The sequence below is a fragment of the Apium graveolens genome, chromosome 9 (genome assembly GCF_009905375.1).
Source record: "Apium graveolens cultivar Ventura chromosome 9, ASM990537v1, whole genome shotgun sequence".
NCBI classification, from domain to species: domain Eukaryota; kingdom Viridiplantae; phylum Streptophyta; class Magnoliopsida; order Apiales; family Apiaceae; genus Apium; species Apium graveolens.
In genome coordinates this window covers 150,655,727-150,727,815 of record NC_133655.1, presented here as the reverse complement: position 1 = coordinate 150,727,815, position 72,089 = coordinate 150,655,727, and the positions used below count along the sequence as shown (strand labels likewise).

General features: G+C 34.9%; 2 protein-coding genes and 1 non-coding gene across 6 annotated transcripts in view; all 3 read left to right on the top strand.

Annotated features, from left to right (window-relative positions):
* LOC141684790 (inactive protein kinase SELMODRAFT_444075-like) overlaps positions 1-1,235 on the top strand; it is a 4,392-nt gene extending 3,157 nt beyond the window's left edge. Inside the window, exons 7-10 of the mRNA XM_074489919.1 lie at positions 1-77; positions 148-295; positions 403-552; positions 717-1,235. Of these exons, the coding sequence (XP_074346020.1) occupies positions 1-77; positions 148-295; positions 403-552; positions 717-1,091 (750 nt within the window). The 3' untranslated portion in view covers positions 1,092-1,235. The remainder of the gene's footprint in view (positions 78-147; positions 296-402; positions 553-716) is intronic.
* A 13,986-nt stretch (positions 1,236-15,221) lies between these two features.
* LOC141687776 (small nucleolar RNA R71) lies at positions 15,222-15,328 on the top strand. The gene has a single exon (XR_012561259.1). It is a non-coding gene; the product is annotated as a small nucleolar RNA R71 (small nucleolar RNA).
* Positions 15,329-33,779: 18,451 nt separating this feature from the next.
* Positions 33,780-50,399, top strand: LOC141686663 (uncharacterized). Of its 4 annotated transcripts, none has more exons than XM_074491705.1 (6): positions 33,780-34,755; positions 36,169-36,283; positions 40,645-40,752; positions 48,383-48,914; positions 49,091-49,131; positions 50,112-50,399. In XM_074491705.1, exons 1-6 carry the CDS (start codon positions 33,836-33,838, stop codon positions 50,223-50,225), a joined length of 1,830 nt encoding a protein of 609 aa, XP_074347806.1. In that variant the 5' UTR covers positions 33,780-33,835; the 3' UTR covers positions 50,226-50,399. The 4 variants fall into 4 exon arrangements, 2 of the variants coding, with proteins under 2 accessions (XP_074347806.1, XP_074347807.1); XM_074491706.1 differs by having other exon boundaries at positions 49,242-50,399; XR_012560768.1 differs by adding an exon at positions 49,242-49,924 and having other exon boundaries at positions 33,781-34,755; positions 48,383-49,131.
* The last annotated feature ends 21,690 nt before the right edge of the window (positions 50,400-72,089 follow it).

Below are 72,089 nucleotides of genomic sequence, written 5' to 3'. Positions count from 1 at the left end.
GTGGGAGATTTTGGTTTAGCAAGGTGGCAAGCAAATGGTCAATCCGCAGAGGAGACACGAATTGTTGGTGCATTTGGGTATGTATCTGTATCAAGCACAAAACTTGCATTTATATTTTAGATTATTGATACTTGTATTTGGTGGTAGGTACTTGGCTCCTGAATATACTCAAACTGGTCTAGTAACAGAAAAAGCGGACGTATACGCGTTTGGAGTTGTTTTGCTAGAGCTTTTAACTGGGATTAAAGCAACTGAATTCGCAAGAAATGCAAAACAACCCTTCATGCCAAACTGGGTGAGTTTCTTCTCCTCCTCATGTCCTTATCTATTTAATTAAAATAATATTTTCCAGTAGCGCGCGCAGAAAAGATCTCATTATAATTCTTTATGAACATTACACAGAGCCGTCAGTTTCTCGGAAGCAAGGTGTCAAGTGAAATAGTAGACACGAGACTAGATCACAACTTTGAAGAGAAGGAAGTGAACTGCATGATCCAAGCTGCAAAATTGTGCATCTCACCTCATCCTGACCAAAGGCCAAGGATGTCCGAGGTTATTATTTATTTAGTATAACTTAATCCTTCAATTCAGTAAAGAGAACTGGAATTATACATATACTAGTGGTGGCTTCTAATTTTATTACCTTTTCTTTTTCCTGTTGAGTTTTGTTCCATATTGATTTCATAATTCCTTGTTTCCTTGTGCTTGTGTTGTAGGTGTTGAAGATATTGGAAGGATATATGCCTAGAGCTGTGCCTAGTCTGCGTTTACTGCCAGCCTCTACTTTCCCTAGACACGACTTGATCCAAGACGCCACAGATGATAAACGAGAAGATGAAAAGATTCAAAGGAATAAACTTGTGTATGCAGGGATTCATGACAAGAAACAAGATCCGTTACGCCAGAGTTTGAAGAAGGAATTTCAATTGCAAAACATATACAAGCATATGACAGATTCGGATGAAAATACAATTGCTGAAACTGCGAACAAAATGAACAAAAACACATCTAAATTACCTCATAATGAAAATTATCAAGAATATCTACAAGGGTCACTTTCCAGATATATCCAGAACATGAAAGTCAGGTAGAGTATTCATGGTTCACTAGGAAATTTCATTAATTCTTTAAAAAAGTAATTAATATTGTTGCTCATGTGAGCAGTTGAGTAGGGTGAATATGCATTTTTTGACTTTAAGCCTCATGGCTCATGGCTGGCTCTAGTTGATTGTAACTTGTTTTGTTGCAATAAAAATATTATTTTATGATAAAAAAACTGTTCTTTTACATTATTAATTAAAATACAAAAAAAGGGTTCACAGAACTCTTGCAAACTCAAGGAATTCAAATGATGCAAAATTGGTGTAAAGATGGCTGCGCTAATCCCAAAATTAACATGTTATCACACACTGACCCCATCTTAAAGATATGTACTCGTTTGAAGAAAATCTACAAATGCAGACGGTACACTAAAATCTGAGGATGCTGGCATGACACAAAGGAAAACTTCCGATGTAAGCCAAGTCACTACATCTGTATATTTCAAAGTTTCTATGAAACTGATGACAAGGATAATTTACATATTAAGTTGCAGAGGATAAGGAGTTATATTATGAACAAGGAACTCCTATTATACTAGGCTAAATTAATGGCAGATAAAATTCAAAACTTTGATATCTTCTCAACAAGTGCATGTCCTTTCATTCAGGTCATATACTTCAATTTCCTCGTTGAAAGATACTTTTAACTGCTGTAATCTAGGACTACCGCTGGTTGGTTTCTTTAGGCAAGATTTCAAACTGGAAAACTTCACAGTAGTGCTGCCACTTGCTGACTCAGTCACACCTTTGTTTCTTCGCAATGATCCACATGAGTCAAATGGCTTCAGTTGATGATAGTGGTGTTTCTTAGTATCACGGCTTATTGGCCAATGCTCAATTGGGTATTGTTTCTTTTGAGGCTCTATAACACATAATCTTTGTTCTTGCTTCTCAGTTTTCGGTGTTTTATCAATGTGGCTGTAAACTCTATTACTGTTTGATGACCTCCTCACCCTTTGCCTTACTATGCTGTTATCACTATCTTCCTTAATTTCGTGATTTACAATTTTAATCTGTGATGAGGCAACCTGTCGATTATGATGTTCCTGCCTCGTCCTGTTGTGAAAAAGAGCAAGCTCTCTATCATTCAAGGGCATACATGGTCTTAGCTCAATATAGTTACTGTCATGATCATCATCATCTGAATTGATGAGATCAATAAATTCTTCACCGTGGTATGTTTTCCTTCGTGGTGTAATGTCAACAGTCCTTGACAATTTTTGTTCACGACGAGGGTGAGAAGACTGCAGGTTTTGTAGTAGTGGTGGTTGTGCCTTAATAGGCGAAGACGTTCCATGTTGTTGCAGCAACCGATGAATTGTGTGCCGAGGTACAATGTAAAACACTCTGCCAAGAGATAAAACGGACTCAGGGCGAACAACCACCCATGGGTACTTAAATACGTCAGGACGAGCCACACAGCACCTGGGATTTCTTTCCAGAACTTGTGCTGCAGTTATGGGATGCCTATGCAGCTCAATACGGCGTTTTGGATACACTAATTTTAAGAAACCTTCTTCAGCAGCTACTCCAGCACTAGTCATAGTTTGAATAATTTTTCTGCCAAGGGAGGAAGGCAAAGTCATGATTTCACAACTCTTATCTAAACAGTTTCTCACTTTAAGAACTTATGGTGACTGATATTCCTATGCAGGAGATCCTTGGATCTACCAATGTTTTAACTTGCTTCTGTCACTTGGCTTCTTTTAAATTAGATGCTATATTAGTTTCAGATAAGAACAAGCAATACCTCACATCATCAAGTATTAGCTTCATAGAGAACTTGAAATTATTTACATCTATCATTTTTATAACTAGCACATAGTCTAACAAAAACGAGACATCAGCCGGCAAGGGAAATAATTCCATTGCATATTGGCTTTATAAAAAACAATCATCTTTTAAAATATTATATTTAAGTATTTATTTGCCTTCATAATTTGCCAAGGGTCATCTAGTTTCATTTGATACGGACTTGTGGACTGTGGAGGAGGTATATTTTAAGCACACTCTGCTCTTCTCTAACTTGTCTTATTACTGACTTGTAGGTAAAAAGTTAGCAATCAAATTTTATGGTTCCGCACCGCATATTTTGGTTTTTAATATCAAAACTAAATTAAAACCCGTATCATACACGAGTTTCTATTAATATTCTATATTTTTATTTGTATTAAATTAATATATAATTGATTGGTTTTAAATAAAAATTTAATTTTGAATGTAAATGGTGGTATTCGAACCTAAATTTTTTTAATATTTATGTTTTTAGTACTAAAATTAAACAATTATATGATCACTTGATTTAAAAGATCTAATAGTTGTGATTAATAGAGATATTAAAAAGAGAGTATAACTAAAGCAAGAGATTAAACAAAATTATCGGTTATTATAGTTTAGTGTAGATAATATATATAAATAATATAAATATTTGTTATTGACGAAATTTGAACCTAATTACTTTAATTGTACACAAATAATAATATAAATATTTGTTGGTAGTAAGATTCGAACATGAGAACCTGTATTTTTTTAACACTTCGATTGAGCGGTCCTGATCATTTGATCAAAAATACTTAGATTGAACGGTCCTGATCATTTGATTAAAAAGACCTGACGGTCGTTATTGAAAGGATAACCAAATCAACCAAAATAGAGGTATACCAAATTATACATCATTCCAGTTATTATAGTATAGATTTGTAGGTTAAAAACTAAGTTTAACATATTTAATCATAGTAAATTGCTAAAAAAATGTGATCGACATTTGAAAAAAAAATTGAAGTGAACAATTGGTGACGCGAAAAACTCCCGTGAAAGGGTAAAAAACGCGGATGGAGAGATACACAGCCGAAATAATTCCATTATAATGATATTAAGATGATTACAAGTGATTACAATCAATGAAATAATAAAAAAATGACGAAAAGCTTCTTTTTCGAGTATGCAATATGGACATGTCGAGGGTTCAGTTTGTACTCGTCGGCTATGCAGACTTACTTATCGGCTGAAAGAAAATAAAATATATAAGGTGTTGCAAGTGATTATCATCAATAAAATACTAGGAAAAATTAGTGCAAAACTTTTCATGTTAGTGTTCCAATATGACGTGAATAAAGAGAATTTTTCTTGAGTTAGAAAGTGTATAGAGTGGTGTATTATTTTGTGTGTGTGTATATATAGCGAGGTTGAGTAGTACTAGTATTCTAATTTATGTAAGTGATGTAGAATTGTGTGTTGTTATAGATAATGTATGAATTATGCATAATAATATATAAAATATAATGTATGATTCACGATTTTAATATGTAAGTTGGTGTAAGACGTAAGGAGTCATTGTAATTTTGTAATTCGTCAAGAATCTACTACGTATCAATGAATGTCAACTTGTTTAGCTTGTTACATTATATCTTCAGTCATCTTAGCATGGCTTTATGCCCTTGTAGATTATATTTCACTTATGTAAGATGTAGTACATAATTTTGTCATTATGTTTGCATACTCGTCTAAGTTGTTGTTTTCTATTACCCTTTTACCACATACTTTTGTCAAGTATTTTATGATGTCGTGATTATATTATGATTAATAATTTATTGATATTTGAAGATGACCTGTGATCGTACTTTTGTTTACAGATGCAACATAATTTCTAAATGTAACATGATATGTACTGTATCTCTTAAATGTAAGGATTAACTTATAGAATTATAAATGTCACATGCAATGCTTTTTTGTATCTTTGGTTGTTTTAATATGTTTTGATTCATAAATAAGTAATGTGTTGCATGTCACATGTCATTTGTATATACAGTTTTTTTGTAAGTATCGACGTCGTATGAAATTGTTAATAGATTTTTTCCTCTTGAAACAAACTTAGGAGGATGTCATTTTTGTAGTGTAACAACAAGGATTATAAATGTCACTGGGTATTGCCCCTTAACATATATATGTAAGTGAGACATATTGTCGATATTTTTCATATGTAATTTTCGCCAGTTTAGGTAGGTGCATACACTGTAGTAATTCATTAAAAGGCCTTTTTCCCTTGAAACGAACTTATTATTACGAATCTTATATTGACGGACTTGGGATACTGTGTTATGTTTAATTCGTAAGAACAAGGAAGGCCCTTGTCACGTCATACGATGATCAGTCCTCTTAAAGAAATAGTCAGGATATTATGCCCCTTGTCTATTGTAGTGTTCGTTATAATCATTGTGCATGCATTACATTTCAATTATTCACATTCAGGCGCTCAATTTATAAAATAACAATATTGTCATTACAAGTACATGCATGTATGTCATTCATAATTTGCACACATCATTATACAATAACCAATAGCATATGTTCAAATTAAAAAACTATGCATAAAATATTGTTATCACGTAGATAATCAAATAAGTTCATATACATAGAAAAATATCTCAAAAAGAAAGAATTATGATATTCAATAAATAAAAAGCAAATAAGTTGCATAACTGTCGATACACAGTTCAAGAAAAAAACAAATAGTTCTCAAGTTAAGAAATAAATATAATTGTACCTGATCGGTCTTCAAGTGGATTGCAGTTCAACTTTCCCGAAGTTTTTTTCCGTCCATTGTCCTAATACAGTAAGCTTCTCATCCATCTATGTTGTCAATGGCGCATGCTATGAATTTTCTTGCGTGGCTATGGATTTTCCATCACTTGTGTCGAGTGTATTTGGGAATACCATTTTAGGGTGATGCCATCTTGTTGGATTTTTTTTATTCGAACGTTATTGTTATAACTTTTTGACACTTGTTGTAGGTACAAGGTTGCTAGTATTTTTGTCATGTCGCGGCATTCATCGATTGTGTCCAAGTTATGGATGACTTCTTTATTGCTGTCATCTTTTATTAATGGGCCACTGTATTAAGCCTGTTTAGTTTCCAAACATCATTGTAGTAATGTCGTAGTTGATTTTAATCTTAGTACACTTATTTCATCTTTGTCGATAGGTTGGATATCATACGTTATGTAATCTTTGATTTGTTGTATTCTATTTTCATGTTATTGTTCGCAATAAAATACACGCGAAAATATATTCAAGCGTACGCGATCACAAGTAGTATAAGATTTAAGTCAAATTCATTCCCACAGAGACTGGTTTAGGTTAAGTTCAGATTATGCACTTATGCAACAATGTATGATTATCGTTCACGGCCAAGACAAGTAATAAATTTGAGTTGATTAACTACTTAAGAGATTATACTAGCATGCATTAACTAAGAGGTTAAAACTGATTTACTTATATAAGAATAAAATATGGTATTCTAACTTCATTAAATACTTCATTCAAAATTTATGTATTTATCAATAGTATGCGATGGTGATGATAAATAATCAGATAACACGAAATTAGCATACGCTATCTTTCGATATACGTATACCCTACTACTGAGTATCCACAATCAAGATAGAAGCAAAATAGACACCAATTATGCTTAGACCCTATATGTCTATAGAATTTGAAAACATAACGGTTTAAGAACAAGTTATCTATTGTGATTACATAGGGTGTGTAAGATAGTTAAAATTACACTATGAATCATGCATGTCAATTCATACATAAATCTATGCTAGCATGGTAAGTTCTAAACCTCTATATTCATTGTCGCTTCAACAGAGATTAACAAATAATCTTAGATGTTAGCTACGCATCAAAGACGAATAAGCACAACCAAACTAGGAAATCATAAATCACCACACACTAAAGATTTAAGCAATCAACTATTCAAATCCATAAATAAATCCGCTAGAACCCCATGACAACGATTAGTTCAAGATCGAACGCATCGTCACCACGGGATCCAATGAAAACATGGTAATAAATAAGTTTAGAATACTACGAGATAATATAAAAGTACTAGGGTTTAGAATAAATCAAAAGCAAGCATCCAAAAGTATCGCCTAAATCGAAGAATACAAAAGTATGAAACTAATTCTTCTTCTCCTTAGCCGTCTCGTGTGCTCTAAGTCTTCTTAATGTTCTCCATGGATTTCTTCTTATTAAAAACGTCTTTTTTTCATTATATATAAGCCCTTGGATCACCTGGACTCTTCAAATCACCCAATCAGACTCAAATCAGGATTCTGTAGCAAGTGTGAGGCGCGGGCGCGCGGCTTCCTAGCGCGGGTGTGCTCCTTCTCTGGAAATATGGGCGCGGGCGCGCTCCTTCAGGCGCGGGCGTGCCTGCTCTCTGGAATTTTCTGCAGTTTCTTCTTTTGGCCCTCCATTCTTCGTGCGATCTTCCGCAACTCCATTCCTGACCTCTTATTAGCATAAAATCATTGTAAAGCTCCTTTCCTCCTCCCGACTAGTGCCCTGAAACAACTAAACACAAAATACATCAAAAATACCAAATACTTAAGTCCAAAACACCAACTTAAGCCGATAAAAACATTCCAAGTGGATATAAATTCCATTTATCACACCCCCAAACTTAAATCGATGCTTGTCCTCAAGTATAAACAGACTCGACAGTAAAAATATAATGAATGCATGAATGCAACTAATATGAATATGCAACGATCCCCTCAGACAACCATAACCAAACAACAAGAAAATGTCTCTAAGAATGTGATTACTCGAAACAGAGTTCAACTAAATCCCATAAACCAACTTACAAACTAGAATGCTTATCAGATATACTCTCAACACTAGATCAATAATCATATCCTATTGTTCGCCAAAACAATCACAAGTTTATAAATAGAATGAATGTTAAACACATAATGACTCACAACACCTCATTTTTACTAGAGGTATACAAGGATTCATGCTATTATAATGAACACATAAACACAAATGCTTATTTGACCGTGCAATGAATAAGGTCCCAAAAGACTTATACAATAATACACATGTAGCGAGCGTTAGGTTAGCGGATCACAGACTATACAAGCCTTAGGTCACTAGGCTCAAAGTCCTCTAGAACTTAATTGCTCGAGTATTAAAGAGCTCACCCTTGGTCAATTCTGCATATATTAACACATTTTTTTTCCTTTTTTCCTTTTTTTCTTCTTTCTTTTTTCTTTTTTCTCTTTTTTTCAATGATTTCTGAATGAGTGTGTTTCGCTCAATCTCATTCAACCCTAGACTACTCATAAAAATATGTGTCGGCTACTAGCCATTTGATGCCTAGCTTTATTCACAACTAGAAATGATATCCATGTTTTTCCCTAGTTTAAAAATAAGTGTTCCTACGTCATTACGGGAATAGCAAAAATTCTAAATATAACCAAGTGATTCAATTCTAACAAACAAACAAGTATGATCATGATCTAGTTCAAAAGCAACCTATAAGACTTGTGAAAAAAACTTTATTTCTGGGCATGCAAATCAATTCATTAGGACTTAATCATCCCTCTATTCGACATCACTACCCTCAAATTAACATCAACCTACCAATCAGAAATAGCTCAACCTATGGGATCATGTTATATGCATGCAAATGCAACTAAATGGACTTACATACAAACACGAACAAATATGCAAACAACTATATGATCAATCATGCAAAAATATGAATGAACTACACTAAACATGCAATATTAATCTATATGAACCCAATACACACTACTAATCCTTACATTATCACCCCCAAACTTAAAATTTTCAATATCCTCATTGAAGGTAATAATAAGGATACAAGGCATACCTAGTCGTCGGTAGGATCACCCTCCTCGGGTGGAGTATCAAGTGGAGGGTAAATAGTACTCGCTCCAAATACAGGCCAATCAACCTCGACACCAGTGCCCCGAAAAGCAGGTGCCAAAGACTGTGTCAAATCCATAGCAAAATGACTGTGAATTTCGTGCATCGCATCCATGCGCCTAGTCAATCTCATGTACTGAACATCTCCAAGTCCAGAACTATCCCCTGTTTGCTGAGCATGAGAAGATCTAGCGGCTCCACAAGAGGATCTAGTAGCTGCCTGACGCGCATGTGAAGAACCCCCTGCATAAGTCTAATCAGTTGGTTGGCCACCCGGTAGATGATCATATGTATTACCCAAGCCCTTCCATCGGCTTTACCGTCATACCACTCCTTCAGTTGCTGAATCGTCGAGCTATCAATGGGAGCACTCAGCGTCTATAGTTGCTCATGCTCGGGCCACCTAACACGCACCGCAGTGCACAACCTCGTAATAATAGAGGTGTGAAGAATCGCCCCCGTGGTTCTTCCTCACTGAAAATGCAGCGTACTTTGATGAATCACATAGCCGAGATCAACATATTCTTCAGTCAAAATCCCCCACAGCAGAATAGCCCGATCCATAGTAACCTCGTGTGAATGCGAAAATGGCATGATATTAGCACACACAAACAGGTTCCAAGCCCTAGCATACCTGTTGATACATGAAGTAGGAAAAGTAAGCGGATCATTCGTGCCCGCCTTGTACTTCCACTCTGTGCCTGACACACACAACTCAACCACAATATAATCCAAGTCCAAATCCTCCCTGGTCTTCTGCACCCAATCCTCAGCAATCGAAAGTCTCACGGGTTGATTGATAACCCGACGAACAGCAGCAGGAGTATAATCAATAGTCAACCCACGAACTACAAAAAACCCATTCTTATCCTCCTTAGCATTTGCATAAAATTCATGCACAATGCTCAACGGGACTGCAGCGGGTGTCTCACAGAAAGTCTGCCATCCCTTCTCAACAATCATCTCCAAAAGTTTCCCATCCTTAGCCGTGGGTAAGAAACCCATCTCCTTCACAACCGATTTAGACATCAACCAGTTAAAATCTGCATGTGCCTCCGGAGAAGAAAATCTGTTAATCGTGCCACCCATGCTTGAATCCTCAGTAGACGAGGGATGAGTGCTACTATTCCCCGCAGTTCGTGCTCTTTTAGGTGTCATATCAATCAAGTCAGTGAATTGGGTGTGAGTATAGTATGCGAGAGGCTAGGGTTTTGTAAGTATATGAGATGGCTGTGTATATAAGAAGTGATGTATATATATAAGAGGTAAAGGGATGGGTGTGGGTTTTGAAGTGTTTAGGGTGTAGAATTAGGGTAAAAATAGGATATAATTCGGGTTTAGGCTTGAGTAAACTGATTTTCATTTTTTTCACTTTTTTTCTTTTCCAGGGAGTCAGCGCGGGGGCGCCGCAATAGGGCGCGCCGTGCTTTTGGAAAAAAAATCATTTTTTTTATTTTTTTTGCTTTTTTCCGTTTTTCTTAAACTAAAATACAATAAATGCATGAGTTGCCTCCCACAAAGCGCTTGATTTATGTCGCTAGCTTGACGTGAAACTTTAAAATCAAGTTATCACAAAAACGGCGTTCACCACCTCACGGTTCGCCGTATCTCCATAATAATGCTTCAACCTCTGACCATTTACTTTGAACGCTTGGTCTATGTGCTTATCAAAAATCTCCACAGCTCCATGTGGAAACTCATTTTTGACAATGAATGGACCTGACCACCTCGACTTAATCTTTCCTGAAAAAAGATGAAGACGGGAGTTGAATAATAGATTTTGCTGACTAGGCATAAATGACTTGTGCACTAACCTCCTATCATGCCATCTCTTGACCTTCTCCTTTTATACTTTAAAATTCTTATAAGCTTGTAGTCGAAACTCATCGAGTTCATTAAGTTAAAGCATTCTCTTCTCTCCAGCAGCTTCCATATCCAGATTCAGTTTCTTTAAATCCCAATACGCTTTATACTCTAGTTCCGCAGGCAAATAACATGCCTTACCATATACCAACTGGAAGGGAGACATTCCTAGAGGAGTCTTGAATGTTGTTCTATAGGCCCAAACAGCTTCATCTAGCTTCAATCACCAATCCTTCCTTGATGGACTCACAACCTTCTCTAGGATTCGCTTGATCTCTTGATTCGACACTTCAGCTTGCCCATTAGTTTAAGGATGATAGGTTGTGGCCACATGATGATTCACATGATACCTTTCCATCAATGCAGTGAACTTGCAATTGCAAAAATGCGATCCCTCATCACTGATTATGACCCTTGGAGTACCGAAACGTTTGAATATCTGCTTATGAATAAAATTGATCACCACCTTAGCATCGTTGGTTGGCAAAGCTTTAACCTCAACCCATTTAGACATATAATCCACCGCCAAAAGAATATACTGATTGTTGCATTACGAGACAAATGGCCCTATGAAGTCGATTCCCTAAATATTAAAAATCTCAAGTTCAAGAAGAACATTTAGAGACATCTCTTCTCTCTTGGATATATTTTCAACCCTTTGGCAGCGATCACATCTTAACATGAACTGATGAGCATCTTTAAATAACGTAGGCCAGAAAAATCCAGCTTGAAGGATACGGGCAGCTGTTTTCTCTCCACCATAATGGCCACCATACCTACAGTAGAGTGACAATCTCTCAAAATACCATTCGTCCCACTATACGGAATGCACCTCCTTATTATCTGATCTGCTCCATGTCTGAACAAGAACAGCTCATCCCATCGATACCACTTCACCTCATGTAGAAACTTCTTCCTTTGAGCATAAGAGAGTTCTGGGGGAATAACATTACTCACAAGATAGTTCACAATATCTGCAAATCATGGTTCTTCTTCTTGCACCCAAAAAAGTTGCTCATCGGGAAAAGATTCATTGATTAACATCTTATCTTGTGAAGCCTTGCCATGATCTTCCAAATGAGAGAGATAATCTGCTACCTGATTTTCTGTACCTTTTATGTCCTTGATTTCCAGCTTGAACTCCTGAAATAATAGAATTCATCGAATCAATTGAGGTTTTGAATCTTTCTTCAAGACCAGATATCGAATATCACCTGCATGATCAGTGAAAACTATTACTTTTGTCCCAAGCAAATAAGATCTGAATTTCTCGAAACCGTAGGCAATTGCCAAAAGCTCCTTCTCTGTAGTAGTGTAATTCAGCCGAGCCCCATTAAGAATTTTACTAGCATAGTAAACCACATGAAAAATGTTCTTCTTTCTCTGGCCAAGAACAGCTTCAACTGCAAAATCACTAGCATCACACACCATCTCGAAGGGCTCATCCCAATCAGGTGCAATAATAACAGGTGTTTTAGTCAAACTCTTCTTCAAGCTCTCAAATGCAGCCAAACATTCTTCATCAAATTTGAAGGGAACATCCTTCTCCAATAGATTGCACAAGGGTTAAGAGATTTTGGAGAAGTCTTTGATAAATCGCCGATAAAAACCCGCATGACCAAGAAAGCTGCGGATTCCTTTAACTGAGATTGGTGGAGGAAGATTTTCAATAACCCCCACCTTGGCCTTATCCACTTCAAGACCCTTGCTAGGCACCTTGTATCCAAGAATGATACCATGTCGCACTATGAAGTGCATTTTTCCCAGTTGAGCACCAAATTGGTCTCAACACATCTTTTCAGCACCAAACCAAGATCATGCAAGCACTCATCATAACAAGTCCCGAACAGAGAGAAGTCATCCATGAACACCTCCACATTAGTGCCAATTATATAAGAGAATATGGCATCATGCATCTCTAAAAGGTAGTGGGTGCACCACAAAGTCCGAAAGAAACTCGACGGAAAGCGAAAGTGCCAAAAGGACAAGTAAAAGTGGTCTTCTCCTGATCTTCTGGGGCAATGTAAATCTGATTATAGCCCGAATACCCATCCAGAAGACAATAATACTCATGACCAGCCAACCTGTCAAGTATTTGATCAATAAATGGAAGCGGGAAGTGATCCTTTCTGGTGGCTTTATTCAGCTTTCGATAGTCCATGCATACTCTCCACCTTGCGACTGTACGAGTAGGAATGAGCTCGTTCTTTTCATTAGCAACAACTGTAATGCCTCTTAGGCACACACTTCACTGGGCTCACCCATGAATTATCAGAAATCGGATAGATGATCCCTATATTCAGCCATTTAAGAATCTCCTTCTTCATAACATCTTTCATAATAGGATTGAGTCTTCTCTGTTGTTCAACTGTTGGCTTAATTCCATCCTCAAGCAAAATTTTATGCATGCAATAAGAAGGGCTGATTCTCTTGATATCTGCTATAGTCCATCCAATTGCTGATTTGAATTCTCTCAGAATTCTCAAGAGCTTGTCTTCATCACTACCTGAAAGGTAGCTGCAATAATAATAGGAAAAGTAGATGCATCACCTAAAAAACATACCTCAAGTGATCAATTAGTAGTTTTAGCTCAAGTGTGGGAGTTTCCTCAATAGATGGTTTGAGACGCTCCTGAGCATTCTTCAGCTCTGCTAATCCAAGAGACTCGAATGGAAAATCTAATCTCCTTTTCCATGGAGAAGCATTTTAAATACTGCAGCTGCTCTGCCCCCTCTTCATCTTCACTATCAGATTCCCCTGTTAAGGCTCTCTCTAAGCACTAGTCCTTAGCATTCGATCAAGCTCCGAAGTCACTATAGAGTCGACCAACTATACTTTAAAGCACACCTTTTCATCAGCAGGGAACTTCATTGCATTGAAGACATTGAAAGTCACGTCCTGATCCTGAACCCTCATAGTAAGCTCACCTTTCTGTACATCGATCAGAGTTCGATAAGTAGCTAAGAATGGTCTCCCCAAGATAATGGGAATCTTCTTATCTTCCTCGAAGTCCAGAATGACAAAATCAGTAGGGAAGATGAGTTTATCCACCTTAACCAAGACATTCTCCACTACACCTCACGGATAAGTGATGGATCGATCAGTCAGTTATAAAGACATGTTTACCAGTTTTAGATTAGGCATACCAAGTTTCTTGCAGACAGACATGGGCATCAGATTGATGTTAGCTCCCAAGTCACATAAACACTTGTCAAAAGATAAGTTTCCAATAGTGCATAGTATCGTGAAGCTTCCTGGATCTTTAAGCTCAGGAGGAAGTTTCTGTTACAGCACAACACTGCACTCTTCTGTTAGAGCAACGGTTTGCAACTCCTCAAGTTTTATCTTCCGAGATAGAATACCCTTCATGAACTTAGCATAGCTCGGCATTTGTTCTAGAGCTTCCGCAAAAGGTATGTTAATGTGCAACTTCTTAAAAACCTCCAAAAACTTGGCAAACTGCTTGTCGAATTTCTACTTCTGAAATCTTTTAGGATATGGAGGTGGAGGATATACTTGTTTGTCTCCTGTATTCTGCTCAGGAGAAGTGTTTTCAATAACATTTTTCTTCGGTTCGACATCGCCATCCTTCTGTGAAATTGTTTTAGCATAATTCTCACTTTCTGGAAAAGGGCATGGACGGGCCCGCTTGGTATGCGCGCGAGCGCGCCTGCCTTCTGGAAGTAATTTTCAGAATTTGCGTTTTGATGATTTTGGGGGCTCGCAACCTTTTCAGACCTCAGGGTGATTGCCTTAAGATGTTATTTGATTTCTCTCTTGCCTGAATTAGCCTCTGTGTCACTTGGAAGAGTTCCTTGTGGTCGGTTTAATAAGGCGTTAGCAATCTTCCCTATTTGATTCTCCATAGTTTTGATTGAAACCGCTTGGCTCTTTCACATAAGTCTCAACTCCTCCAATTCAGATTTTTCATTAGAAGAATGACTGGCACCTTCATGAGATTGTTGTTGTATTCCCAGTGGCTGAAATTGCTACCTTGGTACATACTGTTATTGAAAACCAGGAGGATTGAATTGCTTGTTTCCAAACTGCTGGTATGGCTGTTTCATACCACCCTGATTATTGCTCCAGCTGAAGTTAGGATGGTTGCGGGTGTTAGGATGATAAGTGGCGGGAACTGGTTGCTGCGACCTCTGAAAGTTGCTCACAAACTGAGCTGATTCACTAGATATAGCACATTGCTCTGTCGCATGCGAACCTGCACAAAGCTCACAAACACTAGTTATTTGATGAGCACCATAGTTGGTCAGAGAATTGACCTTCATAGTCAACGCTTTGAGCTGCGCAGTGATAGCCGAAGCTGTATCCACTTCCAGAATTCATGCTACCTTACCATGTGGTAGCCTCTGAGTTGGATTCGGATATTCATTCGCAGTCATCATCTCAATTAGCTCATAAGCTCTCTTAGCCCATAAGGCTCCACCTGATGTTGCATCGAGCATAGGTCTTGACTGTTCTCCCAACCCATTATAGAAGCAATTGATCACCATCCAGTCAGGCATTCCATGATGAGGACACTTCATAAGCATCTCCTTATAGCACTCCAAAGCTTTACACAGAGATTCATCTGATAACTGTGCAAATTGAGTAAGAGCATTCCTGATTGCAGCTATCTTTGCCATTAGGAAGAATTTAGTAAAGAATTTCTGAGCAAGTTCCTCCCATATCGCAATAGAACCAGGAGGTAGAGAGTGCAGCCAGCTCTTAGCTTTGTCCCTCAGAGAGAATGGGAAAAGTCTCAGTTTCACAGCATCTTCATAAACATTATTGAACTTGAAGGTGTCGCAGATCTCGATGAAATCCCTAATGTGCATATTGGGATATTCCGTTGGAGAACCCCCAAACTGGACTGAATTCTGCACCATCTGAATCGTGTCATGCTTGATTTCAAAGGTATTAGCTGCGATAGCTGGCTGACAATGCTAGATTGAATGTCATTGATCTTTGGTTGAGAATAATCCATCAACGTGTTCGTTGTTGCTACTGGTTCCCCAATTCCAATGATTATTTCTTCTTCAACATTTTCAACTTCTTCAAAAACCTTTTTCCTCTCCTTCAACTTAGTCTAGTGTTTCCTTATGAGACTGAGAACGCGTTCGCATACACGCTCTCTAGAGTACCTGAAACACAACAAAGTAACCATAGTAAGTAAAGTAATCTTAGTCAGTAAACTTTAACGACCACTGATCTCAAGCACATAAACTGAAAATTAACACCGAGTCCCCGGCAGTGAGGCCAAAAACTTGTTCGCAATAAAACACACGCGAAAATACACGCAAGCGTACACGATCACAAGTAGTATAAGATTTAAGTCAAGTTCGTTCCCACAGAGACTGGTTTAGGTTAAGTTCAAATTATGCACTTATGCAACAATGTATGATTATCATTCACAGCTAAGACAAGTAACAAATTTGAGTTGATTAACTACTTAAGAGATTATACTAGCATGCATTAACTAAGAGATTATAACTGATTTACTTATATGAGAATAAAACATGAGATTCTAATTTCATTAAATACTTCATTCAAATTTTATGTCTTTATCAATAGTATGTGATGATGATGATAACTAATCAGATAGCACGAAATTAGCATACGTTATCTTTTGATATACGTATACCCTACTACTGAGCATCCACAATCAAGATAGAAGTAAAATAGACACCAATTATGCTTATACCCTATATGTCTATAGAATTTGAAAACATAACGGTTTAGAAATAAGTTATCTATTGTGATTACATAGGGTGTGTGAGATGGTTAAAATTACACTACGAATCATACATGTCAATTCATACATAAACCTATACTAGCATGGAAAGTTCTAAACCTCTATATTCACTGTCGCTTCAATAGAGATTAACAAACAATCTTAAATGTTAGCTACGCATCAAAAACGAATAAGCACAACCAAACTAGGAAATCATAAATTACCACACACTAAGGATTTAAACAATCAACTATTGAAATTCATAAATAAATCCGCTAGAACCCCATGACAATGATTAGTTCATGATTGAACGCATCATCATCATGGGTTCCAATGAAAACATGGTAATAAATAAGTTCAGAATACTATGAGATAATATAAAAGTACTAGGGTTTAGAACAATTCAAAAATAATAATCCAAAAGTATCGCCTAAATCGAGAATACAAAAGTATGAAACTAATTCTACTTCTCTTTAGTTGTCTCGTGTGCTCTAGGTCTTCTTAATGTTCTCCCTGGCTTTCTTCTTATTAAAGACATCTTATTTTCATTATATATAAGCCCCTGGATCACCTGGACTCTTCAAATCACCCAACCAGACTCAAATCAGGATTCTGCAGCAAGTGTCAGGCGCGGGCACTCAGCTTCCTAGTGTGGGCGCGCTCCTTCTCTGGAAACATGGGCATGGGCGTACCTGCTCTCTGGAATTTCTAGCAGTTTCTTCTTTTAGGCCCTCCATTCTTCGTGCGATCTTCCGCAACTCCATTCTTGACCTCTTATTAGCATAAAATCATTATAAAGCTCCTTTCCTACCTCCTGACTAGTGCCCTGAAACTAACTAAACACAAAACACATCAGAAATACCAAATACTTGATTCCAAAACACCAACTTAAGCCGATAAGAAGCGCTTCTAAGTGGATATAAATTCCATTTATCAGTTACCGTTATGTGTTGTAACTTTTATGATTCCCTCTAAAGTGTAATCTCTTTCAATGGTTGGTTTGGAGATGTTTATGGTTGGAATGTTGAATATTTTGAGATGGATAAATATTTCCCCTATTCCAGCTTAAGCGTCAAATTGTATGTAGGACACTCTTGGAACTTATTGTATGTCGAATACATGAGATCTAATTTGTAGAAATTTAAAATTTTTATGTAAGCTAGCATCTTCCCGTCTTTTTTTCTTTATATTTATTGAAATGATTCAGATTAAGTGAAAGATCGCAATTACATGTTGTCAACTTTCAACTTTCTTGCAATTTACAAGTCGATATTTAATGTGTCTTACTCTGCCTTATTATTCATCAGTCTTAAAGTCACAATGGGTGGAGTATGTTATGGTGTCCTGTTAGGTATGAAGTGCAACACAGAGGGGGGATAATTTATTTTCTCGATTTTCTTGATTTTTACTATCTTGAAAATCGAGTTATATTTTGGCTCTGGAACTTAAACAACTAGATATAAATTTGTAGTGATAAATAACTCAATATAAGATATACAAGCAATTATCAAAATTCACTTGATTTATATTAAATCAAATTAGTTGTGCAACAAATCTGTGTTCTTGAATATAAGAACTCAGCTACTTCTCATGAGAGAATACAAGATTTTTAGATCTGTTTTGTTACTCTAAAACAAAAGGACCTGTGACATGTTTTCCTTGAACAACATGCACAGCTTACAAAGATTACACTAAAATGGACTAACACATTTTCTAAAGTCTATTTGTTTGTTTCCACTTTAAGTGCAACATATCAACATGTAATCTTTCAGGTCTATGACCCTCCTTTGTCCATTACATCTTGGCCCTTGATCTTGCCTTTCTCAAACTACATTTTTAGACTTTCTATTTCAGTGATAAAATGGTTTGTTGATTGATAATCTTAAATTTTCAAGATGGTTGTATTATGTAAATTTGATCTGTTATCGAGATTATCATTTCTGTATAGAGATGTCTCATGTCGATATGCAGAATGACTTATCGATATCTCTAGTTCTCTTTATGCAGTTTGGATTGTTGACATCTCCACTTCTTTACATGCAGTTTTGACTTGTCGATAACTCCACTTCTCTACATACAGTTTTGACTTGTTGATATCTCCACTTCTTTATATGCAGTTTTGACTTGTCGATATCTCCACTTCTCTACATGTAGTTTTGACTTATAGACATCTCCACTTCTCTACATGCAATTTTGACTTGTCGACATCTTCATTTCTCTATATTCCTTGGACTTCTCTACAAGTAGAATGGCATCTGTATAAGTAGAATGACTTCTCTACAAGTATAATGACATCTCTACAAGTAGAGTGATATTCTAAAAGTTATTCTGATTTTTCGATAGACATCTCTGTACATCTTGATCTGTGACTTGTCAATATGTGACTTATAACATTTTTCCAAAAATAACATTATTCAATTCTAAGCTTCTACATTTCTCTCTGAGGCTTGATTCAGGCTTGATCTTCTTTTAGAGTTTATTCCTTAGCTTGATGGTTGTTCATAGGAAAATCTCGCAGTCTAATCTCCTTAACATTTTTACAGACTCAAGCGATATAATTATAAATACAAAATGATTATTATATAACTAAATTTAGGGCTATTAAAGTAACCTAGTCTTGTTATGTAGAGGCATGACTTGCACAAATATCTCCTCCAATTTATGAGAAGATTACTTCTCACAAATTCATGCCTGATAACAAGAATAACCCCAAACTAAAATTAAAAACTAGCATATAAATAAAGTACAAGCTTTTATACATGAGATTCATTTTATAGTTTTATCGAGGATTGTAATTTATAGAATTATCTAAAGTTTTCAAATCCTAGTTGCTCTATAACCAAATCTTTGAGTTTGACAAGACACTCAAGTTCTTCAATTATCTCAGTCCCTCTTAGAGATTCCACTGGCTTCAGCCATTAATTTACTGAGTAAGTGTCAAGATATTTGATTCTATACCTTGAGAATGTGTGAGTTTTGATATTTAGAAACACACTATATGGAGAAACTGAAATATACCATATGGAGAAACTCTAATTAACCCTTTAGATTTTAGTTCATTTGATCTTTTCTCAAACATATCTATCTCATTAGCCTTTTTGATAGCATTAGCTTCCATCTCAGCCTTCTCTATTGCATGTCATTCATCTCTTTCACTCAACCTTCTAGCTAGTTCAACATTCCTCATTTTTGTGAAAGCATTCTTCCCAGTCATCAAACTAATTACTCTTGCCATCCTTAAAATAAATTTTTACCTCTCCCAGAGTTTTCCGCATAGACTTTGACTATTTCTTCAACTAGTCGATTGTTGTAGTCATCATCTGATATTTCTTCTAAAATTGGTAGAAAATCATCTTGATTAAAACAGTTCCATAGAACACCCATTTCAACTTTTATTTTCTTTGATTTTTTTCCAATAGACTTGAAATGATTTTTTGTTGGTGGTTTGAATGATGGGGGTTTGATCAGTTTCTTCAAGGAGGTTTGGCTGGTTGTGATAGGTATTTTAAGTAGAGAGTTGGTTGTGGGTTTGTAAATATATTTAGGCTTGGAAGTTTGGATGTTTTGAGTTTATGTTTGGCTAGGGTTTTATACAGTTTTAGATGTTTGGCTTACAGGTGTTTTCTTTGTGTCTTTACAATCTTCTCCATTCTTCTTCTTGTCTCCATCCTTATGCTTCACTTTCTTCTCATCCTTTTTACCCTTTATTTCCTTATGACTCTCACTGCTTTTGTTGTATTCACTTGGATTTGAGCCAAAAGATTTATGTTCATCTTTCTTTTGATCATCATCCTTTTCATTGATTTTGGTTTTTGGCAGCATGCTTTCAGCAGTTCTCAGATATCTTCCAAAGATAGAGATCATTTAAGATCTTCAGCAGTTTTGATCTTCTTTGTCTTCTGCTCAGTCTTAATTGTCATCACTAACTTTTTATTTATCATGACACAATGTTTAGGTAGTTGAAAGTGTTTGCATCTCCCAGTGTTGCAGGCATATGTAGGTCACTTCCTTGCTAGGTTTTAGATAAGCTTCAGGTGAAGCTCCTTGTTAACCTGATTTAAGTTCATGTAGCAAAAGAGTGTCTTCTGGACTCAGCACCTTGACTTTAGTGATAAAGACATCCTAGTTATGAGGGGGGATAGAAGCTAGACTGCAACAATCAAAAGGAGCTGGACTGCAAAAACTAACATCACACTCTGGCCAAAGCTTCACTCAAATTAAACTTACTCAAGATATTGGTAAAGATAAACTCCAAAAAGCTGCAGAGGGACCTTGTCAAGACAAAGAGTTCAATGAGTTACTCACTGTGCTTAGAGTCTCTCTTCATAATAACTACATCACCTATAAAAAAGCTTTGGTCAATAATATCAACTTCCTGAGAGTGGTACTGTTTAAAAAGTGGGAACTTCATGGAGGAAAGAATAGTTTCCAATGTTAATGATTGTGGTTTAGACAAGTGTCTACAGGTTTCTCTCTCAAATCTTAAATCCAAAAGAGCGTCTGAGCTGGAATGTCATTATTGATAGGGTCAATTCCAGTTATTCCAGAGGACACTCAATTGCTTGTAGAACTCAAAAATGCTCAGATAGCTGCTTTTCCTAAAGCTTATATATATTCAAGCAAGGGGGTGACCTACATCTGTTCTCAAACCAGGGAATGCAAATACTTCACAATCGCCAAAAACTGTGTTAGGGGTAATCTCGAATTGATCATGATGGTGGAAACAGATCTAAAGACCAAGAAGAAGAAGACAACTGAAGATGAGAAAAAATAAAGATTTTGGGAAGATATTTATAGAATGCTGAAACCATGTTGCCAAATACACAACTCAACACCAAAGATGATTTGGATGATGATGAGCAGTAGAAGGATGAACACAAATCTTTTAGCTCAAATCGAAGTCAATCTTCTAAGGCAATAGGCAGCAAGGTGTATGAGAAGAAAAAGGGGAGATAAAAGAAGAAAGGAGATGGAAAGAAAAGTACAAGAGGTGGTAAAGGGGAGTCAAAGAAACAAAATGTCCAGGAAGCCAAAATTTTACAAATCCAACCTACTCAAACCTCCAAACCAAGCCAAACACAATCTCAACCAACCCTACCTCAAAAAACTAAATTCTTGTACAAACAAACTACCAATACCTTACTCAAAATACCAATCAGATCCAGCCAAGTCACATTAAATAAAATCACAAACCTACCTTCATTCAAGCCTCCAACCAAAACTCACTTCAAGACTGTTGGGAGAAAACCTAAGAAAATACAAGCTGATACTGGTGTCATTTAGAATTGTTTCAATCAAGATGACTTTCTGCCGATAAACATGAGCATAATAGATGATGATTATTTCCAACAATTATCTGAAGAAATTGTCAAAGTTTGTGTTGTCTCTTTAGCAGAAGCCATAATATACTATTTGAATGGCTCCTTCATTTTGCTTAGCAGGGAGGTAATGGAGGACAAGGATACAAGTACAAGGATGTGGAAGGCTGTGATGTTTGAGAGGTTGAGAGAAAGGTATAAAAGACATGCGAGAATAAAGGTTAAAAAGGAAGAAAGGGATAGGAAATATGCTAGGGAGATAGAAATATTTGAGCAGAGGTCAAATGAACTCAAGGAAATGGGCTGAGTAGAATCTCAAAAGATGGACATTTCTTGAACATTCAAGTTGGCAGATTTTCAAGATTCAGAGTAAATTACCTCAAAAGCTATAAACTGGATGATTGGCTCAGATTGGTAGAAGCCTTAAGAGGGACTGAAATAATTGAAGAACTTCAAGTGCTAGTAAATCTCAAGGACCTCATTAGGAAAAAAACCAGGCTCTGAGAAATTCACCTTATGCTTGTAATGTTTGAACTGATGTAATTACTCAATGTATAAATTTTTATTTATTAATCTGTCAATATTTTGTGTAATTGATTTTAGCTTAGGGTTAGTCTTGTTATCAGGCACGATTTTGTGATAATCAATATTCTCACAAATTGGGGGAGATTGTTGTGCAAGACTTAGTATTGTGTAATAACAAGACTAAGTCACATTGACAACCCTAAGATTTAGTTGTCTGATAATCAATTTTGTATTTTGTAATGTATGAGTCTGTAAAAAGGTTAGAAGTTTAGACTGGAGGATTTTTCTATGAACAGATTCAAGTTAAGGAATAAACTCTAGAAGAAGATCAAGTCATGATTATGCTTCAAAAAAAGTGTAGAAGCTTGAAGTTGAATAAAATTATTATAGGAAAAATGTTCTACGTCAAGATATCGACAAGTCACAGATCAAGTTATATCGAGAAGTCATTCAAGAAGTCCAGAATGACTTGTCGAGAACTCCAAATTGTCTTATAGAGAAGTCTCGGAGATATTGACAAGTCAAATAAAGATGTAGAGAACTGGAGATATCGACAAGTCATTTATGCATGTAAAGAGCTCAGAGATATCGACAAGTTAAATGAAGATGTGAAGAATTGGAGATATTGACATGTCAATTTCTCATATAGAGATCTCAGAGATATCGAAAAGTCTAAATATATATAGAGATCTCAGAGATATTGACAAGTCACTTCTACATGTAGAGATCTCAGATATATCGACAAGTCATTTCACATGCAAGGATCTAGAGACCTCAACAAGTCAAGTACACCTATAGAGAACTCAGAGATCTTGATAAGTCATTATACTTATCGAGATGTCACTCCTCTATAGAACAAACTAGAGATCTCGACACACTTCTGAAATACAGAATGCAGACAATTTCAAGATTCATGATTATCAGTCAACAAACAATCTATCAACTAGTTTGAAAAATCTACAAAGCAGTTGGGAGAATACAAGATCAAGGGCCACAAATTACTGGACAAAGGATGGTCACAGACCTGCAAGATACTACACAGATTTGCTAAGCTAGAAATGGAAATAGAAAAAGGTAGCTTTATAAAGTAGTTTAGTACATTTTAGTGCATGTCTTGTAAAACCGTACGGCTAGTCTATAAAGCATGCACTGGTCCTTAGTTCATATGTAACAAAACAGATCAAATTTTCTTGTATTCTCTCAAGGAAGAAGCTGAATTCTTATTGTCTTAAGAGCCCATAATTTATAGCAAGACAAACTAATTAATACAAATTAAGTGAGTTTTGAAATACTGTGTTTGTTTGTTATTTCTGTAAACACATCATCTTTACAAAATAACACTGTTTTGTTCACCTAAAATTCAAACAAGTTTAAAAAGGCTAAAAATCCAAAAAACACATTCACCCCCTATATGTTGCATTCAATATCTAACAATGATCTCTTGAGCAAATACATGTTGTTCTGGGTTATTTTTGAAGCCTAAATCATGATGTTTTAACCAGAATGGTTTATCATCAAAATACTCTACGGACTGGAGGTTACGAAAAGGGCCAGGGATGGATTGGACCCTAAGGGCCAGGGATGGATTGGACCCTATGAATTTTTAAGCCAAAATGGTCTAGATATCCGATATGATGGTGGGTCTATGCAGATGGGTATAGATCCGTACTATAGTATGACTGATCGATAGAGTATATTACATATGTTGGTTCTAGTGTCCGGTCTAATTTATTGTTGATCGTCATTAACGTCATTCTTTCTTTGAAAGTTTCATGATTACAAAACCGAACAAATAATTGATTCAAGAGATGAATCAGTGAATTGTTTGTGGATTTTGGTCTATGATTGAAGGCTAATAAGGGTCGGTGTTTTATTCGCTCAAATATTTAAATTAATAAAGATGTTTATAAAATCATTTAAAGATTTTTTCAGGAGTTTTTCTTGATAATGATACCTAGGAAACCAATTATGATACTTGCTGGGCATTTTTGGCTTACTCTTATTTTTTATTTCCTTATTCTTTCAGTATCACCTGAGGATAACTGTAGATAGCTCGTAATAGAAAACAAAATGGAGAGATCCCAGTTTCAGGAAGTTGGATATCTCAGAAGGGATAAAATGAGAACATTGATTAAAAAGGTAATGAAGTTCAAATTAATTGTTATAAAAGTTTAGATGTTTAGATTCTTGTTTCATACCATAACCTGTAATCGATCCAGAGATTGATGGGTCATCTGTATATTTATGTTAATATACATGTTTATGTTATTTAATGATGTTTGGTTACACCCAAACCTGACTCCGGATTTGGGGGCTGTCATAGTTGGTATCAGAGCTACAGATTATTGGTCCTTAAAATAAGAATAGGTAGAATTTGAGATAATATTGGCAGGTCATATAAGATAGGTAAGACCTTAAGTAAACTCATGTTGAGTTTGAGTTAATATAATTGGATATGATATTGATTATGAAGATAAGATGTTGTCAAGATGGTATGAGATGAATGTGTTGACGCTATAGATAATTTAAGTACACTGAGCCCTAGTTCCAAGGAATCGACATCTCGATAGATATTGGGTAAACTACCCTTATTTTCAGCGTGATTTTAAATGGATTAAGATTGATTCTTCAGATGATCTTGTATAAGGAAAGGCAAACGAGTTTTAGTATGATCCATTTTATAATTGTGTAGTAGAAAAAGCTCCAGGTTTGAGGCAACGAGTTGATTGGAGAGCAAAAGTTGTAAGTTCCCAAGGACACCATTCTAGTGAGAAGTTTCTTGTTATTATCAGCCACTTCTCGGGCACCGCACTAGGAACGACACACCTACCTTACCAGGTACACTTGAAGTTGATAAGAAAATATGATTTATGTACATGCAGAATATTGAATTGTGCCGATTGGTTGTAATTATGACACCAAAGACGATGATGAGAGTATCAAATGGTAGTACTAGATGTTAGCATTGGAGTTAGAGCTATGAATAAGATAGTTATGCAGCAGTAAATGAAAAGTTCAATTTTTTTTTACTCAAGGTTGCAAATCTTGTTTAATAGTATTAATAATAGAGTTAGCTTAAGAGAACATTTAAATCTATCCAATCCATGAAATTATTAAAGTTTAAAGGATCCGTTGATTCAAATGAAGCTAGAGTATGATTGAAGGAAATTGAGGAATTTTCCAGATTTTGAAGAAGTATATTATTACTATCAAAGGAGCCGATGTGTTACATGATCAATGGTTATTCTACACGGCATAAACAGAATTAGAAGTTATGATTGTAAATCTAATAAGAAGTTTCGATTGTATATGTAGTAAAGGGTATATATGCTTGAATTGTTAAAATATTGAACACGTATAAATGATAATAGAAATAAAATATCTAATAATAAGAAATCGTCATAGTTGATGAATTTATGAATGCATTTTCGGAGGACTTTCTGAAGTTATTATCAGAATTGGATTTGGAATATATTAATCAAATGAACCCTAAAGGTATACGTAAGTGAGATGTGAGTGGCAATCTTTTAGGGATTCAATCAATACAATACAATGGAAAAATAAAAAACTTACCGCAAAATCTATGTATAATGACTGGATAATTATGGAGAATAGATGTTTACCTATAATAAAGCTTTCCTTCTGATTGTAATGGACTGTTCTGATCTTGATGAACCAACACAGCAACCCTCCTTTCGAAGATCTGCTCTCCAAGGTATCCACACGAACGTCCGATCGTCCAACGATCACCGGAGCCGTTACTAGCCGATTTGATTGCCTCTTCTCTCTCTCTCTCTCTCTCTCTAGCCTCTCTAAGATGTAGAGCTGCTAGGATTTTTTCAAAAACGTGATATTTCTTCCAAACACTAAAAATATACATCTTAATGTATATATAGCGAGAGAGGGGGGATTCGAGCCTAACCCTAATCATAATGAACTTCTAAAAGGACCCATTCTGATTTTGGGTTTATAATATTATTAAATTCGAATTCTAATATATATACAATTAATCAAGTCTCACTTAATTAATTTAATAATTAAATTCGAATTAACAATAATAAAATATTTAAATTCATAATTTAAATAACACTCCGTTTTAAACGTTCTTTGTGTGTGACCCTTTAAGTTATTATTACGTTGGCAATAATTTTATTTTCTAATAATAAAATTATAAATAATGAGTGACATCTAGTAATACATCATTGCTCCCTAAGTAACAATAATAATTAGCGATTCAATTAAACCTTTCGTGAATAATGTACAATATAATATAATCCTTTTAGCCTTATATTATAGATCAAACTCGAGGCATGCATTGTGTCATCCTCTGTTAACGTTTAATCCTTCTTTCCTTAATCAATGAGTAAACTATCAAACAAATCAGTATTTGAGCACGCCTCTTACTCAATCAAGAGGCCAATAATATCACTCCTTTAATAAAGGAAGGCTAAATCCCATCTATATTATTTATATTTCTCATATGATTCATAATATACCCAATGTCTACTTTTATTATTACCCGGTCAAGGATAACTTTCAATAGTATCAAAGTATAATAATTCTCGTATAGAAATATAATGATTTCAGGTCGAAAGACCAATACATCATTATCACTGTGAGATCAACTTATGACACTCTAAACATATAGTATCTCACAACGGGTCAATCCAGCACCATGTATTTAATACATGTGCATGTGTTTTGATTTTTATTATCACCATACCTATGATCAATGAGATGTGAACATCTAGTCAACAAACACACTAGTCTCAACGTATTTATTATCGTCTCTTAACAATAATACTTGACTGGGGACCTTGAGGAATATCAATACTATTCTCATAATCTCATTTCTAAGTCATGTACTTAGAGATATAGATTTACATATCATATTCCAAGGACTATTTATTAATTAGACATTTTATTGCAGAAAATAAAGATATAATAAATTACTAAAGAATAATCCATAGAATCATAATTAATAATCCAAATGTTTCATAACATAAACATAATAGTGATGTCTCTATGCACACACACTAATACAATCAACGATATCATTCTGTTCTATAATGTGACAGCGTGTATTCTCCTTGATTCTTGAATAAGTATGAACTTATATTAATAAGTTTTATGAGGCAATAAGGAAAAGAATCTTATTGTATTCCTTTTAAAATCATTTTCTCCTCAAGGTTTTGCTTTCTAATTGAGACAAACAGCGTTATGGTGTGACCCTTTGTTTAAATGACGAAAGATATGATGGGACGCCACCTAATCATGTGATGTACGCTATATAGTATGAAAGACTGGTCATCTTAAGTACAAATAAGGTCGTCCCATTGATATCCAAATCATTCGTCATCCTTTCTGTTGTGAATATGTTGTGTACTTGATGATTTCATTAACAAAACACCTTAGTAGATTTTACTTAGTGAAAAAATGTAGCACTCGACGGATAAGGATTATAGTCCTGACGGATGACTCAATATAGTCCTCGACGGATGATGATTTATTATCCATCGAGTGAGTAGCTTGTGTAATAATGAGTCTGTAGCACATTTCTGCATACACCTTGTGTAGTTTCTATAGTAGCACTCAAGTCATGTTGACTTTACTTAGATATGCAGAATAGGTTGATTAATTGTACATAGATGATGTCTTGTAATTCTGCATAAATGAAATGAAGTCAAATGCCAGATTGCTACCCGGCGGATAAACAGCAATGCCATTCGACGGATGATCAACAAGACAACCCGACGGATGATCATGAACTCGACGGATGATCATGAACCCGATGGATTAAGAATTCAAATATCTGTTGACAGTGACAACACAGTCACATGCGTCGAGTGTATGTAAATGGAATGTGGAAGCCTATTCAACTGGATTTTAGAGAACAAAGAAGCATTGTCATTTCCATGCTATTATGAAGATATTCAAAGATGCTGGAATAAAGTAATGAAGCAGCATAATATTAGACTTGATAGGTTCTGTTTTATTATCTTGTCTTATTACTTTGTAATCTTGGTGATATATAAACCAAGAAGTAGCAAATAGAACTAGAAGCAACTAAGTAAGAATTTTCTTAGAGAAACATTTGTAAGCTGTATTCTTAGCATTTCTCTGAAAACTTAGTTGTTCATATTTGTGAGCAGCTGTGAGCAAATCTTGCTACACAGAGTTCTCTTGATATAATATATATCTCTGGTGGATACTTTCAAATCCACCAGAAAGTTTTAAAGCCTTGTGTTTTTAATTACTTGTGTATTGATTCATTCCAAGTTATTATTCCGCAGTTTGCAAATCAATTCACACAGTTATATATTATTAAGATAGAACATTTTATATCTTTGTGAAAAAGTTTCAAGAATTCCATTCAACCCCCCTTCTGTAATTCTTGTTGCATTGTTAGGGACTAACAATTGGTATCAGAGCGAGCTCTTGAAGAACAAAGAGTTTAAATATCACAACAAAACAGTAAGATGAACAAGAAGGATGTTGGAGTCAAGATTCCTTTTCTGGATAAAGATAATTACCGTCACTGGAAGGTAAAGACGCATCTTCATTTACTTTCTCAAGATGAGGCTTATGTAGATTGCATAGAGAGAGGCCCTCATATACCAATGAGAGCTACAACTAGAAATGAGCCATCTGTCCCAAAGCCAAGGCATGAATGGTCTGATCCTGATATTGAACAAGTCAGGAAAGATAAGAAGACCATGAATATCCTGTTCAATGGAGTTGATGGTGATATGTTTGACAACATCATCAATTGCAAAACTGCCAAGGATGTTTGGGATACAATACAGATTATCTGTGATGGCACTAAACAAGTCAGGGAAAATAAGATGCAGCTACTCATTCAGCGATATGAGCATTTTCATAGTGAAGAAAGTGAGTCTCTCACTGACATCTTTAGTAGGTTTCAAAAACTAGAACTCACTTCAAGACTGTAGAAAGAAAACCAAGAAAAATTTAAGCTGAACTTGGTGCACTTTGGAATTGTTTCAATCAAGATGACTTTTTACCAATTTCTAAAAGTATATCAGATGATGATTATCACAAATAGTTTGCTGAGGAGATAGTCAAAGTCTTTGTTGTTACTTTAGGAGAAGTCATGATCTACTACAAAGATGACACCTTCATTTTGCTGAATAGAGAAGTTATTGAAACATTTTCAGCTGCAGAATTGGAGAGAGTAATAAGTTTGATGAATGCAAGGGATTCATGTACATGAATGAGGAAGGTTGTGTTGGCTGAGAGGTTAAGAGAGAGAAATATAAGGCATGTAATGGAAAAGGCTGAAAGGGATGAAAGAGAAAGGAAATATGCTAAAGAGATTGGAATGTTTGAGCAAAGATCAAATGGACTGAATGCAAGGGGGTTGAGCAGGGTGTCTAAAGATGGACATTTTCTGAACATTAAGACAAATAGATTTTTAAAATATAGGATTCATCTTCTCAACAGTTACTCATTAGCTGAATGGCTCAAACAAGTGGAAGCTCTGAGAGGGACTGAGATCATTGAAGAACTTGAAGTACTAGTCAAACTCAAGAACCCAATTAGAAAGGAACCAGGTTATGAGAAATTTAAATAATCTTTGTAACTCAACATTTGATGTAAAGATGTGTAAAATATACTTTGTAAATTTGTCAATCTTACTCTATTTGATTTTAGCTTGGGGTTAGTCTTGTTATCAAGCATGAATTTGTGACAAGCAATCTTCTCACAAATTGAGGGAGATTGTTGTGCAAGACATGCCTGCACATAACAAGACTAAGTCACATTGACAACCCTAAAAATAAGTTGTATGATAATCTAAATTTGTGTTCAGTAATTGTATTTCTTGAGTCTGTAAAAATGTTAAGTAGATTAGACTGGAGGATTTTGTTGTGAATAGTCTTCAAGCTAAGGAATAAAATATGGAAGAAGATCAAATCATGATCATGCCTCAGAGAGAAGTGTAGGAGCTTGTATTTGAATAATTCTGTTCTAGAAAAAAATGTTCTAAGTTAGATATCGACAAGTCACAAATCAAGGGATATCGAGAAGTCTTCCGAGAAGTCCAAAATGACCTATCGAGAAGTCCCAAAAGACATCAATAAGTCAAAATGCATGTAGAGATCTCAGATATCGACAAGTCAAAAAGTCTATGTAGAGAACTGAGATATCGATAAGTCATTTCTTCGTGTAGAGATCTAGAGATCTCGACAAGCCAAATCTTCATGTAGAGAACTAGAGATATCGACATGTCAAAAGCCTATACAGAGAACTGAATATATCGACAAGTCATTCTTCATATAGAGAACTGGAGACCTCGACAAGTCAAAGACACATGTAGAGAACTCAAAATATCGATAAGTCATTATACTTATCGATATATGACATATTTATAGAACAAAAGAGATCTCGACAAACTAGCTCATATTACAGAATGCAGACAATTGGAAGATTCAAGATTATCAGTCAACAAATAATTCATTCACTGAATTGGAAAGTCTAACAAAGCAGCTTGAAGAATACACGATCAAGGGTCAAGATTCACTGGACAGAGGAGGGTCACATACCTACAAGATTCGGCAGAGATTTGCTAACTCTGGAAATGGACATAGACAAGATAGTTTTAGAAACTGTGTTAGTATATTTTAGTGCAAGTTTTATAAACCCGTGTTATTAGTCTATAAAGCATGCACGACTCCTCAGTTTAGAAGTATCAAACAGATCTAGAAAATATCTTGTATTCTCTCTCAAGATTTGTAGCTGGGTTCTTATTTAAGAACACAGATTTGTAGCAAAACAAGTTTGATTAATACAATCAAGTGAGTTTTTGATATTTTGTTTGTGTAATTCCAGTTAAACAATTTATCTCTACAAGTTCATATTTGCTTTGTTCATTTATAAGCCAAACACTTTCAAAGCAAATTAAAATCCAAAAAAACACATTCACCCCCTCTGTGTTATATTTCACTACACTCAATATCTAACAGTTCCTTATAAATATTATAAAATAGTAACTCTTAGTGATTTAAAATATCATTTTGAATTTTAACTTCAATAATGATCCTTATACTCGTTCCTTATTATTATGGTAATAATAAATTTGAAAGGATATAGAAGAAAATGAGAGAAAAGAAGTAAAAAGAAGAGAGATAAATGATTTTTTTATTAATAAAAATGATTAAAGGAATGACAAGTGGTTCCTAATTTTTAAGGTAGGAAGAAGATGTCCCAGTGACGTAAAGAACCATTAAGACACTATTGGAATGAAGTTTTATGTCAATTTTTTAACTTTAAACTTAAGACCATATTTAAGGAGGTTGTTGGACTTGTTCTAAAGAGTCTCTTGAAACTAAACTTATCTTTCTAATTACTTTCCATGTCTGGACAAATTAATGTTCCCATTTCGTAAGTTCTTAAATTAAAAAAAATGTTATTTCTAGAACTAGTTTCTTATTTTCAGAATAACAAAAGAGTGAAAAGACTAAACTACTCCCATGCACAACAAAAAAGTCAAGGCAAGGATAATTTGATAACTGCACACAATTTTACACTACAAATAAAAAAAATGGTTCCGAAAATAAAGATCTCCCTAAACTAATAATGTAGAAAATGTTTGCATCATATAAGTTACTCTTGCATGGCTAAAGATAAAAAAGAAAGATCTCCGCAACATATATAGTTCAATATTTAATCTCCAATTTATGATCATATAACTATAAATAAGCCCACAAAAGTTGGCTCAATTGGTTAAAGAAGGAATAATTATCCTCTTGGTCACAGGTTTGAATCCCACTGGAGGAGAATTTATGATTATGTCTCCTGAACCAGAACATGTCGCTTAAGTGCGGTTTATCTTGGTTCACGTATTTTACAAACTATTGCGTGAGCCCGTGGGGTTTATCCAGTGCGCACCCGAAAAAAATTATAAATAAAACTAAATATGACTCACAAAGATTTACTAGTATTATAGGAGCATTTAACTTAACATTACATTTTTTAGTGGGGCCACTTTATAAATTATACCTATTTACATTTTTTAGTGGGGAAATTTTATAAATTAAACATATTTATATCTTAAAATTTTAATAAAAAAATTGTAGTTTTTGATTATGTGGGGACACGTGTCTCGGCTGAATGGCAAGCAGGGTTGATCAATGAGAGACCGTTCAAATTCGTATATGTAGATCCTCTACATGTGTAGTTTGAGAAAATGTTGTAAAAATATTTGGGAATTATGATTTTTTTTATAAAATCGCTAAAAACCTAAACCCACAACTAGAATGATAATAAATAAATAAAAAATATAAATATATCTACATTATACTAAAATAAACTACAGCTGACATCATCACATTAGAGCTGATCTCATTAATCTGATGATATCATCTTCCATAGGGCTGAGCAAAATCGAACCGAAACCGAAAAACCGAACCGAACCGTGCTAATTCGGTCCGATCCGGTCCTAATTTTTCAGAAAATTCGGTCTATTCGGTCCGGACCGAATAGACCGATATAAAATTCGGTTCGGTCCGGTTCTTGTAAAAAATATTTCGGTCCGGACCGAATAGACCGAATAGTCCAAATCATAAATATCATAATTTTATATTATATCTTTTACATATATCTTAAAAATTTTAATCATAAATTTTAATTTATAATTGTATTTAAACACTCTAAAACTCTACATATCACCTTACTTTAATTATATTTAAATTTTATATAATTTTTGGTTTAAAATTTTAATATAATTTTATTTTTTTCAAAAAATTCGGTCTGTTCGATCCAAAACCGGACCGAACCGAATTATTTCGGTCCGGTCCGGTCCGGTCCATAATAAAATTTCGGTCCGGTTCGGTCCAAGAAAATATGATAATTCGATTTTTCGGTCTATTCGGTTCGGTCCGGTTTTGGACCGAACCGACCGAATGCTCAACCCTAATCTTCCACTAAAAATTCTTTACTCATTCAATTTACTTTCAAAGTATCTTTCTCTCATTTATTAACTCCACTAATTCTCTCTCTTCTCCATTTCAACTATTTCCTTTCCTCCCCACTTTTATATTTTTAAATTTATTATTTATAATATTTCTCTTTAATCCACTAATTTTATCTTTATTAAAATTTATTTTATTTACATAAATATTCATCAATTCATTTTTATTTCAATAATATTTATTTTTCGTTAAATTATGGGAAACTATTAGTTTATTTCAACTTTTGGTTAAATTTATTTGAATATTTAAATAAATTTATTCAATTTTTAACCCGACCCGACCCGATTAGGTTGATTTTTTTTTAATTAACAGGTTCATTTTTTTAAAAACTAAACTAATTGGGAAATATGAATTTTTTAGAGTCACCACATGTGTAGTTGATCCTGTACATGTGTAGTGTGAGAAAATGTTGTAAGAATATTTGGGAAATATGAATTTTTTTAGACTAGAATTAAAAATAAATAAATAAAAAAAAACTAATAATAAAGAAAGATGGGGGCAATATGAAGCCTTGTTTGTTTGTTTGTTCGTTCGTAGTGGCATCAGATTGAGATTGTGATCCAACTTCCAATGTCCATAAATCATCTTCCTCCTCCTCCTCCGGCTGCAGCTGAATCTCCGCAAAACCCTAACCCTCCTAATCTGAAAAGCACATTATCAACTCTGAAAACCCTAATTCATCTCTCCTCTGAATCCATCAACCTCCTCTCCCCCCTTTCCACAATCATCCCATGCCCTTTAATTCCCCACCATCACATTCCCCCCTCCTCCAGCTTTTTCTACCTAAACTGCCCCTCTGTCGTCTCTTTACCTGACCCCCCTTCCCACCCCCCCTTCACTCTCCCTCCTTTTTTCTCCACTTCTCCACCACACCCTTTCTCTCATTCTTCCCTTTTTCGTTTTCTACCTTCCGACTTTATGTTTCTTTTAACTGAAACTCATGCCTGGAATCACTACCCTTTACATTATTCTTTTATTATTCGTCGTCTTTTCTTCTGTTTAGCTTCGTGTGGGACACAACATGAGCTTTTCCAGGATCTTTCCACTTGGATTATTGTTAATTCGCCTCGTTACGGTCTTATTATCGATGTTTCTGTTAGGGATCATGTGCTCTTGTTGTTGAGGTTTTGTTTGAGGCCAATTGTTACTGAAGCCATTGCTTTATCTAATGGAGATGAGTTTTATTTCAACTGCCCTGTTTTATGTCAAGTTTTGGAGTGGTACGGAACACAATTGAGTATATTGTTTGGTGAAATTAATGGAAAATTATTTGCTATTCATTTGTTCAAGCACTTGGTATTGAATCTTACTATCAAGTTCCTCATGTTTAGCGGTGAAACAAGTGATATTATAACCAATGATTTTTTTACTGAGGGGGAAATATCTGTTTCTCAAGTACAAGAAGCAGTTGCTGCGTTTCGTGACAGATCATTGCTTGAAGAAAAAATTAAAGCTGTTAGGTACTCGAGGCAGCTTAATTCTTCACAACAGTATGTCACTTCTGCCCTTATTGTGTGCATCCTATTTAATAGTTTATGTTAAATACAATTTGCTTCATGCTGCTAATTGGTTCTTTCATACGTTGTAAGTTGTACATATCTTGTTAAGGTTTGGCATGATACCACGTTACTAACTACTAAGATGCACTGGTTAAACCAACTTCAATATGGAAATATGTCAAGTGCTTTGGTATTTCCTCTGTTTGTCTATATTTATATTTTTTTACTGGTAGCAATTATTATCTGTAACTATGTATGTATAAAATGATTGATTCTTTACATACCTTGTTGCAAACATGTACAGTTATCATCTTTGTTAGTGGGTTAATCAAGGCATGTACTTATTTTGTTTGATATTTGTAAAATGATGAACCTGGTGAAGCAATATGTTGGAGTAATAAGGTAATTAGGTAGATGGAAAAAAGAAGGCATGTCTTGTGGAACAGAATAGCTGCAAATGCAAAGGCATTAGAGGTTTGGATCTAATTGGTAGGAAACATGAATATCTTATATAATCAGTAATTATTTGCACCCACTGTAGCAGTTCTAATAAAAAGTTATGGCTGTTTGTCTTTCCCTTCCTAAGGAACAAGTGATCAGTAAGTTTATTCCGGTAGAGAAACCGAACTATACATGACATGTTTCTTATTTTCACCATTAAAAAAGCTTACAAGCATCTGAGATCAACTCGTATATGATTGCAAAAAAGCAACCTCAAAGTCACTGACAAGTGCGGAACTTATGATTTTTATTGAACCTGTAATGGGTGAAAAAGATAGGGAAAGCTCCTGATGGATTATTTCACGAGATATAATTCCTATATGGCTAAGCTTTGTTCCGACTTAAAACTCAAAGTGTTGCCACTTTCCAGAAGTACATTTTAGCTACTTTTTCAACTTATAATTAACAAAACCAAGCTCAGAGAAATGGGCACATAGTTGCGTGATGTGGTGGATATATGATGCGATCCTGTTATTCAGGTACTGCACATTTGGTAATAACTTGATGATTCTTAAATTGTTTTGAGAAATAACATCATATGAACTAAAAGTTTTGTCGAAACTTTTATAAGTCCAACACTCCAACACATTTTGTCACTTTGAATATCAATTTTCATGTAGTTAAGTACTAAGAAGTATATTCCCTAAAAAAAGTACTAAGAAGTATATTTTTTTCTCTCAGTTTTTGGGTTTGAGGTAGTCAAATAAATAGTCAGACTTGCATTTAAGGTTTGAAATAGAAGACAACCTGTATTATGAGTTACTCCTATGACAGTGTTGCATGTTTTATTAATCCATTCATTTTCAATGTATTAAATTTAATGATGCTTCTGGTTTATTTCCTTGATTCAGTCATTATTTTGTATTTCTGAAGAAGTGCCTAATGTCTTTATTTTAATTTTAGAATGGCGGAGCACGGATTTATATCAAAGAGAGCTGAGGAAGAGCGGCATAAGCGCTCGGACTTTAAGCCCATAATTGAACATGATCTGTTTTCTTGGCAGCGAGGACGTAACAAGGTAAATTTTAGTGTCATGAATAGTAGTACTCTCAGTACACTATAAGTGCAGTCGTTTAGTAGTAAGGGATAGTGTTAGTAGTAAGGGCTTTTATGTCTTTTAGCTGGAGTTAGTTACAAGATGTATGTGCTTATAAATACCTGTTTGTTGCTGAATGTTCTCATTATGAAATATATGAAAAGGAATCTACTTCTCCACCAATATCTTTCTCTCTCTTTAACTGGTTTCTTTTTCTAGGGTTTCTACATCATTTCTCTCTCTAAACTTTGTATCTCTCTCAGTTGTGATCTCAATCTCTGTGTTTCTCTTCTAATCTCTCTCTGATTCTCTCTGATCTACTCTACATTCTCTAATTCTACCTGTTTTACACTCATTTCTGCACTCAATATACCGAAAATACCAAAAATATACGTAAAAGTAGTAAAAACTCAAGTAAACCATGACAAACTGGTATCAGAGCTCTAAATCTAGATCAGCCACTGCTTCAATCATGCTGTACATTCAATTCTAAGCAGATCGAGCTTAACTATACAGTATTCTCACCTCAAAGTTCAGAACTTGAATTTTGTGCTCAATCTAGGTGTATTTTAATCTCTACTTACAGATCTGTTCTTGAGTTGTTGAGATCAGTGTTAGTTTATGTTGATTTTTCTTATTGCTGTGGATTACACCTAGCTAGTATCAGTTGTGATTCATATTGAAGAGATTACAGAATTATTAGGTTAAAAATTCTGTTCCTGTGTTTTGTTGTTACTGTTGTATTGAAGGCTTGAAGCAACATTAGGCTAGAACTTGTCGTGGCTGTAGTTTTGCTATTGTTAAGTATTAGAGTATATTGATTGTTATCGGAGAGAGAATTAAGGATGACTTACAACACTAGGACTGCTAAGCAAGCTGAATCATCTCAGCAAGGTTCTTAGGAATCAACAAGGGTTAATAGGTGCTAAGGAAAGTTCAGATGATAAAATTGCAAAGTTGCAAGCAGCAGTTGAGATTTTAGTTTTAGGAATGCAAGAAGCTAAAACACAACCACCTCATAAATCAGATTTATCCTCAGAGGAGGATGTTGAGACTCCAATAATAGAGAAGAAGAAATGAGTGTTTAGGGATCCAGCACATGCTGCCTGCTTTTGAAAGGCATAGGAAAGACCAACAATTGGAATTTAGGCTTGTAGAGGAGGAATTTGATGATTTGGAACTAAGGACAGACAGGAAGGAGTTTCAGAGCTTGAAGCACTTGAAATTGAGTTTTCCTGTATACAAGGAGGGTAGTGATACTGTGGAATGGTCGAGGGATTGTGAAGAGTATTTCACAATTTTTGAAGTAAGTGATAAGAGAATATCAACTATTGCTTCCATGTCAGCTATTGCTGCCATGCACTTGACAGGAGTTCCAAGATCCCGGTATAAGTCCTTCATGATTGGAAGATAGAATGCAACTTGGAATTAGTTCACTCGAGCCTTCCTAGCCATAGCCAGATTTGGAGAAGTTGATACTGAATTAGTACTTGACGGATTTAAGAAGCTACAACAGACTTCTACAGTAGAGATTTACTTTGATGAATTTGAGAAGTGTAGAGGGCAGATACTTTTGAAGATTCCTGGTCTGACATCTGAATATTTTTTGGAAAATTTTATTGGAGGATTGCAAGGAGATATTAGAGGAATGATAAGGCTATTGGAACCTACTACCTTGGAGCAAGCATTGAAATTAGCCAGGTTCTATGAGCAAACTCTCAACACTCAAGCAAAGAACACTAGTTTCACGGGATTCTCTAGGGTTACCAATAGTTTGGGTAGTACTGTAAAGCATATTGCTGGAAATAACATCTCAGTCAACAAAGAGAATAGTGCCTCTATACTGGTGAATCCTAACCTACTGAAATTGTCACTGCCAAACCAAGGCCACTTGCATATTCTCAGTGGAGGCAGAAGGGACTTTGTGACTCTGTTTCTATTGTGATGAGAAGTTTGTGAAAGGACATGAATGTAAAAAACCACATGTTTTCTTAGTGGTGGCAGAAGAAGAAGTGTCAAATGACTATGAAGGAGACCCAAAGTTTGATAAGGCTCCAGGTGAAGAAGAGGTTGACTGGCAGGAACAAAAAATCGTATTAGCAGCCTCTTAAGTTCAAAGGTATAATCAAAGGAAGGGAAATTGAAATACTGATTGATGGAGGCAGTTCTAAGAATATAATTCATTCTCAAATCTGTAAAGACTTAAATCTGGAGATTCAGTCTCAAGATCAAGTGCAGATTTATCTGCCTAATGGAAAAGTTCTCATTAACCAGGAGCAATGTTTACACTACAAGTGGACTTGGAATGGAATAATATTTAGTACATCTGCTCAAGTGGTGAATTTGAAGGATTGGAAAATGATTTTGGTGGTGGAATGGTTGTCTACAGTAGGTGACTTCAACTATAATTGCAAACAACATACTATGTATGTAGTTTCAGTGGCAAGGAAAAGAAGTGAATCTACCTGGAAAAGAAGAAAATTCACTGGAAGTAAGCTTAAACTCTCAGATAGGATGGAACAGATCATAGAAAGTTATGATGGAGATGTGCAACTTCATGATTTAATCACTAAATGATTTAATCACTGAATGTGCAGTTATAAAGAAAGGCCACAAGAGTATTATATGATATAAGAGTTACGTCAGTATAGAGGAAAATGGGTGGTCGGTGACAATGGAGAGTTAAGGAGACAGATTTTTGCTGAATTGCATGCAAACAGTATTGGAGGTCATTCAGGAAGGCAGGCTTCACTCAAGAGAATAACGAACTATTTTTATTGGCCCACCATCAATCAAAATGTTGGCCAGTGGATAAGGCAGTGTCCTAAGGCAGTGTCCTGTCTGCCAGCAAACTAAAGGAGAAATAGTCAAAAGTCCAGGGTTGTTGCAGCCTTATGCATTCCTCATGAATTCTCAAGGGATATTAGGCTTTGGATTTTAGTACAGGGTTTCCAAAATCTAAAGGCTATGAGGTTATTATATGGGTAATTGTTGATAGGTTCAGCAGATATAGTCATTTTCTGGCCTTGTCTCATCCTATATCAGCAAATAACTTGGCTGCAATCTTCTTTGAGCAGATCTATAGGTTACACGGAATACCCGATCCCGTTGTAAGTAATCTGCATAGTTTGGAGGAGTTCTTACAAGCTAAACAGCTACAATGGAGCTGCTTAAAGGATTTATTGGAGACAGATCAAGTCATAATGAAACACTATGCTGACATCAAGAGATCTGAGAGGTCTTTTTAATCAGGAGATTGGGTTTACTTACAGTTACAACCCTATAGGCAAGTGATAGTGGCCATCAGGAAGAACTTGAAGTTAGCAGCTAAATTGTTTGGTCCCTATGAGATTGAGGAGAAGGTGGGATCTGTTGCTTACAAGCTGAAATTTCCAGCTACTTCTAGGGTTTATCCTGTTTTCCATGTATCTCAGCTGAAAAAGGCTATTGGTCAAAGAAAGGTTCTAGAGCAACTTCCCAAGTGATTGAGCAGGGTACTTTTGAGCTGGTTCTTCTGAGATAATTGGGCACTAGACAAATTCTGAGAAATGCTAAAGTGGTTTATTAGTTGCTTATAGTGTGGATGAGGCTACATGGGAGGAGGACGAGGACTTAATCAAGACTAATTTTCGGCTTTCCTCAACTATGAGGACATGGTTGCACTTAAGGGGGAAGGGTTCTCAAGAATAGTAGTACTCTCAGTACAGTATAAGTGCAGTCTATTAGTAGTAAGGGATAGTGTTAGTAGTAAGGGCTTTTATGTCTTTTAGCTGGAGTTAGTTACAAGATGTATGTGCCTATAAATACCTGTTTGTTGCTGAATGTCCTCATTATGAAATATATGAAAAGGAATCTATTTCCACCAATTTCTTTCTCTCTCTATAACTGGTTTCTCTCTCTAGGATATCTACTTCATTTCTCTCTCTAAACTCTGTATCTCTCTCAATTGTGATCTCAATCTCTCTTTTTCTCTTCTAATCTCTCTCGTATTCTCTCTAATCTACTCTACAATCTCTAATTCTACCTCTTTTACACTCATTTCTGCACTCAATATACAGAAAATACCAAAAATATACCTAAAAGTAGTAAAAACTCAAGTAAACCATGACATTTAGCGATGCGATTTTTGGTAGTAAAGTGCTGATTAACAATCTTTGGTATGATGCACCAAAGTAATCGGGCCACTCATAAATTGATAAAGCTATATAACCTGACTCGGGTGTGGGCTTCGGTCTAGTCGGACATGGGTGTGGTCTGTATGATCTCGCATATGCGTCGCATGTGCACGCTTTTAATAACACTGGTTGATTTTCTTTTTGATCCCATCAATTTTAATTTTGCAGGATACAAGTGTCACCAAGACAAAAGAAGAGTTATTGGCTGAAGAAAGGGATTACAAACGTCGAAGGATGTCATATCGTGGCAAGAAGATAAAGAGAACAACAACACAGGTCATACAAGTTTGAAATGTTACTTTGCGTTTTATTTATTTTCAAAATTCTCTTTGTTGAATGTGCTATGTAGTTACTATTATTATGTTCCAAGTTGAGTTTCAAGGACACTTACTGGTATGATAATGGTGTTTTAGCTATTTGGACATCATATTTTTTGCTAGTCGTTGGATAAGTTTGATGTAACACAGTATCCAGAACATTGAGTTATTGAACAAAAACGGTAACAAATTTGGGAGGATTACCTGGCGAAAATCCACTACCTCATTAGGGGAAAAAGCTATGGACCTATATACAAGACCTAATTTAATTTTTGATAATATCTCAATGATCAAGTCTGATTAGTAATTACTCTGTGGGGATTACATAATTTATATAGGAATTGCAAATACAGATTATTTTACCTAATATGGATTAAGTCCCATAACAATTAGGCTTATTAAAAATACAATAAGCTATAAATGCGGTAAACTACTAGCCCAGCATAACACATAAAACATGCATGTAAATTCATTAATTTCTCTACCATGTATAATTAAACTACTTGCTAATAATAATAATAATACAAGTTTCCTTTTTATTCATTCCCTATCAAAGATGATCTATAGTATGTAAGACCAGGTAAGAGGATAATATATGTGCTTGTTAAATCTAAATTCAATATATATTAAGAGATGTTCTCATTTGTAAGTTGCCTCCATCTCATGTTCTCCGATGATTCCTCAGTTCTATTGCCCTTATATAATTTGTTAAACTCATCTCTGTGCAATGCAGGATAATCAAATTATTGTTGATGACTTATTATACCTGGAAACTGCAGTTTTTCGGTCCAAGTTAATAGTATATTTATCAAACTCTAGAAACTACCCCAGGTTTTCTACAAATTAGTGCTTGGACTTCATTTATGAAATTAATTACTTTTTGCATCATTTGCCTTGTATCCCAAATCACTTTATGTTATAGGAATTTTAATTCCACTTTGCATCCTATAGTTCACACCTGTACAACCGTTTTCTCTTCAACATACCTTCAATTACTTTGGAAGTAGTATAAATTCGATAATTTTAGCCTACTGTATACTGATACTGTAGTTGATGGGCACGAAGAAGCCAACTTGCTTCAAGTAAAGTCAATAAATCTTATGCAACATGTGTCACCTTGAATCTATTATCGATGTGTTTGAAACCTTCCCAAAATGTGGGCTGTTCTTTAGAGTATGATCCAATGCAATTATAGGAAATGTCTGTGAGGGACCAGAATGGTAGAAAGTGAAGGGATTCGTTAATTCTCTGAGAAGTAATAGATACCTTCATTGTAACATCAGTGTCATACTATTTAGCTTTTATCAAAGTGGCCAAGTGGGTACTACAGAGAAGTAATAGATACCTTCATTGTAACATCAATTACCAATTTACCCATATCCATTAGGCATCAAACATCAATCTGCTAAGAATCAGCTAATAATTAACGGAAAACTAAGAGTTCAAGGTAGCAAAATACTGATTGAAGTGAAACGTTAGTTACAAAAAGAGCCTCACTCTTCGAGAGGTAAGCTTCTCCCAGAATACAACCACAATAATATTTCTCATGAAAACCCTATGCCCCCTTTCTTACAGCTTAAATACTCCCACGACTGAAAACCCCAAAATACCCTCAATGTTATTTTATTATTCCAACTGCACCCTTGGGTCTCTGTCTTTTCTCTGCCTGCGCTTATATGTTAACATAACAGGTGGACTTGCTTCATTCTTAGCATTACCCCCTACCAGAAGAGTCACCTTGTCCTCAAGGCGAAAATCACGAAACAATTCTGCTATAGTCTGGAAGGGTTCCCAGGTTGCTTCTATCTCCGGCACTCCCACCCATTTAATCAAAACCTCAGATTCCGTCGAGGATCCTACTGGTGTGTTTAGAATGCCCAGAACTTGTTCCGGATAGCTTTCCGAAACCAGTGCATCTGTAAGGGCAGGTGGCAGTTGAGCGGATGATGGTGCCTGACCTACCACTTGCTTGAGCTGCGAAACATGGAACACTGGGTGAATCTTCGCCTCTGATGGCAGCTTCAGTTTGTAAGCTACCTTACCTATGCGCTGCAACACCTCGTAAGGTCCAAAAAATCTGGCACTTAGCTTGTCAAAAGGTTTTTTAGCTAACGAGTGCTGGCGGTATGGCTGAAGCTTCAAGTACACGTGCTCTCCTACTTTGAATTCTAACTCTCGTCTTGACAGGTCCTCTTGCAATTTCATCCGATGTTGGGCTTTAAGTAGGTTAGCTTTTAAGTCATCTAACATGGCATCCCGTTCCACCAACTGATCCTCAAGGGATGACAGCCTGGTACTACCCTTTACGAACTTCACCAGTTGAGGAGGGTCTCTTCCATATAATGCTTTAAATGGGGTGAATCCCGTAGAACCGTGACTAGAGGTGTTATACCAGTACTCGGCCCACGGTAACCAAGAGACCCATGTCTTCGGCTGTCCCGAAATAAAACACCTTAAGTAGGTCTTAACACACTTGTTGAGCACTTCCGTTTGTCCGTCGGACTGGGATGGTATGCTGTACTATGACATAGCTTGGTCCCCTGGAGTTTAAATAGTTCCTTCCAGAAAAGAGACATAAAGACCTTGTCCCTGTCCGATACAATGGTAGAGGGAAATCCATGTAGCCGAACGATCTCCTTAATAAAGATATCTGCTACCGATGATGCAGTGAAAGGATGTTTTAATGGAATAAAATGGGCATATTTTGTTAAACGGTCAACCACCACAAAGATTGCATCAACCCCTTTTGATTTCGGTAATCCCTCCACAAAATCCAGCGAGATATCCTCCCAAGTTTTGTCCGGAACTGGTAGGGGTTGCAACAGTCCAGCGGGTTTCAAGGTAGAAGTTTTTGATTTTTGGCAAACCTGGCATGAAAAGACATACGTTGCCACTTGCTTGCGCATCCCTGGCCAATACCAAGAATGACCACCCAAGGGAGAGTCGTGGTAATCTTGAAGAAGGTTGCTGACTAGAGATGAATTTCTTGGAATAACCACCCGACCTTTATACTTTAATATTTCATGGTCGAGATGGTAACCCTTGGGAACTGGATTACCAGCAGTCAAGTCTTGGGTAATCTGTTTGATAAAAGGATCTTGCTGAATAACAGGTTGGATGTCAGTCCATTTAGGCCCACCTGATGAGACCATTGCTGCCAGTTCAACCAGGCCCGGAAACTCCCTGGATAAAGCATCGGCCACCTTATTTGAGGCCCCCGGTTTATAGTGGATCTCAAAGTCGAAGCCCATTAATTTACTAACCCATCGCTGGTACTCGGCTCCTACCTCTCTTTGCTCCAAAAGGAATTTAAGACTTTGTTGGTCCGTGCGTATGATAAATCTCCTCCCCAGGAGATAATGCCGCCACTTTAACACTGCCAAAACAATGGCCATAAGCTCCTTCTCGTAAATAGATTTATGGCGTGCTCTCAAACCCAATACTTTACTAAAATAGGCCACGGGGTGCCCTTCTTGCAACAACACTGCCCCTAACCTGAACCCTCCCTAACCTGAACCCTGAAGCATCAGTTTCTATCACAAAACTCAATTTAAAATTTGGCATCACTAAAATTGGGGCTTGTGTCATGGCATGTTTCAGCCTTTCGAACGCCAATGATGCTTCAGGTGTCCAACCAAATTGATCTTTCCTGGTCTGATCAGTAAGAGGCCTTGCAATGGTAGCATATCCAGCAATGAACTTTCGGTAGTATCCGGTCAGCCCTAAAAATCCCTTTAATTCTTTGAAATTTCTGGGCAGTGGCCACATTTCCATTACCTTAATTTTATCCGGGTCTACTGCCACACCATCAGCGGATATTATGTGGCCAAATATGCTAGTTGAGGCTGCCCGAACTCGCATTTTTTCATGTTGGCATACAACTGATGAGTCTCTAGGGTCTCCAGCACCGTATTTAAATGCTCCATGTGCTGCTCTTCTATGGGGCTATAGACGAGGATATCGTCAAAGAAGACCAAGACAAATTTTCTTAAAAATGGCTTAAAGACCGTGTTTATTAAGGCCTGGAATGTTGCTGGTGCATTCATAAGTCCAAACGGCATTACGAGAAATTCGTAATGCCCTTCATGTGATCGAAAGGCTGTTTTAGGCACATCCTCACTTCGAATCCGAATCTGATGGTAGCCCGATTTTAAGTCGAGTTTTGAAAAACTTTTGCACCGTGCAGTTCATCAAGCAACTCCTCGATCGCTGGGATAGGATACTTATCAGGAACAGTGGCTTTGTTTAGTGCCCGATAGTCGACACAGAACCGCCAAGAACCGTCTTTCTTTTTGACAAGGAGTTTTGGGCTCGGAAATGGGCTTTTGGACTCCTGAATCATACCAGCTTGTAACATGTCACGAATCAGCCCTTCTATCTCTTCCTTTTGGGACTGAGGATACCGATAGGGTCAGACGCTGATTGGATTCGTACCATCCTTCAAGGTGATACAATGTTCATGTCCCCGAGAGGGGGGTAAACCTGATGGCATCTGAAACACCTTAGTATGTTGCCTTAGTATGTTGCCTGAGGGTTGCTTCCAAATATTGGGGCACCTCTTTTGGGGTTTCTTCGTTGACTTTTTCCCCACATTCGCCCCTAAGTGATTACACTCCACCATAAATCCATCCCCCCCCTTTTTTTATTGTCCTTATCATTGCTTTAAGTGAAATCATGGTTCTGCCCAGTGCAGGATCCCCTTTGAGAACCACATTATCTTGCCCAAGCTTGAATTTTAGTGTCAATGTCTTCCAATTAGCCGAGACCGTCCCTAACTTCTCTAACCATTGAACGCCCAAAATCAAATCAGAATTCCCCAATTGTAAGGGCAAGTAATTTTCGATCACCGTAATGCCTTGTAACTGAAGTACCACTGCCCTGCACTCACCTTCACCGCGTACATCTGCCCCTGTTCCCAACGACGCACCAAAAGCCTTCGAAGGGAGCAACGGTAGCCCTAATTTGTCTACCGCTTCCAATGAGATGAAATTATGTGTGGCCCCTGGATCCACCATCACCACCACTTTTTGCCCCATAACGTCTCCCAACATTTTCATTGTCTTTGGATTAGTAATCCCAACCACTGATTTAAAGAGATTTCCGGTCTCACAGTTTCACACACCGGTATCTCATCTGTAACTGGCACTCCCATAAAGATATCACTGATTCCATCATCCCCCTCATCACCATGTAACAAAATCACACTAAGCTCCCTATTTTTACAACGGTGACCTGCTGACCACTTCTCATCACACCGAAAACACTCTCCTTTCGCCCTCTTTGCCTGTAACTCCTTATCTGGCAACTTTCTAACAGCCCCAATTGGTTTTGCAACAGGAAAAGTACTACTGGTACGTGTCGGTGTCATGGAAGGAGAAGAAGAAGTGTGTGATATAATAGAAGATGTGCGTGTAGAAGGACTGACAGACATGTTTTGGCTTTTAAACGACGAAAAATTAGTTACCTGAGTGAGATGACATAAAGGATCCGGCCCGTTTCACATTTGGTCCAGCCCTTAATTTCTCTTCCACTTTGACAGAGAGATCCACGGCATGATCCAGACTTCGAGGTCCAAGTAACCGAACTTCTGCCTTTACATCATCTTTTAACCCAGCAAGGTACTGACCCTTAGCAATTTCCTCAGGAATGCTCCCCAGTGGCGCCCATAAGTTCAATAAAACGTCGCCGATACTCAACCACGTCCGTTGTCTGGTAGTGGTCAAGCCACTGTTCATGTAAACTTCCTGCTGAAGTAGGGCGAAATTGACGAAGGAGCATGCCCTTAAGTTCTTCCCAACGGTGAATAGGTCGCCTCCCATGCTCCCACTGGTACCACAACAACGCGGCCCCATCGAGAGATACTACCGCTGCCTCCACCTGTTCTTCCTCTGTCAATCGGTAGAACTTGAAGTACCGCTCTGCTCGTAAAATCCATCCATCTGGATTAACTCCTTCAAATGTGGGTAAATCCAATTTTTTAAATCGCCAATTAGGCCCCCCTGTATGAATCTGAGAAGAATTTCCCCCAATTTCCAGCCCTCGACCCGACCCGTTTGCACCTCCCCGACCCGACCCGATTCCAACATCCACAAACCTACCCGACCCGACTCCAGACCCTCCTTCCTCATCCACAAACGACCTCAGTCGTCCTTGCCCAAATCGAAACTCCGGAGAAGGTTTCACTACTTCCCCTTGCAATGTCTCCGTTGGTTTGAAAGAGGTGAGAGTCGAATGAATCTCCTCTTGAAATTTTTCCTGCTCCCCTTCAATAAATTTATAAATACATCTTGTTTCTCTCTCGCCCTCGCAATTCTGTCCTCCAATCTTTGAGATGTTTGCTCGAGTGAGTTTGTGAGTTGGGTGATTAGGGATTTCTGCATCTCCTGTGCTGCAGCTTGAACTGAGACAACAATTTGCTCCGCCATAGTGGTACGCAGATCCCCAAGCCCTTGTTCCAACATTTCTATGCGATGTTGATTCGTTGGTGGTGCGCCCATGTCTGTCCCGTGAGTGAATCGATGTAGCTCTGATACCACTTTGCTAAGAATCAGCTAATAATTAACAGAAAACTAAGAGTTCAAGGTAGCAAAATACTGATAGAAGTGAAACGTTAGTTACAAAAAGAGCCTCACTCTTCGAGAGGTGAGCTTCTCCCAGAATACAACCACAATAATATTTCTCATGAAAACCCTATGCCCCCTTTCTTACAGCTTACATACTCCCACGACTGAAAACCCCAAAATACCCTCAATGTTATTTTATTATTCCAACTGCACCCTTGGGTCTCTGTCTTTTCTCTGCCTGCGCTTATATGTTAACATAACAGGTGGACTTGCTTCATTCTTAGCACAATCCACCGTCATTATATATTTTCTTGCCTGGTTTTTCCTTAAAGTTCATCTTTTTCATGTATTCTTCGAGCAGTTCAATTGCTAACCTGAGCAGTTCAGCCATGGATAGTGGTGAATCCTGGTGATTCGATTTTAGATTTAGGGCTTAAATGATGAACTATGAGAAAGGAGATGAGTGATGACTTTCATACTTTTATGAGTAATGCCCCTCCCACACTTAACGATAACATTTATTATGGGAAGAAAGATATAAAGTGGACCGGTTTAAAGTATACGATGCAAATTGAAAAATTGTAAGTTTGAATGTCTAGTAAGTGAAATGATTTTAACTAACTCAAAGTGATCAAACAAAAAGTACCCCTCTTATTTTGTACCCAGATTTTTCGATTTCAAATTAGATCCTTATGAAGCACATTTACTGCTTTACCTTTCAGTTTATTTACACTGCATTCAAGAAAAATTCCTAATTTTCCTGTGTTTGTCGTACTGCTTTACTTTGAATCAATATTGCTGCAAATATTACTCAAGTTCTTAATTAGATATTATCGAGAACAACGAATTCCGAGGTATAATAACTTGCAATATGTTCAAATCTAGTTAAAGTCATAATACAAGAAGGAAGCAGTATAGCTATATGATAATTAAATGCTGATCTTTTTGAACCATTGATCTACCTCTACTTATGAATTATTTTCCTTCTTGATTTTGATCATATCTTACAATGTAACTCTGGTGCAGGTAATGAGGGATATAATTGAAGAATACACCGAAGAAATCAAGGCAGCAGGGGGGTTTGGTCACCTGCAGCATGTGGCTGAAGGATCGGGAAAGGCTGCTTCCGACTCATTGCCTGTGTGTAATATATCTGCAGACAATGTGATGGCGAAAGGACTGACCAATTCATCTGATGTTGGAACTGCACCGACTTATAACAGGAGAGAATCACATTCTTATAAAGAAACCAGATCTACAAAGATAGCAGACCAGTATCCTAATGATTTTGATGAATTCAAACCTAACCAGAAAGCTGACACGAACAGATATGACAAAAATTATAATTCCAGAAGCCTGGAGAAACTGAGAGATACTGGCCGTACTGGTAGAATTGAGCTGAGTAGTGTTCGTGGACAACTGGATGTTACAGAAGTGCGTAAGAAATCATCTAGACGAAGCCCAGAGAGAAATTACAGCTTCTCCGATGAGCGCAGCAGACATAGGAAGGAGCAAATTAATGGAAGTGAGGGTAAATCTAGACGTGAAAGAAGTCTAGGTAGGAGTCGCAGATCTGACTCTGTTGGAAATAAGAAATTTCAAGATAGATACGATCCTTCTGAATCTTGAAATACAGATGAGGATAATCTCTAATGTTATGGCATGTCGGGCTATAGATATTACAACAATTCGATGTTTGGTATTCTATTGGTTAAACATTTGCTTTTGTTTCAGAGTGTGACACTATCTATGGGATCATATCTCTCAGCTTGTTGGTAAGACATTGCCATACTTGCATGCTAATCACTACATGATTCAAAGCTGTTTTATGTTAGTAAATCTCGCCTTATAGTTTATTAACTTTGTTTTGTCACAAACTTTGCAGTAAGAAGTAATTCTGGCTTCACCAATTAACCACAGCTGTATCCTTCCTCTGTATCCTTAGTCATTAGATTTTTTTATTTATTTATTTATATAAATCTGTTTGCTTAGTAAACATGCATTTGCGATAAAGATTAATATATTGTTATTGCTATCATCTAAAATAATTACATAGATAATTGGTTGATAACTTGCTGTTTCTCGCTTGCAGAACTGATTTTTTTTTTTGTTTTCCGAATTATTTGCTGCATATTGTTTGCTCAGTGTTCGTTTGTGCTAGTATGTCTTTGGTTCAGCGATAGTGCAAGGACGAATATCTTGGACAAATATATGGTGTTTGTACTTCATGCAGTTGCTATGTAACTTTTGTATCTAAGCATCATTAATCCTCTAGATATAAACATGCAATTACCTTGTTAGATTTTTAAAAATATCTCACCTAATCATTCATGACAACTTCTACTCTTCTAAGTCGATATGGCTATGGATTTATATTGCTGTCGTCTGTTGGCTGTCCCTAGATGATATACTATTTTTCCATTGACCATCCCTTTTTTTTTCTGGTATAAATGAACCTCTGCTGTACTTATTTTGCTGTCATATGGTTGAAACCAGCATCTTGAACTTTCAGAATTTTACTGAAACATGATAAGAATATGTTAAGCATGAGGCATATCATGTGAAGATGTAAGTATCCGATTTTCCTTTACTGCTATGTACTTACCCTGCTGTTGTACAATGAAAGCGGTTCTTTGTGTATTATAGGGAACACTTGTTGAATTTCCGAATATATGTACTCTATCCAAGAATTTTATGTTATATGCCTATAAATTTAAGATAAGTCAGCAATGTTTAATGTTATGATTTTTTGCAGTGGATCTTGCCTGGTGGAAGTCAGAGATTATCAAGTTATGTAGAATGTTTGATGATTATGTCTTGTGACTTGTTCTTGGTGCCGCTAATTCTTGGTCCTTTTCTTTTGAGCTGACTTGCAACTTGTGCTGGTCTTTTAAGTATAGTTTTAGTTGATGAAACCATGAGATATTAGGCAGTGGAATGCAGAGTGTCATTCCTTTTTGCTGGATTGTAGTTAAACAGTTTATATGTAGGAACTAGGTGAATATCTGATTTTTTTCATTATATTGTCAAATACTATTTCACATGTTTGTTTTGTACTGCAGAGTCTGTAAAATTTTAATTTTGGTTTTCAGTTAATCAAAATCACTGACCAGCCTATGTGAAAATTTATTTTTAACTACATTTAGTTAAACCTGTAGCGTCCTGGAGGAATACCTAGGAAGATATTGACGCTAAGCATGCTTGAGGTTCAGTCCGAAATACTGACTATGAGTTTCAATTAAAGGACGATGAGTTATGGTATTATGGGGAGGTGGAAGGAATCTTGCCACTAGTTTAATGATGACTATTCCTGCTACATTATCTTCAAATGTTCAATTTTAGTTTCATGTAATACTGACACTATTAAATAAAATTATAATTTTGTGTTTGCGTCTAACTTTTCGGTAGTGAACATGAAATAATGCCGGTAAATTTTGTTTAGGTACTGGGTTTATCCTTGAATATGGACACGAAACAAAAACACAGGAAATCAATAGATACTCCCTTTGTCCCATCTAGTTGTACATAATTTTTTTTAATGTTCGACACGTATTTTAAGGTAAATAAAAAGCACACTTACATAAATTATTTTTAAAATTTTCTTTTCCTGTATTAAATTTCAAATATCAAACTTTTATTCAGAATAAAAAATGAATTAAAATAATTTATGCAAATATGTTATAAAGGAGTCTTAAATTTATATTATATTTACAAAAATAAAATAGGAAATAATTATAGATTTCATGTAACAAGATTTGACGGCCCCAAACTTGTAATGGGTTAATGACTTAAGGCTAAAAATCAAAAAAATTAGAATAAAAAATAAATTAAAATAATTTATGCAAGTATGTTATAAAGGAGTCAAAAATTTATATTATATTTACAAAAATAAAAAGGAAATAATTATAGATTTCATGTAACAAGATTTGACCGCACCAAACTTGTAATGGGTTAATGACTTAAAGCTAAAAATCAAAAAATTTAGTACGTAGTTTTTTTTTTAATTTAAAATTACACGAAAAATGACATTAAAATGGTAGAACACTAAAATACAAACACAAAATTAAAAAAAATACAAAATGAATCATGTTAAAATTTAGCGTTTACGTGATACAAAATAGGTATGTACACCCCGTAAGGATTGGCTCGGTTGGTTAAAGAGTGGATAACTATCCTCTTGGTCATATGTTCGAATCCGACGAAAGGAGGATTTATGATTTTGCCTCATGAGTTAGAGCTTGTTGTTTAAATGCGGTTTACCTTGGTTCACGTGATTTGCAGGCTATTGCGTAAAATAGCCTGAGCTGGTTCACGTGATTTGCAGGTTATTGCCTGAGCCGGTATGCTTTATCCCATGCGCACCCGAAGACTAACAGCTGCGGGTTACCAACGATAAAAAATTATGTATGTACATTGTCTGCCCGGAACAAAGGTTGTCATGGATTCGAGTACTTTGTTTTTTTTTATCCAAAAAACTAAAATAATTGTCATATCTTTACTCCCAATCAACATATATTAAGATTTCATTTAATTTTAATTAATTTTGTCTTTATTTTATATTAAATTTGCTAAACTTTTATTATCAAGTTATTTCTTTTTTCCAGTCAAATATATTACTGGATAGATCGCCACAATCAAATTCAAATATGTTACACTTTCAACAAATATCAGATCTGAATTTTTAGCAAATGATACTGCTCGTAAAGATTATCGTTTCTTCTATTAAGTAGTAATTCACTTTGAAACCCTTTACACATAAGTTGAACGATTTCTTTTAAGATGGTGAAATACGAGATATCATCATCATCATTCTCATTTGTCAAACTACCTTCCTGGCTGTAATTTAGTATGATATCTCTTTTGGTAGAAAACATCGTCAAAGGAATCCAAAAAACTTCTTCTGCAGAAAATACTAGAAATTATCAGATTTCATCATGTGGGACTCGATAAAAATGTTGTAGTATTATATAGATAATTATTTTTAATCTTTTTACCAGTACCAGTAGTTATGCGCCTGTCGTGTGACTGTAATCATTTTATAATTTGATGTGTTCAACTGATCTCTAATTTTTCTAATACATTGTTTGGATAAATTTATTTAGGGCTTCAACATACCTCATGTATTGTAAAACTCTTAATTATGTAATGACTCCAAAGCAGATTTTTAGAATAGAGAGAGATATATTTGTTGTTCCGGCTCTATATATGTTATGACCAAAATTTTCATCATTTGATTTGACATATGACAACTAAGGATCGACATGACGAGGACAATATAGACATGACACGATCGATGAGAATATGACATGAACTATACTGACATGACATGAGCGATGATTATTGACATAATCGTAACATCTAAGATTTGGAAATCAACCGTCCTGAAATATAGGACGTGATAACAGTTTTATTCTTAAAATGTACGATCATGGAGAATATGACTCCTACAATTAAGGCACGTACTGATGTGAGTTAGGGGAGTAATATATTATCAAATTACAAGCTAATTAATCATTCTCTACATTATATATCTAAGCTATACATAAAACTGATGACCGACACCTTATAAGACATGACGTGAAGGTACCCGACATGTCAAGGAACTCGACATTAACATGACAACCTGAATAATAAGTCAAATAACGGTCCAAAAATCTAGGATGAAATTATTTCTTATCCCTAAACTATTGGAATAAATAGAGAACATGGTATAACAACTCAAAAACGTGTATGGATGGGAAAGAGGAGAAAAACATTATAAGTTCATTATTTACAATGAGATACACACTTCTACTAGCCTTCAACTTCATTTTCTACCATAAATCTCTCCACTTCTTATCTAACCATGGTACTTTGTATATTATTTAGTATAATACATATATTTTATAGAACAACACAATATCCAACATCACCTTCTAAAGCTAATAAGACACCACCTATACTCAACCTCCACCATTATACACAAGAACTTGGCGTCGAAAGCATATTTTCTATAAATTTTTTATTGTATCTTCGTGTAATCACTTGTAATCACCTTAATATCATTATAATGGAATTATTTCGGCCATATATCGTCCCATTACCCTTTCACGGGGGTTTTCGTATCACAAGTTATTCATATCGATTTATTTTTTGCACATGTCGATCATTTTTCTCTTTACAATTTTACCATGATTAAATCTATAATACTTAGCTTTTTACCTGCAAAAATTTACAAAACAGTTAGGCACCGTTTCTGGGAAATTAGCTAAGAGTCTAATACGATTTTGAACATGGGTGACGATTCTCAACATGAAGGTACGACAAATCAAGATGATAACGTGGATATGAATGGGTACATGGGTTCAGCCATTAAGAAGTTTCAAAGTACTCTACTTTCAGAAATGAAACACTCAAGAAGAAGTTAAGCTTTATTAAATCATCAGAAATGGAAAGGAAGACCATATGCAATGGCGTGACGACTAAACATGGATGACGTCTACGATGATGAAAAGCAAAACCATAAGGAGGAAACTCATATCATCAACCTTGAGAGTCCTAAAATACAAAAATATAAGAGTACAAAAAGTGAACGACAATATTGAACAACATGCAAGCCAAAGCTACGGTGCAATTAAACTTTGAAGAAGATGGACATGAAGATTCCGAAAATTACTATCATTATAGTTGGAAGTCGACAACAAACATGTCGAGAGGCTATTGTCTTTCGTGAGTATGGGCATGAGGCAACCCTAGAGACAAATAATAAGAGGAAAATATCAATTTTGTATAAAGACATACAGATTTTGACGACATGTCCATATACCGACATGATGTACATATATAGATTGTGTCCAACCTCATCATCTTATCGACATAGTTATATATTGACATGAAGATTAATACGACGACAAGGAATGAGTTGTTGACACATCTAAACGTTCCCGATAGGTCCAACCCAAGTCGACTACTACCTTCACACGAGAGGAAACCAATAACACGACGACAAGAGAGCCAAAACACCACTGATCATCACAATGGTTCTAAATTAAACTTGGTTAATGTCAGCTTAATGACAGGGGACATGAATGTTGTTATTAGACATGACGTGATACCAAAGATAGAGTTCAACTTGATTGATTTTCGTATGAAAATAAAGAACGCCTTCGCTTGGGAACATGACAACATGATGGTACCAACCATGATGTAATCACACACAAGTTGAATGACAACCCATATAACGTACATGTCAAATGGGGATTGAACATAAATGAATTATTCAACAAAGAAGCAGAAAAGTAGCTCAAAGAGGGAATGTTATGTTAATTTTTGACATGACGATCAACATTACGGTTGGACATGGACTTGTGACATGATGGTCGGCATGACAACTGGACATGAACTCCTGACAAGATGATTGACATAACGGATAGGCGTAAACTTTTAACATGATGGTCGACGCGACAGCTGGATACAAACTTTTGACAATTCTAGATGCATAAATGGTTATAAAGAGATCAAGTCCATACCCCAGATGAGGAGAAGACAAATTTCATAACGGATAGGGGCATCTATTACTACTTGTTTTTGCTATTCGGCTTAACGAGTTTTGGTGTGAGATTTTAACGTCTAGTCAATAAGATGTTTAAAGCTTAAATTAGACGTATAATGGGACAAATCCTAGAGATTAGAAAATTGGACACATTCAAGAAAATTATGGTGCCTTAATCATTTTGATCGTTGATATAATTAGATGAGAGGCCTACAAGTTTTTCATACTTGACGGTAAATAAGTTCCAAAGACTTGGATTATTCTCCATTGGAAAGTATACTACAAGTAATCTCTTTTCATACTTCTAGTCGTTCTTTTTATTCCTAGTTATTTTTTAATAAATCACTAGAATATTATGCTAGTTGTCTTCAATTTTCCAGACTTGGTTTCAATTTTTATCTTTTACTTTGAACAAAATAAAATACATTTGATGCTTGTGATGTCATCATGTTGCTTTGTTGATGAATTTTGTTAGATGTTTGGTTAATATTTTTCCATGATACATTGATTCATGTTTCGATCGTGTCAAGTATAGTATCTGTTACTTTCTTTTGGCATTATATCATTCACCAACTTATTTATGTTAACTATATTTTAGATATTTTATTGATGCATGCTATTCATATATCATGATGCCATGTTGATTCTTGTCATTTTCCCTTTAAACTTCACAAACATATATTAAGCTCTTAAATTTTCATGACATAATGTTACAGAAATACTTGTATCTAATATGCTTCATTTTCACCTTATATTCACAAGTAATTGTTATATTGTCATGCTTAGGTCATACGCTCATAATTTCTTGTCATCACATTATAACTATTGAATGTTATTGTGTTAATCAATCAATACTCTATGTCCAAACATAGATTAGTTTGTGCGTGACAGATCAAATTAATTTATGACTGAACAAATTTCATCCTTAATGTTATTTTTTATTATTATTTTCGTTATTTTTCTATGCCGTATCGAATGTACATATTTTATGATCAACGAGTGATATTTTTTTCATGAGTAATATGTTTGTGAACATTACTTATTTTATAATAATTTTTTTATGATGTCTCTATACATAATTATTGTCTGCATAATATCAAGTGGTTAAATAAAATATATTTGAGAAAGTATGAGATGGACGTGTATGAGTTCACACTAAAGTGACAACCCTTGAGCCTACGCAAAATCAGAACTATAGTCTAACCTTCCTGAAGACTATGAACACAAGATGTATGGATAGATAACATTAAGGATGTAAATAGAAGTACTTGTCAAGAGAGGCTACTTGACAGAGAACATGTCAAGATATGAGGACAAGTATGACAAGATAGAAATAACACCCCCTGAACGACTACCTCCACCTTCACACTAAGGGAAGTCTACATCCACGTCAAATAGAAATGTTCGTGTTCACCTGGTCATATTATCCGAGCTAAAGAGTGAAATCAAACCATCTCGATGACTTTTTGTGTTAAAGACGTCATGAATTATAGGAACACGGCTGATCATATCGAAAATTTGACTGAATCTCGAGCTCACATCTTCAACGTCAATCAAAGATGTTCAAATATTCATATAAGGACTAACTGCGTGTAAATAATTTATTTCAAGGTCGTTAGATAAGTGTGGACTGTTCTACGATGGAAGAAAAAAGATTACATTCGATGGAGCAACATGTAGAAGTTTTCAAACAATTAAAGGCATACCTGACAACTATGAACTCGCAAGTCCTGATGATTTTATGGTTGATTTCAATATAAGTCTTTTGACACAACTGAACGAAAAAATAAAGTAATTCATGACTGCTACAAATGTCAATTTACATGATTGGGACTTGTCTTAAAATTACCATAAGGGGACACCGGAGCATACTTTATCAATTATGATTTTAAGGAGATGAACAACGAGGCCATGTACAATACATTGAATATCATCTTGGGAATAACAAGAAGTTTAAAATATGACAATATGCAATTGGAATCCTTCACTTAATCTGATTCATTTCAACAAATCTGAAGATTAAAAGATGGTAGATGTTGGCTTATTTCAAAAAATTTCAAATTTTTACAAGTTAGATATCATGCATTTGATGCACAACAAGTCCCAATAGAGTCTGACATATGGTTAGATGCATAAGATGGAATATGAAAAATATTTAAACATATCAAAATTTTCAACACTCCAATCATAGACGTCTCCAAACCAACCATTGAAATAGATAACACCTTGGAAGAAATCATGAAAGTTATAACACATGACAGTAACATGACAACTTGAATACAACAAGTCATATATTACTTAAAATATGACATTCAACCTATCGATACAAATGAAACAAGTGTTATATAAATAAAATCAACTATGAAATTACTACAACGATTTTTGGGAATAAAACAAACTAAATATTATGTTCCATTGATCTAGGACATAAGAGTAAAATAGAACTCGTGTACTACTTGGAATCAATTGACAAATGCTGCGACATGGAAAAAGTACGACAGTCCTCGTACCTACGAAAAATTTAAAAAGTTACAACGATAATGTGCTAGTTAGAAAATTCTAACAAGATTACCTTATCCTAAAAAGGTATTCCCAAATACTGTCAATAGAAGTGCTAGAAATCTCGTAGACATACGGGACCATATATCATTAAAAACATAACTAGATGAGAAGTTTTGCTATCATATAGAAATGGATAGGAAACAAATTATGGAAAGATGAAATATGATCCATTTGAAGGCGTATCATGTGTAACGTCCTTGTGAGAATATCTTTTCAATAACTGTAATACGATACATTCCTTATTAAACTACTTTCATCTTTGATTTTATTTCAACAAGTACGCGATGTGTTTCTATTTGATCTTGCGAATATTATTTGATGTCCTCTTACAAGTAAATATATGTTTATATGCTTGATTATGCATGTTTGTTATAATACATTGGTCATACATTTATCAATAATATCTTCATATATATGTTAAGTTTGTTATTTATTTTATCATGCTCAAATGATTGTTTGGTTCTTATTATCATAAACGTCTAATTATCCATGCTCATATTAACCATTTCTTGAAATTACATATGATTGCATCTAGTCTAGAACATCAACATCATATATGCAAATAAATAACAGATTTACAATGGAAAAGGGGCATTGAATCTACTTCCATTACTTAAGAGGACTTGTCATCTTACAATGAATAAAATTTAACAAAAGATCAAGTCCTTTCATCACGTGTCCTTACACACAATATAGATAATGTACTTAGTATCCAATATCTATAAAAGAATAATGAATAACACATAAGTATGTTTCAAGAGGGAAATGCCTTTTAACTCCTTAACACAGTGCATGCACTACACATATTGACGTACAAAATATTTACACAAAACACGATGTGAAGTAATTCACTAGTTCATTTTGGGTTCACGATGGACTGAGTATTACATTAATACTAACAAATTAATTGACATGTCCATTTAACAAGACAATAATTGATGAAATAATTACAAACATGGTTTGCTATTTAATATTTAGACAAATATGATGGTGTCGTGACATGTGAAGATCTTATACATGATAAACTAACATGTCTATCATGACAATTATGTTATGACGTGAAATGTTGCTACAATAAGAGCAATCACGAACAAATATGAAAGAAACGTCATTCATAACGGAAAATAAAAAAGTGTCCCACTCTACGAGTGAAATAGGGACCAACGTACTATGGAAATATTGCCAATCAAAATAGTCAAAGAAAATACATGATTGAAATACGTAGTAGAAAACACAATCATTGTTCGAAACGGAAACTAATGACGAGGAAAGAATCACTTATTCCCAGGAGCACCATCATTTGGAGACTCGTGGTTATTTTCATCTCCGTCCAAGCCATCTACAAAAAAAGCATCACCAGAATACGATTCTTATTAGATTCGCAATGTCATGCCAAGAATTATATTCTTCATGACATCATCTCTTCTCGAGCTTTCAGAGTAGCAACTTTGATAGTTCATCATGCATCTTTTGCTCCAAAGACCGGACATTAGTAGAAAATTCATCAAACTCCGTCTACACATATTTTGCAGTCTTCAAATTTCTGGTAGCCTACTCTTATGCTACATGTATCTTCTTATTACAATTACCATGTTCAGTCTCAAGCTATCAAAACCATTTCAAATCATTCTTATAAGTGTCACATGATAGTATGGTGTTTTGAGTCCGTAGACATGAAGATCCATATTGAAAGTCACATAGTGAGAAACAAGATAATGACATGAATAAATATATTATAAACATCATGAAGTAACTTACATGAAGATCATGCCCATTATCATCAAGAACAAAACCAATGCCCTTCATGGAGTGACTCTCCACAACTTGGGGAAACAACATGTCTTAAAGTAACTACACGAAGGATGACTTCCCATCATCGGCACTATACTTGTGTCCATTTAAGGGAAATGTTATGTTCGTTTTGGCTTGAGTTGTCATAGTGGAAGGACCTATTTTAAACTTCTTAGTTGGGTTGACAATGAAAGAACAACTTCTCATCATCACCTTTCTTAGACAAATTTTGGGTCTTTTCGTCACTATCAACATCATTCAATGGAAAAACATCTCCCAGGTAAGTCACATTATTAATCTTTATAGTGTAATTAAACAAATCTGGGTTTTGATTCCTAATTTTTGTGCCGGAATATCATTTCAGAACGAGTACACATATTTCTTTGGGTTACAACGATAGTGACATCAGTGGTTAGCTTCTTCTTCTTTGACTTATACATTTTCACATCAAGTATGCTTCATATTGATGTCAACTGAGTTGAATTTATTTACTGTAATATCATTACTGTACCTGTCATATTTGAAGGGCAATGACTTGCTTCCAACAAGATTTGAAGAATATGACGAGAAGTTGAAGTATCTTGAAGAAATTAAATACATGAGGCAATGACGAGTACATTAACTTAAGCTCATCTTCACAATCGTACATCATCGGAGGTCAACCCAAACAATTAGACCACAACCTATCTTCAACAAACAATTTATATCAGAACGATTCACATGATTTCCACTAAGAATGCATTCAGGAAACTAATTGCTCACATGAGGAGTATGTCTTGTCGATTCAACTATGACATGCTTAATGGACTTATCACGGTGCCCATCAAGAGTTTATGGAAGCAAACATTCCTTTCGAGATTCAATTTATTCAGAAGGCCAAGTGGACGCGTTTTACCTCCAATTAGAGCTCAAGGACGAAAGAATGGAAGATCATATCAACCAAATCAACACATGTGGAAATTTCTGCACGTCGACCTAACAGTGACCCAAGATGCGATGTTTGGTGTCCATGGTAAAGCAAGGAACAATCTGAACTCAAATCCACTAAAGTATGTTTGAGAGCGAATTATCCTTTGAAGATGATGTTACAAAAATCAGAATTCACATGAACATGAAATGAAGATAATTTCATTGGGTATTTAGCACTCCCAATAAAATTAGGGGCAATTGTTATGACCAAAATTTTCATCATTTGAAATGACAGATTACAATTAAGGATCGACATGACGAGAATTATAAAGACATGACATGATCGATGGGAATATGACATGAACTATATTGACATAACATGAATGATGATTATTAACATGAATGTAATAGCTACAAGACTTGTCATCATCCGTCCTAAAAAATAGGATATATTAACAATTTTGATTCCTAGAAGGTAGGATCATGGAGAATATGACTCCTAGAAATTAAGGCACGTGCTGATGGGAGTTAGGGGAGTAATATATCATCAAATTATAAGCTAATTAATTATTCTCTACATTATATATTTAAGCTATACATGAAGCTGATGACCGAAATCTTATAAGACATGATGTGAAGGTATTCGACATGTCAAAGAACTCGAAAAATCACAACCACCAAACACTAATCACGTTTTCCGACGAAAAATCACCGTTAAAGATCTTGTTTCCGGCTACTAGGTCAAATTTTATTTCTACCAAATTTCTCCGTCAACAATTATGATTCTAATTTTATTCCGAAAATAAGTCGAACCGGGTCACGCTCTTAGCATAGCATTTAGAAGCAAAATGTGAATGACTATGTATAGAACAATTAGAAAATTACAATGTTCATGGTAGTGTAGTAAGATTGTATTAAAAAAATGTTTTTACTTTTATTTTTGCGAGTTTTACATTGCGAAGTAAAGGGCCTGAAAATTTGGGTAAGCTGTAGTTACCTACTACAAGCTTAAAATGTTAATTTCCGTACATCTAATTTTGTCGGCCTGTTTATAGCTTGGTCCTGTAATAAATGTCTGCTTTTACTTGCATTAATATACAATTGTTGGGATGTTTCTTATTCCAGCTGACTTCGTTATTCACGGTTCTGCATGTAATTTCAAATAATTTTACTACAGTACATAATACTGGTAACATTTTCAATTTTCTTTGTTGAATCCGCAGGAATAGTTACCTGAAATCTTTATCAAGTACATTTTCATGGCAGGTCTTAAGAACTTGTAGACCTGTTGCTAAAAATTTTAGGAGCCGTCAAATAGACTTGTAAAATGAAAAGTAAAAAATTAACTAAACTTGAAAATTCAATCAAATGCAAAAATATTTGTGTCAAAAAAGAATGTTAGGGTGTAAAATTTATTACAAAGCCGATCTCCTCTAATTGAGAAACAAGATTTGAACCTCCAAAATATGACTATTTATTAAGGATTGAACAAAAAATTATCAAACATAATCATATAATTAACACAGTGAAATAAGTAGCATTATATCCTATATATAATTGTAATAAGGGAGTTTACGTGATACGGTAAGATGGTATGGTCGTCAAGGTCAATATTGTAAATTCATAATGCTTATCAAGTGACAAAAGAAACAAACAAACACCACCAAAAAACAAACATATATGTACTAGATTTGTAAAAAAATCCTAATACTTATCAACCCAAAAAAAAATACAAAAATCCCAATAAATATTAAGTTGTAAAAAAAAGTCACACCAAAATTCACACACAATTTTTTTATTAAAATTTTTTTTAATAAAAAAAGTAGACAAACTAAATTAAAATTTACAATACTCACCATTTGAAAATTTATAGAGTCAACAATATAAAAATTTAGTAAATTAAAAATTACAAAAAATATAAATTTCATGAGTAAAGCAAGTAAAGTAAATAAATCCAAATCAATACTAATTAAAATAATATTATCAACTTATTTATGATAATTCATAAATTCTAATATTTTCTATCATTATCTTAATATTGTATTATATCCTACACATAATTCGCGTAAAGTACAAATATAAAAATTTAATATAAAAAAAGTCACACCAAAATTCACCTAAATTTTTTTATTAAAAAGTTTTTAATATGAAAAATTAGACAAAGTAAATTAAAATTTACAATATTCACCATCTGAAAATTATAGTCAAAAATATAAAATTTTAATAAATTAAAAATTACAAAAAACATAAATTTTATGAGTAAATCAAGTAAAGTAAATAAATTCAAATTAATACTAATAAAAATAATATTATCATCTTATTTATGATAATTATAAATTCTCATAAAATCTATCATTATCTTAATATTGTATTATATTATATACATAATTAGCGTAAAGTACAAAAATAAAAATTTAATTGTATATGCTATAATAAATTTATAGGTGAATATGTATAAATTTAATAATTTTAAAATTAGAAATATATAAAATTTTAAGCCAAAAATAATACGAAAACTAAAATAAAAAATTTAATATTAATAAAATAAGTTTTAGCAACTAAATAGAGTGAGAGATGTCATCTTTTAAATTTTTCAAAAAAAAAAAATTAATTTAATTCATTATTAAAAATTCATATAAAATATTTATAAGATATCCCCACGGGGATAAAGCTAGTATCATATAAATTGACATCTTATACAGAAATAAGAGAGTTAGAGAATTTAGAGTATTTTTCAACGGGGAAGGCCTCTTAGTAATCATATTCTAGGTGACACAATTTTAATAATCGACACACTCCAATAATAGTATAATAGTATGTAAAATGTAACCCTTAACAAACAAATTAAATAATTTATTATGGATGATTAAATTTTGCCAATCTCTACCATCTATTAGCAAAAAATATTGATAATTTTTATAGCTCATATTCTTGGAGTTATAGAGCATTTTAGTTGACTGTTATATTATTGGTAGTTTGATTCAACCATATAAATAATAATAACTATTAGATATATATCAGATAAATAAGAAACATTAGATCCATGCTAAATAATATTTCTTGTTTAGACTTTTTTACCAAAAATTCAAGTTTTGAATCCTCCCAATAATATTATTAGAAATATTACTATGTAAGCTATTTTATCAAAAAATTTAGATCTGAATCCTCACAACAACAATATTAATATTTATATTATTTCATTATTAATAAAGTTACTCTAACAAAATTCTAAAAATAATGAAATATAAAATATTATAATATTACAAAATTGCGGGTGCATCTGATTTTAAGTTAATATTAATAATAAATAATCAACATTACTAGTCTCATTTGGTCAATTGCCCCGTTTTTATTTTACAATACATATGCAAAATGTACCCGCCGTAAATTTGTCACGATTGTCTTTTAAAAAATGTGTTTGATTCTATTTTACCCATGTTAGCCTTAATCTAGGCCGTTTCACTTCTTACCGAAAATTTAAATGGATGTCAAATTAAAAGTAAAAAAAGGTTGCAATACTGTAATCTAGTGGAGCAAACTTTGTATTGTTCTTTCAACTGAATTAGCGAGGGGTGAGCGCTAATATTGTGAAAGTAGGTGAAATCAATTAACCTCGAACCACATTTTACACTTATTTATAACCAAAGTTTGTGGATGTGACGGAATGAGTGGGGTGGGTCAGAGACAACCCATTATGATGTATATAGTACATTTACCACATGGTCCCTTTATTGAACTTACCGGCCTTCCTCTGATTCTCATGTTCGTAAATAGTTACCATTGCCAATATCTGCACGGTGTTGACTAATAATCCAACAAAATACGTAATGAGGCGTTTGTAAATTTACATTTTATTTCAAAAAGGGATTTCAAATGACAGAGTTTGAGTTGTCATTTTAAATTCTCATGTTTATATTAATATTTGAATGTCCTGAATTTCAAATGAAATCCAAATCCAAATTTTCAAACAGCTTATTTGATGAAATCCAGAATTTTAAATGAAATCCAGTTTCCCAAAAAGCACATAAAGTTCTTCCGTTTAATTTTTGGACTGAAAATTTGTTAAATTTGTAATTCTAATCTCATATTTTTGCTGCGTTTAAAAACTCGGAAACACCTTCATTTTTTTTAACTCGGGTACTCCATTGGTATAGTATAATATGGATTAGTAGCATACTATTACTAACGGTTTACATATACAAAAAAGAAATGATAGCAACTATGAAAACCAATTTTCTGATATGTGTAGTATGATATACATTAGTAGTATACTAGCGGTCTATATACATTTCATTATATATTATATATAAAATTATATATAATCTAAAATTCATTATATTCACATTATAATGTGTGGTTGTGTGCATGTATGTGTATGTTATATATAATATATATTTATTTAACTTTAATATAATTATACAAATATTATAGACATATAAAAATATCACTCGAGTTTAATTTTTAAAGATAGCAAAACTATATTGGAAAGATAAATTTCATTTATTTATTTTTTTTTAAAATCCAGGCTTAAATCTCTGTAACTCTTAACTCAAATTTTAAAAATTAATTTTACTTTTACAATTTTTTGAAATTTTTAATATAAAAATGAAAATTCTGATTGAAAACTAGGTTTGGATACTAATATTATCCGTATTCGAATGGTATCCGTCGGATCCGAACTCAGATACTATACTTGAAAAAAATTCGGATTTGGATTCGGATACGGGCACAAATTTTCATATTCACACACAGAAACAGACATATTTGTATTCAAATTACCCGTTTGACAAGCTACGTTTCATGAATATATAATCCATATCTTCTTATATATATAACATTTTTTAAATTTTTTGCCAATCTTGGTCTTCTTTCTTTTTCTAAATTTTATATTTTTTAGAAAAATATTAAAAATACTACTCCCTCCGTTCTTTTGATTTGTTATTAAAAGGATTGGACACGGAGATTAAGAAATATGTATAAATTAGTGAAAAAAAGAAAGAAAAGTGTGTGAAGTGGCGGGATCCATTAATTTTTAATATATAAAAGAGAGATAGTGGAGTAAAAGTAGTGTGAAAAGGAAGAAAAAGTGGGGAAATAAGGGGACCCATTGACTATTTTTGGTAAGTTTTGAAATGTAAAGAAATGAATGAGACATGCAAAAAAGGAAAGTGTAAAGAAATGAAAAAGACAGAGGGAGTATCATTTTTAATTTCTTTTTTTTTACAAATATTTGAAGTTATTTTTAATTTATTTGATTTTGCATTTCATTGTAATTTATTTTATTTGGTTGCAACGTCATATTTTTACAAAAAAAAATCAAAACTAAAAATGTAAAACAAATTTTTACGAAATATGATATACATATTGCCAATAAGAAATGATTTAAATCTCAAAATCCCCTATATTTCACTTTAATTCAGTCTTATATAATTTATACTGTTGTGTTAACAAATAAAATCCCCTTAGGCAGAAGCACATGAAGTTCTTCCTCTATCAATCGGTGAAAACAAGGGAACATAAATTGTATTTTTTGGGACACAAACTAGAGTTTGTATTTTTTGGACTTTGAAAAAATCCTGAAAGATGATTCTACACTTGTCACGTAGCTAAACTAATTCTTTTTATGCATTTAACTATATATGAATGTCTTTGTTAAAATTGTGGTGTTTTGTGACGTCATTTTTCAATGATTTAGAGAAGATTTCTGCCCTCAAGCAATGAAAGTGATTACTCACTTAAATCATTCTCTCTTATTGTTGAACATCTGTAGTAAAACTCCAGGAGATGGAGATGGTGTGACTTAACTTCTGCTACCTCCTTCTAGACCTAGCAAATCACTCGTAGTCGTATAATTTCGTGTCGTATTTTTTCGTGTTTCGTGTACTCGAAGGTCAAACACAAAACCGACATATTTAAGGTTCGTGTACTTTCGTTTCGTGTCGTATTTTTCGTGTAAAATTGAATATTTATATTAATATATATAATATATATATATATATATATATAAGTTTTTAGGTCAAATTTTTACGAAATCTATTGAAAATATATATTTAGATCACATTTATATACATATTATTAAATTAAATAATTATTTTAAAAATAAATATGCATATATATATTATATATATATTCATTATAAATATTAATATTTAATTATAATATTTATTTATGTCTTAAATTTCGTATCGTTTCGTGTACTCGAAGGGAAAACACAAGATCGACACTAAATCTCGGTCGTGTACTTTCGTGTTCATGTATTTTCGTGTCGTGTACTAAAAAGGTGTTAGTCCATAACAATGCAGCAAGAATTAAGGAGGGGGGTTGAATGTAATTCTAGTAAACTTTTTCTTGAACGATAAAATTTTCTAACTCAAACTATATATATATAATTTTTTTGATTTGCAAGGTGCGGAATCACAAGTTAAATAAATAAAAAACACAAAGTAATAAAAACACAAGTTTTTAAAACTTTCTGGTGGATTTGAAAGTATCCACCAGATATATATATATATATATATATATATATATATCGATTTAAGAACTCTGTGAAGAACAAATTGTCTCACAGCTGCTTTACAAGTGAACAAACAAACTACAGAAAAATTCTTAACAGTTACAGCTTTTTCTATTTCTCTTCTAAAAGTGTTTGCTTAGTTATTTGTTTCACTAGCTACACTTGGTTTATATATCACCAAGTTTACATGGTAATAAGACATGATTATAAAACAGAACTATCAAGTCAAACTCCATGCTGCTTCACTACTTTATTCCAGCATCTTTGAAAATCTTCTTAACTTGCATGGAAATGGTAATATTTCATTGTTATATATATTTGATAATGTCAGGGCTAATATGATTTATGTTTAGTTTTCAGATCTTACTTAACAGGACAAATCAGTACTTAACTGGGAATCAGTACTTATACTGGAAGTCAGGACTTAAGGATATTAGTACTTATATTATCAGGAGATAATCATCAGAAGTTGGATATCAGAACTTAAGTGCTGAAGGACGATCAGATAAGGATAGTAGCTGATTAAAGGAAAGAAGATCGAAATAAACATAAGAAGAGATATGCATGAAGAAGGACTTCCGTGAAGAATGGAATACTTGGAAGAAAAGATATCTGATTGATATATTTTAGGAAGCAGAATTATATTCCATATCAATTAGCGATTATCTTGTAACTGTGTAGTATATAAACACAGACATGGGGTTTACACTATAAGTGTTATCATATTCGAGAAGATTATTCATTGTAACCCTAGCAGCTCTCGTGATATTTGTTCATCACTGAGAGGTAACAGTTCCATACTGTAACAGAGTTTATTGTTTCAATAAAGTTTGTTTTCTGTTACTTAAGATATTAAAGTTCGATTTGATTGTATTTTACACTGTATTCACCCCCTCTAAAGTGTGTGTGACCTAACAAGTGGTATCAGAGCCTATCTGTTAACACACATACAGTTAAAGATCCAAACACAATCATGTCTGACACAGAAACTCCAACTAAGCCTACCAAAACTGAAGAACCTCCAAAGACACAAATCCAAAGTCGGTATGAAACCATCAGAGTTCCCATACTGGGACCATCTGAATATGCCATATGGAAGGTGAGGATGACCATGTTTCTGAAAGCTACAGATCCAGAATATCTTGATAGAATCAAGGAAGGGCCTCACAAACCAACCAAGCTCGCTGTTGCAGTTGCAGGTGAGGCAGCAAAGACTGTACCAAAGGAAAAGAGTGATTATACTGCTGAAGATATCGCATCAATTGCTAAGGATGCTAAGGTACGACACTTACTGCATAGTGCCATTGATAATGTAATGTCAAACAGGGTAATTAACTGCAAGACTGCTAAGGAGATATGGGATGCTCTGGAAACAAGGTGTCAAGGAACTGATACAATTAAGAAGAACAGGAAGACAATACTCACTCAAGAGTATGAACACTTTGACTCAAAGGCTAATGAATCATTGACTGATTTATATGATAGATTTGTCAAACTCTTGAATGATCTGTCACTGGTTAATAAGGAGTATGATCTTGAAGATTCAAACCTTAAATTCCTGTTAGCTCTTCCTGAATGTTGGGATTTGAAGGCAACAATAATAAGAGACAATTACAATCTTGATGAAACAACTCTTGATGAAATTTATGGAATGCTCAAGACTCATGAACTTGAGATGGAACAAAGAAGCAAGAGGAAAGGAGGAAAGTCAAGGATAGTTGCTCTTAAGGCTGAAGAAGAATCCCCCAAGGCAGCTACCTCAAGGAAAGACAAGGGTAAAGCTCTGTTCACGAAGTCTGATACTGAGTCATCAAGTTCTGAAAGTGATGATGACTCAGATTCTGAAAGCTTGCCTGAGACTGATGCTGATGAGGAGATGATGAAGCTGTGTGCTCTTATGGTGAAAGGGATCACAAAGATTGCATACAGGAAGTTCAGGAAGGGAAAGAAGTTTTCCAGGAAAGGCATAAGTTCTGATAAGAAGAATTTCAGAAGATCTGAAGGCAGAGGAGGAAAGTCTGATAGAGGAGATTATACCAATGTCAAATGCTATAACTGTGGTGAGAAAGGCCACATATCTCCTGATTGCAAGAAGGTAAAGGGTGACAAAGGCAAGTCTCTTGTCACAAAATAGAAAAGCTGGACAGACACCTCAGACTCTGAAAGTGAGGAGAACTATGCGTTGATGGCAAATGCTGATAAAGAAAGTGCTGAGAGCAGTTCTGAAGCTGCTGAAACAAAGGGCAAGAGGAAAAATATTCTAGTTCTGGACAGTGGATGTTCAGGACATATGACTGGAAATAAAGCCCTGCTATCAGACTTTGTGGAAAAAGCTGGCCCAAGTGTTTCTTATGGAGATGGCAACATTGGAAAAACATTGGAATATGGCAATATCAATCTAGGGAATGTCATCATTAAACAAGTAGCTCTGGTCTCAGGACTTAAACACAATCTGCTGAGTATAAGTCAAATATGTGACAGAGGTTATCATGTTGATTTCTTTGAAGAATACTGTGAAGTTGTGAGTAAATCTAAAGGCAAAGTTGTTCTGAAAGGATACAGGCGTGGTAACATTTATGAAGCTAAGCTTTCAACAAGTACTGATGGTTCTGCAATCTGTCTGATGAGTAGAGCATCAATTGAAGAAAGCTGGAATTGACACAAGAAACTCTCTCATTTAAATTTCAACAATATAAATGAGCTGGCCAAGAAAGATCTTGTGAGAGGACTGCCAAAGTCAGTATTTGCTCCTGATGGCCTTTGTGATTCTTGTCAGAAGGCCAAACAAAGAAAATCTTCATTCAAGAGCAAGACCGAATCATCAATTCTTGAGCCTTATCATCTACTACATGTTGATCTATTTGGTCCAGTAAATGTCATGTCTATTGCAAAGAAGAAATATGCATTGGTCATAGTGGATGAGTTCACTAGATACACATGGGTGTATTTCTTGCACACAAAAAGTGAAACTGCATCTATCTTGATTGATCATGTCAAACATCTGGATAAATTGGTCAAAGATTCTGTGAAAACCTTAAGGAGTGATAATGGCACTGAGTTCAAGAATTTGATAATGGAAGAGTTCTGCAAAAACCATGGAATAAAGCAGGAATTTTCTGCTCCTGGAACTCCACAGCAAAATGGAGTTGTTGAAAGGAAGAATAGAACTCTCATTGAAGCTGCACGTACAATGCCTGAAGAAGAAAAGCTTCCAACCTATTTCTGGGCGGAAGCTGTGCAGACTGCTTGTTTTACTCAAAATGCAGCACTCATTAACAAGCAAGGAAAAACACCATATGAGATGGTGAAGAAAAAGAAGCCAAATCTGAAGTACTTTCATGTATTTGGATGCAAGTGTTTTGTTCTCAAGACTCATCCTGAACAGCTATCCAAGTTTGATCTAAAAGATGATGAAGGAATCTTTGTTGGATATCCACTTTCCACAAAAGCCTTCAGAGTCTATAATTTGAGAATGAAAGTGGTCATGGAATCTATCAATGTCTCTTTTGATGACAAGAAGATTACTGGTCTTGAAGATTTTATTGACCATGATCAGCTGAGATTTGAAAATGAAGACTCAAATTCTGATACTGAAAATCCTGACAGTCTAAGTCCTGATACTGTAAACTCTGATGGATTAAACTCTGATGTTATTGAAACTGTGGTGACTACGCCAAAGGAAGATGCACCTATGCAGGGGGAGCATACTCAAGATCTTACCACATCTCAAGAAACATCAGAACATAAATTTGGCTTTTCAAGTTCTGATTCGTCAAGTTCTGATAAGCCAAGTTCTGATAGTGCTGAAAATCTAAATTCTGAAGAATCCAACCCAGAGAGCATAGTTTCAGGGGGAACATCATAAAATGAAAATGAAGACAGCATGGATCATGGGGGAGCATCCAGTTCTAGAGAAAACCTTTCATCTGCAAGGAAGTGGACAAAATCACATACACCTGATTTGATAATTGGAAATCCTGATGCAGGTGTCAGAACTAGAACAGGTACTTCAAACGAATGTCTTTACAATTCTTTTCTCTCTCAGACTGAGCCAAAGAAAGTGGAAGAAGCTCTTCAAGATCCTGATTGGGTGCAAGCAATGCAGGAAGAGTTAAATGAATTTGAAAGAAACAAAGTCTGGACCCTAGTGCCAAGACCAAAGAATAGATCTGTTGTTGGTACAAAGTGGGTATTCAGAAACAAAACTGACAGTGATGGCATAATTACAAGGAATAAGGCAAGGCTGGTTGCAAAAGGATATTCTCAATATGAGGTAATTGATTATGATGAAAAATTTGCACCAGTAGCTAGGTTAGAAGCCATAAGGATATTTTTGGCTTATGCTGCTCACAAAAAGTTTACTGTCTTTTAAATGGATGTCAAAAGTGCTTTTCTCAATGGAGAATTAGAGGAGGAAGTATATGTTGAACAACCTCCAGGCTTTGTAGATTCCAAACATCCAGATTATGTCTACAGGCTTGATAAAGCACTTTATGGACTTAAGCAAGCTCCTAGAGCATGGTATGAGACTTTAGCTCAGTTTCTTCTGGAAAGTGGATTCAATAGAGGAACAATAGACAAAACACTGTTCTACCTCAACCATGGAAAGGACTTACTTCTGGTCCAGATTTATGTTGATGATATCATTTTTGGGTCTACAAATGACAGACTTTTCAAGAAGTTTGCCAAACTGATGTAGTCAAGGTATCAAATGAGTATGATGGGGGAACTTAGCTATTTTCTGGGCCTTCAAGTCAAGCAGAATGAAGAAGGCACTTTTATTTGTCAAACTAAGTACACCAAAAACTTGCTGAAGAAATTTGGAATGCAAGATTGTTCAAGTGCATCCACTCCCATGGCCACTGCAACAAAACTGGATAAGGATATTGGTAAATCAGTAGATGTTACTGATTACAGAGGTATGATTGGCTCTCTACTCTATCTAACTGCTAGTAGACCTGATATCATGTATGCTACTTATCTTTGTGCAAGATTTCAAGCAGATCCAAGAGAACCTCACTTAACAGCTGTGAAAAGAATTTTCAAGTATCTTAAAGGAACAGCTGATCTGGGATTGTGGTATCCTAGAGAATCAGATTTTAAACTAATAGGTTACTCAGATGCAGATTTTGCAGGTTGTAAAATTGACAGGAAAAGCACAAGTGGAAGCTGCCAATTTCTTGGAGGCAGATTGGTTTCTTGGTTCAGCAAGAAACAAAAGTCAATTTCCACATCAACTGCAGAAGCAGAGTATATTGCTGCAGGAAGCTGTTGTGCACAGATTCTTTGGATGAAGAATCAGTTACTGGATTATGGGTTAACATATTTCAAAATCCCTATTTACTGTGATAATCAAAGTGCTATTTCTATGACAGGTAATCCAGTTCAACACTCTATGACAAAGCACATCAGCATCAGGTATCACT

Excerpts from the sequence above, each read along its gene's own strand:
- LOC141686663 (XM_074491705.1), top strand. The coding sequence starts at position 33,836 with ATGTCCATAAATCATCTTCCTCCTCCTCCTCCGGCTGCAGCTGAATCT. Across the intron at positions 40,753-48,382 it reads TAAAGAGAACAACAACACAG|GTAATGAGGGATATAATTGA; the intron begins GTCATACAAGTT and ends ACTCTGGTGCAG. Across the intron at positions 49,132-50,111 it reads TCATATCTCTCAGCTTGTTG|TGGATCTTGCCTGGTGGAAG; the intron begins GTAAGACATTGC and ends GATTTTTTGCAG.